This window comes from Tachyglossus aculeatus, assembly GCF_015852505.1.
Source record: "Tachyglossus aculeatus isolate mTacAcu1 chromosome 12 unlocalized genomic scaffold, mTacAcu1.pri SUPER_6_unloc_3, whole genome shotgun sequence".
NCBI lineage: Eukaryota > Metazoa > Chordata > Mammalia > Monotremata > Tachyglossidae > Tachyglossus > Tachyglossus aculeatus.
The window spans coordinates 4982324-5054412 of NW_024044830.1; the positions used below are offsets into that span (position 1 = coordinate 4982324).

The 72089-nt window shown below is 45.9% G+C and overlaps 1 protein-coding gene and 1 pseudogene across 4 annotated transcripts; both read left to right on the forward strand.

Annotated features, from left to right (window-relative positions):
- The first annotated feature begins 8385 nt into the window (after positions 1 to 8385).
- On the forward strand, positions 8386 to 27956 carry LOC119921614. Of its 4 annotated transcripts, none has more exons than XM_038741723.1 (4): positions 8386 to 9169; positions 16333 to 16432; positions 24104 to 24174; positions 27404 to 27956. In XM_038741723.1, exons 1-4 carry the CDS (start codon positions 8728 to 8730, stop codon positions 27631 to 27633), a joined length of 843 nt encoding a protein of 280 aa, XP_038597651.1. In that variant the 5' UTR covers positions 8386 to 8727; the 3' UTR covers positions 27634 to 27956. The 4 variants fall into 4 exon arrangements, with proteins under 4 accessions (XP_038597651.1, XP_038597655.1, XP_038597654.1 ...); XM_038741727.1 differs by having other exon boundaries at positions 8386 to 9111; XM_038741726.1 differs by lacking the exon at positions 27404 to 27956 and having other exon boundaries at positions 8386 to 9111; positions 24104 to 24252.
- On the forward strand, positions 27790 to 43250 carry LOC119921586 (annotated as a pseudogene).
- Positions 43251 to 72089: the final 28839 nt, after the last annotated feature.

Sequence of the window (72089 nt, forward strand, 5' to 3'; positions counted from 1 at the left end):
TTGGGAAGTACAAGTTGGCGACATATAGAGACAGTCCCTACCCGACAAGGGGATCACAGTCTAGAAGGGGGAGACAGACAGTTGAGCGCTTACTGTGTGCAGAGCATTGTATTAAGTGCTTGGAAAGTACAATTCAGCAATAAAAAGAGACAATCCCTGCCCACACTGGGCTTACAGTCAAACCAAGGAAACAGGCATCAGTTATAGAATTATAGATATAGACACATCAAAACAAGTAAACAGGCATCAATATATATAAATAGAATTATAGATAGATACATATATACTATAGTATACATACTATACTATATATATATACTATATACTATACTATATATACTATATATATATTATACTATATATATATACATTGTACTATATATATATATATACATTATACTGTATATATATATGCTGTGGGGCAGGGAGAGGCAGGGGAGAGCAAGGGGAGTGAGTCGAGGTGATGTGGAAGGGAAGGGGAGCCAACTTGTCCTTCCCAAGAGCTTAGTACAGTGCTATGCACCCGGTAAGCACTCAATAAATATGACTGAATGAATGAATTTTGTTAACGATCTGCATCTAGCTTTAATTCTATTTGTTCTGACGACTTGACACCTGTCCGCGTGTTTTCTTTTGTTGTCTTGTCTCCCCCTTTTAGCCTGTGAGCCTGTTGTTGGGTAGGTACGTCTCTATATGTTGCCAACTTGGACTGCCCAAGCGCTTACTACAGTTGTTCTGCACACAGTAAGTGCTCAATAAATACCATTGAATGAATGAATTTTGTTAACGATCTGCATCTAGCTTTAATTCTATTTGTTCTGACGACTTGACACCTGCCCACGTGTTTTGTTTTGTTGTCCGTACCCCCATTCTAGACTGTGAGCCCGTTGTCGGGTAGGGACCGTCTCTCTATGTTGCCAACTTGTACTTCCCAAGCGCTTAGTACATTTCTCTGCCCACGGTAAGTGCTCAGTAAATGATTGAATGAGTGAATGTTTTGTTTTGTTGTGTGTCTCTCCCTTCTAGCCGGTGAGCCCGTTGTCGGGTAGGGACTGTCTCTCTATGTTGCCAACTTTACTTCCCAAGTGCTTAGTACAGTGCTTTGCCCACGGTAAGCGCTCAATAAATACGACTGAATGAATGACTGTGCAAGGATGACATGCAAATTCGTGAAGCGTTCCATATTTTTCTACTAATTTTCCTTGTCCACATTTACTATTCTAGTGATTTTCTTAATGATGTGCATCTAGCTTTACTTCTATTCTGTCGACTTGACACCTGTCCACATGTTTTGTTTTGTTGTCTGTCTCCCCCTTCTAATAATAATAATAATGATTGCTGGGTAGGGGCCATCTCTATAGGTTGCCAACTTGTGCTTCCCAAGCGCTTAGTACAGTGCTCTGCCCACAGTAAGCGCTCAATAAATACGATTGAATGGATGAATAATGATGGCATTTCTTAAGTGCTTACTATGTGCAAAGCACAGTTCAAAGCGCTGTTTGAGACTGTGAGCCCCTTGTTGGGTAGTGACCGTGGCCAACTTGCACGTCCCAATCGCTTAGTACAGTGCTTTGCACACAGTAAGCGCTCAGTAAATGCAATTGAATGACTGAATGACTGACTGACATTGATTGAATGACTGAACGACTGAATGAATGACTGTCTGAATGACTGACTGAATGACTGACTGAATGACTGACTGACTGACAATGACTGACTGACTGAATGAATGAAAGAATGAATGACTGACTGAATGAATGACTGGCTGACTGAATGACTGACTGACTGACTGAATTACTGAATGAATGAATGACTGGCTGACTGACTGACCGACTGAATAACTGACTGACGGTATGACTGAATGAATGAATGACTGTCTGAATGACTGACTGACTGAATGAATGACTGTCTGAATGACTGACTGACTGAATGAATGACTGGCTGACTGACTGACTGACTGACTGAATGAATGAATGAATGAATGATTGACTGACTGAATTACTGAATGAATGAATGAATGGCTGAAACCTCCTTCCCTTTCCCACAGCATCTGTATATATTTATATATGTTTGCACATGTTTATTACTCTATTCATTTATTTATTTTACTTGTACATATCTATTCTATTTATTTTATTTTGTTGGTGTGTTTGGTTTTGTTCTCTGTCTCCCCCTTTTAAACTCTGAGCCCACTGTCGGGTAGGGACTGTCTCTATATGTTGCCAACTTGTACTTCCCAAGCGCTTAGTACAGTGCTTTGCACACAGTAAGTGCTCAATAAATACAATTGATTGATTGATTGAATGACTGAATGAATGATTGTCTGAATGACTGACTGACTGAATGAATGAATGAATTACTGGCTGACTGAATGACTGACTGAATGAATGAATGAATGATCGACCGAATGAATGAACGAACGAATGAATGACCGAGCACCATCTCCCACCCCCTCCTCTCTGCCCTCTCCCGTTAGGCCTCGTGCTCCGGCGACCAAGCCGCCTGCGTGCAGAGTGACTCGCCCCTCGACCAATCAGCTGTCCCCGGTGCGGCCCGGGGGCGACGTGATTGGACGCTGGAGAATCTAGGACCCGCCCCCTCGGAGGAGGCGGACTGCCACAGAGTCGGCGAGGTCTCCGGCGGCCTAGAAGGGCCCCACAAGGCGGCGCTTCCGGTCGCGCTGGGCCGCGCTTTCCGCCGCCGGGAGGCCGGTGAGTCGGGCGCGGAATCTTTCTTTTGGGTGGCTGGTTTTCGGGGGACTGAGGGAACTGAGGCACAGATAACAATAACAATCATAGTCATAATCATCATAATAACAACAATAATGTTGGTAATTATTAAGCGCTTACTATGTGCAAAGCACTGTTCTAAGCGCTGGGGAGGTTACCAGGTGAACAGGTTGTCCCACGGGGGGCTCACAGTCTTCATCCTCATTTTACAGATGAGGGAACTGAGGCACAGATAATAATAATAATAATAATAATAATAAGTGGCATTTATTAAGCGTTTACTATGTGCAAAGCATTGTTTTAAACGCTGGGGAGGTTACCAGGTGATCAGGTTGTCCCACGGGGGGACTTGTAGTCTTCCTCCCCATTGTACAGATGAGGAAACTGAGGCCCAGAGAATAATAATAATAATAATGACATTTATTAAGCGCTTACTAAGTGCAAAGCACTGTCCGGAGTGCTGGGGAGGCTACCAGGTGATCAGGTTGTCTCCCGGGGGGCTCACAGTCTTCATCCCCATTTTACAGATGAGGGAACTGAAGCCCAGAGAATAATAATAATAATAATAATAATAATAATAATAATAATAATAACATTTATTAAGTGCTTATTATGCACAGAGCACTGTTCTAAGCGCTGGGGAGGTTACCAGGTGATCAGGTTGTCCCCCGGGGGGGCTCACAGCCTTCATCCCCATTTTACAGATGAGGGAAATGAGGCCCAGAGAATAATATTAACAATAGTGGCACTTATTAAGCGCTTACTATGTGCTAAGCACTGTTCTAAGTGCTGGGGAGGTTACCAGGTGATCAGGTTGGCCCACGTGTTCATCCCTGTTTAAGAGATGAGGTCACTGAGGCCAGAGAATAATAATAATAATGTTGGTATTTCTTAAGCACTTACTATGTGTCAAGCACTGTTCTAAGCGCTGGGGAGGTGATCAGGTTGTCCCACGGGGGGCTCACAGTCTTCCTCCTAATCTTCCAGATGAGGTAACTGAGGTACAGAGAATAATAATAATGATGGCATTTATTAAGTGCTTACTATGTGCAAAGCACTGTTCTAAGTGCTGGGGAGGTTACCAGGTGATCAGGTTGGCCCACGGGGGGCTCACAGTCTTCATCCACATTTTACAGATGAGGTCACTGAGGTCCAGAGAATAGTAATAATAATAATAATAATAATGGCAGTTTTTAAGAGCTTACTATGTGCAAAGCGCTGTTCTAAACGCTGGGGAGGTTACAAGGTGATCAGGTTGTCCCACAGGGGGCTCACAGTCTTCATCCCCATTTTACAGATGAGGGAGCTGAGGCCCAGAGAACAATAATAATAATAATAATTCATTCAATCGTATTTATTGAGTGCTTACTGTGTGCAGAGCACTGTACTAAGCCCTTGGGAAGTACAAGTTGGCAACATATAGAGACGGTCCCTACCCAACAGCAGGCTCACAATGTAGAAGACTAAATAAGGGCATTTATTAAGCGCTTACTATGTGCAAAGCACTGTTCTAAGTGTTGGAGAGGTTGCAAGGTGATCAGGTTGGCCCACGGGGGACTCACAGTCTTCATCCCCATTGTCCAGATGAGGTCACTGAGACGCAGAGAAGTGAAGTGACTTGCCCAAAGTCACACAGCTGACAATTGGCAGAGCCGGGATTTGAACCCATGACCTCTGACTCCAAAGCCTGGGCTCTTTCCACTGAGCCACAATGCTTCTCATTATTATTATTATTATTAATAATAATAACAACAGTGGCATTTATTAAGCACTTACTATGTGCCAAGCCCTGTTGTAAGCGGTGGGGAGGTTACAAGGTGATCAGGTTGGCCCGGGGGGAGGGGGGCGCTCACAGTCTTCATCCGCATTTTACAGATGAGGGAACTGAGGCATTCATTCATTCATTCAATCGTATTTATTGAGTGCTTACTGTGTGCAGAGCACTGTACTAAGCGCTTGGGAAGTACAATTTGGCAACATATAAAGACGGTCCCTACCCAACAGTGGGCTCACAGTCTAGAAAGAGAGAAGCAGAAGCAGCGTGGCTCAGTGGAAAGAGCCCGGGCTTTGGAGTCCGAGGTCATGGGTTCAAATCCCGACTCTGCCACTTGTCAGCTATGTGACTTTGGACAAGTCACTTCACTTCTCTGGGCCTCAGTTCCCTCATCTGGAAAATGGGGATTAAAACTGTGAGCGCCCCATGGGACAACCTGATCACCTTGTAACCACCCCAGCGCTTAGAACAGTGCTTGGCACAGAGTAGGTGCTTAATAAATGCCATTATATATAAAAAAGTGAAGTGACTTGTCCAAAGTCACCCAGCTGACAAGCGGTGGAGTCGGGATTCGAAACCATGACCTCTGACTCCCAAGCCCAGGCTCTTTCCACTGAGCCACGCTGTTTATCTAACATACAAGGTGATCAAATCGCCCCACATGGGGCTCCCGGTCTTCATCCGCATTTTCCAGATGAGGGAACTGAGGCCCAGAGAAGATAAGTGACTTCCCCACTTTCACCCAGCTGAAAATTGGTGGAGCCGGGATTTGAACCCATGACGTCCGACTCCCAAGCCCGGGCTCTTTCCACTGAGCCATGCTGCTTCTCTAAGATACAAGGTGATCAAGTTGTCCCACGTGGGGCTCACAGTCTTAATCCCCATTTTATAAATGATAATAATGATGGCATTTATTAAGTGCTCGCTATGTGCAAAGCACTGTTCTAAGTGCCGGGGAGGTTCCAAGGTGATCCGGTCATCCCCCGGGAGGCTCTCAGTCTTCATCCCCATTTTCTAGATGAGGGAACTGAGGTCCAGAGAAGTGAAGTGACTTGCCCAAAGTCACCCAGCCGACAAACGGTGGAGCTGGAATTTGAACCCATGACCTCGGACTCCAAAGCCCGGGCTCTTTCTCCCGAGTCACACTATTCTATGTATTTTATTTTGTTAATATGTTTTGTTTTGTTGTCTGTCTCCCCCTTCTAGACTGTGAGCCTGCTGTTGGGTAGGGACCGTCTCTCTGTGTTGCCAACTTGGACTTCCCAAGCGCTTAGTACAGTGCTCTGCACACAGGGAGCGCTCAATAAATACGATTGAATTAGAGCTAAATATGCAGCCGGATAGCGGGATTTCAGAGGCAATGAGGGTAGAGATGTGCAGTGGCTAGAGACAATGAGATCGCGTGTTTACGGGTGACGTGGGGAGGAACAGGACGTCCTTGGGCACATCAACATCTGCACAACAACCAACACACAACATCCACACAAAATCCAACCTTCCCCTCCCCACAGCCCCCGTATCTATGTTCGTCCAGATTTATTACTCTATTTATTTTACTCGCCCATATTTACTATTCTATTGATTTTTGTTAACGATGGGACCATGAGCCTCCTGTCGGGTAGGGACCGTCTCTCTATGTTGCCAACTTGGACTTCCCAAGCGCTTAGTACAGTGCTCTGCACACAGTAAGCGCTCAATAATGAGAACAATAATAATAATAATAATGAAAAGCAGTGTGGCTCAGTGGAAAGAGCCCGGGCTTTGAAGTCAAAAGTCATGGGTTCAAATCCCGGCTCTTCCAATTGTCAGCTGTGTGACTTTGGGCAAGTCACTTGACTTCTCTGGGCCTCAGTTCCCTCATCTGTAAAATGGGGACTAAGACTGTGAGCCCACCTTGGGACAACCAGATCACCTTGTAACCTCCCCAGCCCTTAGAACACTGCTTTGCATGTAGTAAGCACTTAATAAATGCTATCATTATTATTATTATTAATAATAAATTCGATTGAATGAATCTAGCTTTAATGAATGTATTAATTAATGATGGCATTTATTAAGCACTTACTATGTGCAAAGCACTGTTCTAAGCGCCGGGGAGGTTACAAGGTGATCAGGTTGGCCCACATGAGGCTCACAGTCTTTAACCCCATTTTACAGATGAGGTAACTGGGGCTCAGAGAATAATAGTAATAATAAAACAATCCTATTTGTTCGAACGACTTGCCACCCGTCCACATGTTTTGTCTTGTTGTCTGTCTCCCCCTAATAATAATAATAATAATAGCAGCATTTATTAAGTGCTTACTATGTGTAAAGCACTGTTCTAAGCACTGGGTGAGCCCGTCGTTGGGAAGGGACCGTCTTTACATGTTGCCGACTTGGACTTCCCAAGCGCTTAGTACAGTGCTCTGCACACAGTAAGCACTCAGTAAATACGATTGAATGACTGAATGTTTTGTTTTGTCGTCCGTATCCCCACCCCTTGTAGACTGTGAGCCCGTTGTCGGGTAGGGACCGTCTCTATATGTTGCCGACTTGGACTTCCCAAGCGCTTAGTACAGTGCTCTGCATACGGGAAGCACTCTTAATAAATATGATTGAAGGAATGAATGAATGAATACTTCCCAGGTGCTTAGTACAGTGCTCTGCACACGGGAAGTGCTCTTAATAAATATGATTGAATGAATGAATGAATGAATACTTCCCAGGTGCTTAGTACAGTGCTCTGCACACAGGAAGCGCTCTTAATAAATATGATTGAAGGAATGAATACTTCCCAGGCGCTTAGTACAGTGCTCTGAACACGGTAAGCGCTCTTAATAAATATGACTGAAGGTATGAATGAATAGTTCCCAGGTGCTTAGTACAGTGCTCTGCACACGGTAAGCGCTTAATAAATACGATTGAATGACTGAATGTTTTGTTTTGTTGTCCGTCTCCCCCCCCCCACCACTTCTAGACCCTGAGCCCATTGTCGGGTAGGGACCGTCTCTATATCAATTGTATTTATTGAGTGCTTATATGTTGCCGACGTGGACTTCCCAAGCACTTAGTACAGTGCTCTGCACACGGTAAGCGCTCTTAATAAATACGATTGAAGGAATGAATGAATGAATACTTCCCAGGTGCTTAGTACAGTGCTCTGTACACAGGAAGCGCTCTTAATAAATGTGATTGAAGGAATGAATGAATGAATACTTCCCAGGTGCTTCGTATAGTGCTCTGCACACGGGAGGCGCTCAATAAATATGATTGAATAACTGAATGTTTTGTCTTGTCGTCCGTCTCCCCCCCTTCTAGACTGTGAGCCTGTTGTCGGGTAGGGACTGTCTCTATATGTTGCCGACTTGTCCTTCCCAAGCGCTTAGTACAGAGCTCTGCACGCGGTAAAGTGCTCAATAAATAACGATCGACAGAATGAGTGGGACGCAAAAATAGCATGGCCATCGGAGCACTGAAATTAACTGCTCTGTGCCTCAGTTCCCCCGTCTGTAAAGTGGGGATGAAGGCCGTGAGCCTCCCTGTTGGCCAATGTGATCGCTTTGTAACTGCCCCCAGCGCTTAGAGCAGTGCTTGGCACATAGTAAGCGCTTAATAAATGCCATCACCATCATTACTATTATTATTATTCTAAAGGTAAGCGCTTAATAAATGCCATCATTATAATTAGTATTATTATTATTCTAAAGGTAAGTGCTTGATAAATGCCATCATTATTATTATTATTATTCTAAAGGTAAACGCTTAATAAATGCCATCATTATTATTATTATTATTCTAAAGGTAAGCGCTTGATAAATGCCATTATTATTCTTCTTCTAAAGGTAAGCGCTTAATAAATGCCGTTATTATTAAATTTGTGGTTTTTTGGTGTTCAGCGCTCCCTCGGCATCTCGGCCGGCTGAGGAATGAACCTCCAAATGGGCTGAAGTAGCCATCACGTGTCTAGACGGTGGCCGGGGCCCAAGTAGTCCACTTATTTCGGCCAACCCGACGCGGACAAATCTGAGCCCGCCAAGCGAGTTGCAGAATTCAAAGCCGAAGGATCCATAACGGAGCGAACGTCTGCCCCCGACATGGGTAAATACAACAATTACACGGCCCACTTTAAGCTGTGCGTTGTATCCTTTTCGGAAACAAATGGCGTCCGGGCGGCGGTGCGGGAATTTTCGGTGGATCCCAAGCAGTTGCGATACCAGTGGAAATAGAAGGAGCAGCTGATCCATGCTAAGGCGACGTGCCGGGCCTTCCGGGGCCCAAAGGGTGGGAAATACCCCGAGATCGACAGCAGGATCTTGGAATAACGTGACCGAGCTGAGGGACAGCAGGCATGCCCTGTTGCCCGAGAGGCTCAAAACCGAGTCCCGGGAAGTCGCCAGGGAACAAAATATCGCCGAAACGGAGTTTAAAGCAAGTCGAGGCTCGATGAGCTGCTTCATGCGGCAGAACAACCTGCGCCTCCGGAGACGCGCGGTGCTACACCGGCGGTTGCCAGAAGGTTTTCCTCGCGAGGTGTTGGAGTTTCAGAAATCCCTAAAGAGGCGACGCCTAGAGTGGGATTACTTCCCGTCATGGACGGGGGACGCGGCAGATCGGAAGACGGAGAAGGTTCGTTCGTTCGTATTTATTCTCATTCATTCCTTAATTCGTTCGGAAGACGGAGAAGGTATGTTTCCCGTTCGTTCCTTAAGTCGTTCGATCGTGTTTAAAGGTGCATTTCTCTTTCGTGCATTCGGTCGTATTTATCGAGCGCTTACTGCGTGCGCTTGGGGAGTCTAAGTTAGCACCTCCGCGTTTTCCGAAACCGTAAGATGCCATAAAAATTGGCCAATCGGACTCCGTCGTCCATGGGTGATGCAGCGCCGGCAACGTGATGCAGTGCGGGGGAACCAAAATGCAGAAATAATAATAATAATATTAATGATAATATTTATTGAGCACTTACTGTGTGCGCTTGGGAAGTCCAAGTTGGCACCTCTGCATCTTCTGAAACCATAAGACGCCATAAAAATGGGCCGATCGGACTCCATTGTCCGCGGGCAAAACAGCACCAGCAACATGATGCAGTGCGGGGTGAAACCAAAACGCAGAAATAATAATAATAATGATGGTATTTATTGAGCGCTTACTGTGTGCACTTGGGAAGTCCAAGTTGGCACCTCCACGTTTTCTGAAACCTTAAGACGCCATAAAAGTGGGCTGATTGGACTCCGTTGTCCGTGGACAACACAGTGTCAGCAACGTGATGCAGTGCGGGGGGAACCAAAATGCAGAAATAGTAATAATAATAATAGTGGTATTTATTTCAGTCGTATTTATTCTCATTCATTCCTTAATTCATTCAATCGTATTTATCGAGTGCTTACTGTGTGTGCTTGGGAAGTCCAAGTTGGCACCTCCGTGTTTCCCGAAACCATAAGATGCTATGAAAATGTGCCGATTGGACCCCGTTGTCGGCGGGCGACACAGCGCCGGCAACGTGATGCAGCTTGGGGGAAACCAAAACGCAGAAATAATAATAATAATAATAATAATAATAATAATAATGGTATTTATTTCAGTCATATTTATTCTCATTCATTCCTTAATTCGTTCAATCGTATTTATAGAGCGCTTACTGCGTGCACTTGGGGAGTCCAAGTTGGCACCTCCACGTTTTCTGAAACTATAAGACGCTATAAAAATGTGCCGATCGGGCTCCATTGTCTGCGGGCGACACAGCGCCGGCAACGTGATGCAGCTCGGGGGAAAATCAAAATGCAGAAATAATAATAATAATAATAATAATAATAATAGTATTTATTGAGCACTTACTGTGTGCGCTTGGGAAGTCCAAGTCCAAGTTGGCACCTCTGCGTTTTCTGAAACCATAAGACACCGTAAAAATGTGTCGATCAGACTCCGTTGTCCGCAGGCGACACAGCGCTGGCAACATGGTGCAGCTCGGGGGGAAACCAAAACACAGAAATAATAATAACAATAATAATGATGGTATTTATTGAGCGCTTACTGTGTGCGCTTGGGAAGTCCAAGTTGGCACCTCTGCGTTTTCCAAAACCATAAGACGCCATAAAAATATGCCGATCAGACTGCGTTGTCCGCGGGCGACACAGCACCGGCAACGTGATGCAGCTCGGGGGGAAACCAAAACGCAGAAATAATAATAATAATAATAATAATAATAATAATAATAATAATAATGATAATAATAATAATAATGGTATTTGTTAAGCGCTTACTATGTGCCAAGCACTGTTCGAAGCACTGGGGAGGTTAGGAGGTGATCAGGTGGCCCCACGGGGGGCTCACAATCTTAATCCCCATTTTCCAGATGAGGGAACTGAGGCCCAGAAACGTGAAGTGACTTGCCCAGAGTCACCCAGCTGACAGTTTGCGGAGCAGGGATTCATTCAATCATATTTATTGAGCGCTTACTGTGTGCGGAGCACTGTACCAAGCGCTTGGTACAAGTAAGTCAGGAGAAGCAGCTCGGCCTAATGGTTAGAGCACGGGATGTCGGAAGGAATCTGGTTAAAGTGGTTAGTACAGTGCTCTGTGCACAGTAAGCGCTCGATAAATATGACTGGTTCTGATCTTGGCTCTTAGCTGCCATGTGGCCTTGGGAAAGACACCTCCCTTCTCTGTGCCTCGGTTTCCTCATCAGGAAAGGGGGGTCAGAACGGTGAGCCCGATTTGGGCCATGGACCATGGCCGACCTTTCTAACTTGTGCCTCCCCGGGCGCTTAGTACGGTGCCTGGCACGTAGTAAGCACTTAATAATAATGATGGCATGCATTAAGCGTTTACTATGTGCCAAGCACCAGGGAGGATACAAGGTGATCAGGTCGTCCCAAGAGGGGCTCACTGTCTTCATCCCCATTTTCCAGATGAGGGAACTGAGGCCCAGAGAAGTGAAGTGACTTGCCCCAAGTCACAGAGCTAACAGTTGGCGGAGCCGGGATTTAATAATAATGGCATTTATTAAGCGCTTACTAGGTGCCAAGCACCGGGGAGGATACAAGGTGATCAGGTCGTCCCACGGGGGGCTCACAGTCTTCATCCCCATATGACAGATGAGGTCACTGAGGCACAGAGAAGTGAAGTGACTTGCCCCAAGTCACACAGCTGACAATTGGCGGAGCTGGGATTTAATAATAATGGCATTTATTAAGCGTTTACTATGTGCCAAGCACTGTTCTAGGCACTGGGGAGATAACAAGGTGATCAGGTCGTCCCACGGGGGGCTCACAGTCTTGACCCCATTTTCCCAATGAGGGACCTGAGGCACAGAGAAGTGAAGTGACTTGCCCAAATAATAGTAACGGCATTTATTAAGCGCTTACTATGTGCCAAGCACTGTTCTAAGCACCGGGGGGGTTACAAGGTGATCAGGTTGTCCCACAGGGGGCTCACAGTCTTATCCCCATTTTCCCAATGAGGGAACTGAGGCACAGAGAAGTGAAGTGATTTGCCCAAATAATAATAATGGCATTTATTAAGCGCTTATTACGTGCCAAGCACTGTTCTAAGCACTGAATAATAATGATGGCATTTGTTAAGCGCTTTCTATGTGCCAGGCACTGTTCTAAGCACTGAGGAGGTTACAAGGTGATCAGGTCATCCCACGGGGTGCTCACAGTCATCATCCCCATTTTACAGATGAGGGAACTGAGGCCCAGAGAAGTGAAGTGACTTGCCCAAAGTCATCTGGCTGACAATTGGTGGAGCCGGGATTTAATAATAATGGCACTGATTAAGTGCTTACTATGTGCCAAGCACTGCTGTAAGCACAGGGGATGTTACAAGGTGATCAGGTCGTCCCACGGGGGGCTCACAGTCTTCATCCACATATGACAGATGAGGTCACTGAGGCACAGAGAAATGAAGTGACTTGCCCCAAGTCACACGGCTGATAATTGGCGGAGCTGGGATTTAATAATAATGCCATTTATTAAGCGCTTACTATGTGCAAAGCACTGTTCTAAGCGCCGGGGAGGTTACAAGGTGATCAGGTTGTCCCACGGGGGGCTCCCAGTCTTCATCCCCATTTTACAGGTGAGGGAAGTGAGGCCCAGAGAAGTGAAGTGACCTGCCCAAAGTCACCTGGCTGACAATTGGCGGAGCCGGGATTTAATAATAATGGCATTTATTAAGCACTTACTATGTGCCAAGCACTGTTCTAAGCGCTGGGGAGGTTACAAGGTGATCAGGTCGTCCTAACGGGGGGCTCACAGTCTTCATCCCCATTTTCCAGATGAGGAAACTGAGGCCCAGAGAACTGAAGTGACTTGCCCCAAGTCACCGAGCTGGCAATTGGCAGAGCCAGGATTTGAACCCATGACCTCGGACTCCAAACACGTGTTCAGACAAAACACCTGTAAATATTTGCAAACTCCAGAGTTCATTCATTCAGTCAGTTATATTTATTCATTCATTCATTCAATTGTATTTATTGAGCACTTACTGCATGCAGAGCACTGTACTGAGCGCTCCGGAAGTCCAGGTTGGCAACATATAGACTTCGGTCTCATGTGATCCAGGTAATTGCCTCGCATAAAAATTGTGCCAATCAGGGGGGCAGTTGGACAAGGTCATATTATTTGTTCATTCATTGTTTCAGTCGTATTTATTGAGCGCTTCCTGTGTGTGGAGCACTGTACTAAGCACTTGGGAAGTCCAAGTTGGCCACATAGAGAGATGGTCCCTACCCAACAGCGGGCTCACAGTCTAGAAAGGGGAGACAGATGACAAAACAAAACTTGTGGACAGGTGATAGTTATTTGATACAAATATAATAATAATAATGATGATGGCATTTATTAAGCGCTTACTATGTGCCAAGCACTGTTCTAAGCGCTGGGGAGGTTACGAGGAGATCAGTTCGTCCCATTTATTGAGCACCAGCTCTGCGCAGTGCTAAACTAAGCAGTTCATTCATTCATTCATTCATTCAGTCGTATATATTGAGCACTTACTGTGTGCAGGGCGCTGTACTGAGCGCTTGGGAAGTACAAATTGGCTGCATATAGAGACAGTCCCTACCCAACAGCAGGCTCACAGTCTAGAAGCAGCGTGGCTCAGTGGAAAGAGCCCGGGCTTTGGAGTCTGAGTTCATGGGTTCCAACCCCGGCTCTGCCACTTCTCAGCTGTGTGGCTTTGGGCGAATCACTTCGCTTCTCTGGGCCTCAGTTCCCTCATCTGCAAAATGGGGATTAATGTGAGCCCCCCTTGGGACAACCTGATCACCTTGTAACCTCCCCGGCGCTTAGAACAGTGCTTGGTAAGCGCTTAATAAATGCCAGTATTATTATTATTATTATTATTATTATTATTATTATTATTATTATTATTATTATTATGGGTTCAAATCCCGGCTCTGCCACTTCTCAGCTGTGTGACTTTGGGCAAGTCACTTCACTTCTCTGGGCCTCAGTGACCTCATCTGGAAAATGGGGATGAAGACTGTGAACCCCCCGTGGGATGACCTGATCACCTTGTAACCTCCCCAGCGCTTAGAACAGCACTTGGCACATAGTAAGCGCTTAATAAATGCCATTATTATTATTATTGTGGGTTCAAATCCCAGCTCCGCCACTTCTCAGCTGTGTGAGTTTGGGCAAGTCACTTAACTTCTCTGGGCCTTCAGTTCCCTCATCTGCAAAATGGGGATTAATGTGAGCCCCCCGTGGGACAACCGGATCACCTTGTAACCTCCCCAGCGCTTAGAACAGTGCTTGGCACATAGTAAGTGCTTAATAAATGCCATTGTTATTATTATTATGGGTTCAAATCCCGGCTATGCCACTTCTCAGCTGTGTGGCTTTTGGTGAGTCACTTCACTTCTCTGGGTCTCAGTTCCCTCATCTGGAAAATGGGGATTAAAACTGTGAGCCCCCCGTGGGACAACCGGATCACCTTGTAAGCTCCCCAGCGCTTAGAACAGTGCTTGGCACATAGTAAGTGCCTAATAAATGCCATTATTATTTTTAGAAGGGGGAGACGGACCACAAAGCAAAGCATATTAACAAAATAAAATCAATAGAATAGTAAATATGTACAAATAGAGTAATAGATCCGTCCAGAAGCAATAATCTGTACAATAAAGATGAAAACAATGTACTCAAATCAGTCATATTTATTGAGCGCTTACTGTGCACAGAGCACTGTACTAAGCGCTTGGGAAGTCCAAGTTGGCAACATAGAGAGACGGTCCCTACCTGCAGTGAAAACCCGGTTTGCTGGCTCCCCTCGGGTGTGCGGGGTGGAAAACTCAACCCTCTCCACCTCTGTGGGGCCGACTCCAAATCAGGAAAGCGGATTTTAACGGTGGTTGAGTATATATATGTATATATAATAATATTAATAGTAATAATGATGGTATTTGAGTATATATGTATACTCAAATGATGATGATAATGATGATGGTATTTGAGTATATATGTATATATAATAATAATAATGATGGTATTTGTTAAGCACTTACTATATGCAAAGCACTGTTCTAAGCGCTGATGTTGGTATGTATTTATGACTCCATTCATTTTATTTGCACATATTTATTCTATTTATTTTATTTGGTTAATACGTTTTGTTTTGTTGCCCATCTCCTCCTTCTCGACTGTGAACCCACCGTTAGGTAGGGACCGTCTCTAGATGTTGCTGACTTGGACTTCCCAAGTGTTAGTACAGTGCTCTGCACATCGGAAGTGCTCAATTCGTGCATTCATTCATTCAATCGTATTTATTCATTCAATTCATTCATTCATCATTGAATGAATTCATTCATTCATCATTGAATGAATTCATTCATTCATCATTGAATGAATTAATTCTTTCATTGAATTCAATCAGTTCGTTCATTCATTCATCCTAATCTTCCTAGACCTCTCAACTACCTTTGACAATAAATATATTATTTATTGCATGAATTGAATGAATGAATGAACTTTCATTCATTCATCCATCCTAATCTTCCTAGACCTCTCAACTGCCTTTGACAGTAAAGATATTATTTATTGAATGAAATGAATGAATGAATGAATTTTCATTCATTCATTCATCCTAATCTTCCTATCAATCAATCAATCAGTGAATCGTATTTATTGAGCGCTTACTGTGTGCAGAGCACTGTACTAAGCACTTGAGAAGTACCAGTTGGCAACATATAGAGACAGTCCCTACCCAACAGTGGGCTCACAGTCTAGAAGGGGGAGATAGAGAACAAAACCAAACATCCTAACAAAATAAAATAAATAGAATAGATATGTACAAGTAAAATAAATAAATAAATAGAGTAATAAATATGTGCAAACATAAATACATAGACCTCTCAACTGCTTTTGACAATTAATATATTATTTATTGAATGAATTGAATGAATGAATGAATGAATTTTCATTCATTCGTTCATCCTAATCTTCCTAGACCTCTCAACTGCTTCTGACAATAAATATATTATTTATTGACTGAATTGAATGAATGAATGAACTTTCATTCATTCATTCATCCTAATCTTCCTAGACCTCTCAACTGCCGTTGACAAGAAATATATTATTGGTTGAATGAATGAATGAATTTTGATTCATTCATTCATCCTGATCTTCCTAGACCTCCCAACTGCCGTTGACAATAAATATATTATTGAATGAATGAATGAATTTGTTGAATGAATTAATAAATTTATAATTCAATAAATACGATTGAATGGGTGAATATCTGACGTTCGCGGATCGGGCTCCGTGGCAACTCAGAAGCCTTAAATTTGACCCCCCACAAGAACTTCTCTCCCCATCCCGGCCCCATTTTTGCGAATGTTTTGAATCTCCCCAGGTGGAGGCCCGGGTGCACGAACTGCTGGCCGAGGACACGGTGTTCCCGGGAGCCGCGGAGGAGTCGTTCCCGTCACCCTGCGTCGGCTTCTCATGGATAGGTAAAGAGCTCAACTCCCTCCCCTCCACCGCCGCGGCTGGAACGTGACCTCCGCCTCTCCCCTCAGAGCCCGCTGTCCAGCCAGTGCTTTGCACATATTAAGCACTTAATAAATGCCATTATTATTATTATTATTATTATTATTATGATCACCCCATCGCTGTCCCTGGATTCCGATCCTGGCTCCCCCAGTTTCCTGCTCCGTGACGTTCCTTCTCGGTTCCCTCAACCATTCCCTTTCCAACAGCTTCTTCCCCACTGCTTTCCAACCTGCTTGTTTATTTGTTCATTCAATCATCTTTGTTGAGCGCTTACTGTGTGCAGAGCACTGTACTAAGCACTTGGAAAGTCCAAGTTGGCAACATAGAGAGATGGTCCCTACCCAATCAGTGGGCTCACAGGCTAGAAGGGGAAGAAAGACAACAAAACAAAACATATTAACAAAATAAAAGAAATAGAATAAATATGTACAAGTAAAATAGAGTAATAAATTCATTCATTCAATTGTATTTATTGAGCACTTACCGTGTGCAGAGAACTGGACTAAGCACTTGGGAAGTACAAGTCGGCAACATATAGAGACGGTCTCTACCCAACAGCAGGCTCACAGGCTAGAAGGGGGAGACAGACAACAAAACAAAACATTAACAAAATAAAATCAATAGAATAAATATGTACAAGTAAAATAAATAGAGTAATGAATTCATTCATTCATTCAATCGTATTCATTGAGCGCTTACTGTGTGCAGAGCACTGTACTAAGCGCTTGGGAAGTCCAAGTTATCAACATATAGAGACAGTCCCTACCTGACAACGGGCTCACAGTCTAGAAGGGGGAGACAGACAACAAAGCAAAACATATTAACAAAATGAAATCAATAGAATAAATACGTACAAGTAAAATAAATAGAGTAATGAATTCATTTATTGAGCGTATTCATTGAGCGCTTACTGTGTGCAGAGCACTGTACTAAGAGCTTGGGAAGAACAAGTTGGCAGCATATAAAGACGGTCCCTACCCAACAGCAGGCTCACAGGCTAGTAGGGGGAGACAGACAGCAAAACATATTAACAAAATAAAATGAATAGAATAAATATGTACAAGTAAAATAAATAGAGTAATGAATTCATTCATTCATTCAATCGTATTTATTGAGTTCTTACAGTGTGCAGAGCACTGTACTAAGTGCTTGGGAAGAACAAGTTGACAACATATAAAGACGGTCCCTACCCGACAGCGGGCTCAAAGGCTAGAAGGGGGAGACAGAGAACAAAACAAAACATATTAACAAAATAAAATAAATAGAATAAATATGTACAAGTAAAATAAATAAATGAATAGAGTAATAAATATGTACAAACATATACATATATACAGGAGCTGTGGGGAGGAGAAGTACAGTGCTCTGCACACAGTAAGTGCTCAATAAATACGATTGAGTGAATGAATGAAAGAAGGAGGTAAGGCAGGGGAGGGGGAGGAGGGGGATCCTTGTTTTCATTCATTCATTCATTCATTCAATCGTATTTATTGAGTGCTTACTGTGTGCAGAGCACTGTACTAAGCACTTGCTTGTGTCTCCCTATCTTTCATTCAATCGGATTTATTGAGCGCTTACTGTGTGCAGAGCACTGTACTAAGCGCTTGCTTGTGTCTCCCTATTTTTCATTCAGTCGTATTTCTTGAGTGCTTACTGTGTGCAGAGCTCTGTAATAAGCGCTTGGGAAGTCCAAGTCGGCAACATAGAGAGACGGTCCCTACCCGACAGTGGGCTCACAGTCTAGCAGACTGTTGAGGAGAAGAGGATGATCAGCGGAGAGGTCGACGAGGGTTAGGATTCACTCCAGAAGGAGGCTTAAATGACCAAAATTGCACTCTCTGAAGTTTTCCTGCCAGGACTCAAGGCAGTACTGCCCGAGTGTAGTCCCGTTTAGATAGGATTTCCTTTCCTTGTTGTTTCCTGAAAATGCCACACCTTAGCAATGAGGGAGACCTATTATTCTGCCCTGGGGTTCCTCCAACCCCAAGGCGTAGTTTTGAAATACAACCACTGGAGATTTCAAATACTGGAGAGAAAAATGTGATTACCAGTGCAAGAATGTAAACATTCAATTTATCAATATTCAATCACTAGGATCGTTACTATCTTATCCTAGACCCCCCAAGGATCCCTCCAGTTATCGTTCCATCTCCCTCCTACCGTGTTTCTCCCAAACTCCAAGCGTGAGTTGGTGACACCCACCATCTCCAGTTCTCTTCTCGATCCCCTCCAATCTGCTTTCTGCCGCTTTTACGCCACAGAATCGGCCCTCTCGAAGGTAACCGATGACTCTCTTCTTGCCAAATCTGATGGTCTGTACTCTTATCATAATCTTCCTAGATCTCCAAACTGCTTTTGACTCACTTCTCGCCAAATCTGATGGTCTGTACTCTATCCTAATCTTCCTAGACCTCTCAGCTGCTTTTAACAACGTATACCACCTCCTTTTCCTTGAAACGTCCTCCAGCCCTGGCTTCACTGACACTCCTGTCTCTCTGCTCCTTCTAAGTTTCTTTTTCCTCTGTCGCCTCCAGTTCTCTCCTCGATCCCCTCCAATCTGTTTTCCACAGAAACAGCCCCCTCGAAGGTAACCGATGACTTTCTTCTTGCCACATCTCATGGTTTGTACTCCATCCTAATCTTCCTAGACCTCTCCACTACTTTTAACAATGTATACCACCTCCTTTTCCTTGAAATGTCCTCCAGCCCTGGCTTTACTGACACTCCTGTCTCTCTGCTCCTTCTCAGTTTCTTTTTTCCACTGTCTCCTCTACTCCAGTTCTCTCCTCGATCCCCTCCGATCTGTTTTCCACCACTTTTATGCCACAGAATGGGCCCTCTCGAAGGTAACGGACGACTCTCTTCTTGCCACATCTGATGGTCTGTACTCTATCCTAATCTTCCTAGATCTCTTAACTGCTTTTGACTCTCTTCTTGCCAAATCTGATGGTCTGCACTCCATCCTAATCTTCCTAGACCTCTCAACTGCTTTTAGCAGTGTATACCACCTCCTTTTCCTTGACGCTTCTTCCAACCCTGGCTTCATTGACACTCCTGTCTCTCTGCTCCTTCTCAGTTTCTTTTTCCTCTGTCTCCGCCAGTTCTGTCCTCGATCCCCTCCAATCTGTTGTCCACAGAAACGGCCCTTTCAAAGGTAACTGATGACTCTCTTCTTGCCAAATCTGATGGTCTGTACTCCGTCCTAATCTTCCTAGACCTGGCGACTGCTTTTGACAAGGTATACCACCTTCTTTTCCTTGAAGCTTCCTCCAGCTCCCCTGTCACTGACACTCCTGTTTCTCCTGCCCCTTCTCAGTTTCTTTTTCTGGCTCCTCCTCTCCCTTCGACCCTCTGACACCCCTCACGGCTCAGTTCTGAGTCGTCCTTTGGAGAACTCATTCGCTCTCGTGACTTCAGCTAACGTCCCCGCTCCGCCAATTGTCGGCTTTGTGACTGTGGGCAAGTCACTTCACTTCTCTGTGCCTCAGTTCCCTCATCTCGCAAATGGGGATGAAGACTGTGAGCCCCCTGTGGGACAACCTGATCACCTTGTAACCTCCCCAGCACTTAGAACAGTGCTTTGCACATAGTAAGCGCTTAATAAATGCCATCATTATTATTATTATTATTCTCTGGGCCTCAGTTCCCTCATCTGTCAAATGAGGATTAAGACTGTGAGCCTCCGTGGGACCACCTGATCACCTTGTAACCTCCCCAGCACTTAGAACAGTGCTTTGCACATAGTAAGCGCTTAAGAAATGCCATTATTATTATTATTATTATTCTCTGGGCCTCAGTTCCCTCATCTGTCAAATGAGGATTAAGACTGTGGGCCCCCGTGGGACCACCTGATCACCTTGTAACCTCCCCAGCGCTTAGAACAGTGCTTTGCACATAATAAGCACTTAATAAATGCCATCATTATTATTGTTATTCTCTGGGCCTTAGTTCCCTCATCTATCAAATGAGGATTAAGACTGTGAGCCCCCTGTGGGCCAACCTGATCACCTTGTAACCTCCCCAGCGCTTAAAACAGGGCTTTGCACATAGTAAGCACTTAATAAATGCCATCATTATTATTATTATTCTCTAGGCCTCAGTTCCCTCATCTGTCACATGAGGATTTTACCATATGCCACTATTATTATGATTAGTAGTATTAGTATTATTAATTATAGATAGATGCACATCATTAATCAAATAAATCAAATAATAAATACATGCATATGCACACAAGTGCTGGGAGGCCGGAGGCAATCAATCGTATTTATTGAGAGCTTACCGTGTGCAGAGCACTGTACTAAGCGCTTGAGCAGAGCAGAGGGAAGGAGTCGAGGTGACAGAGAGGGGAGGAGGAGCAGAGGGAAAAGGGGGCTCCATTCAGGAAGACCTCCCGGGGGGAGTCAGCGCTCAGTAGGGCTTTGAAGGGAGGAAGATAGCTAGTTTGGCGGGAAGTGTGGAGGGAGGGAATTCCGGGCCAGGGGGAGGACGTGGGCCGGGGATCGACAGCGGGACAGGCGAGGATGCGGCCCGGCGAGGAGGTTAGTGGTGGAGGTATTTTTCCCCCTCCTAGTTCTCCTCCCGACTTTCTTACTACAACCCAGTCCGCCCTCTTCATTCATTCCTTCCATCGTATTTATTGAGCGCTTACTGTATGCAGAACACTGGAGGAAGCGCTTGGGACATACAAGTTGGTAGCATATATTCATTCATCCATTCAATCATACTTATTGAGCGCTTCACATGTGCAGAGCACTGGACGAAGCGCTTGGGACGTACAAGTCGGCAACATATATTCATTCATTCATTCAATCATATTTATTGAGCGCTTCCCGTGTGCAGAGCACTGGACGAAGCACTTGGGACGTACAAGTTGACAGCATATATTCATTCACTCATTCAATCATATTTATTGAGTGCTTCCCGTGTGCAGAGCACTGTACTAAGTGCTTGGAACGCACATGTTGGCAACGTATATTCATTCATTCATTCAATTATATTTATTGAGCGCTTACTAAAAACGCAAGTAAAATATGGAGATGGTCCCTCCCCGACAATGGGCTCGCGGTCTAGAAGGCGGAGATGGACACCAAAACTAAACAAGTAGACAGGTGTCAATACCATCGAATAAGTCAAATTATAGCTATAAACACATCATTAGTCAAAATAAATGGAATAGTAAATGTGTACAAGTAAAATAAATAGAGCAATAAATCTTTACAGATTCATTCATTCATTCAGTCGTATTTATTGAGCACTTCCTGAATGCAGAGCACTGTACTAAGCGCTTGGGAAGTCCAAATTGGAAACAGAGGTGGTCCTGACCCGACGACGGGCTCGCGGTCTAGAAGGGGGAGACGGACACCAAAACCAAACAAGTAGACAGGTGTCAATACCATCAGAATAAATTGAATTATAGCTATAAGCACATCATTAGTCAAAATAAATGGAATAGTAAATATGTGCAAGTCAAATAAATAGAGCAATAAATCTGTACAGATTCATTCATTCAATCGCATTTATTGAGTGCTTCCTGTGTGCAGAGCACTGTACTAAGCGCTTGGGAAGTCCAAATTGGCAACATACAGAGACGATCCCGAACCAATGACGGGCTCACAGTCTAGACAGCTGATTATTCCTAGATCTGTATGTCAGTCCTTCCCTAGGTTATCTTCACCTGCTTTTCCTTCATCCACATAGAATTATTATTAACAATAATAATAATAATAATGGCATTTACTAAGCGCTTACTATTTGCAAAGCTGGGGAAGTTACAAGGTGATCAGGTTGTCCCACGGGGGGCTCACAGTCTTCACCACCATTGTACAGATGAGGGAACTGAGGCCCAGAGAAGTTGAGTGCCTTGCCCAAAGTCACCCAGCTGACAATTGGTGGAGCCTGGATTTGAACCCATGACCTCGGACTCCAAAGCCCAGGGTCTTTCCACTGAGCCACGCTGTGGCTTTTGAAAAACATGTCAATATCCTTCCCTTCTCCTTCCTCCCATTCCCCCCGGCCCGGGACAACGTCCCTCTTCACATGTAGGAGGCCACTACACTCCCCACTTCAGAGTTTTATTAAAATCCTGTCTCCTCCAAGAAGCCGTCCAAAGCCCTCATTTTTCCCGCTCCCTCTTCTTTTCTGGATCTATACCTGTTTAAATGGGTGGGGAATCTCTTGTTGGGTTATCTGGGAAATTGGGAAGTGGCACTGGATTCACAGACAGTGGTTTTCCTTCTTTCTCCCCCAGGTCTCCCTGCTCCTCGAGGCAATCTCTGGTTGGGTTATTTGGGAAATCGGGAAGTGGCACTGGATTAATGGACTGTGGTTTTCCTTGTTTCTCCCCCAGGTCTCCCTGCTCCTCGAGGCAGTCTCTGGTTGGGTTATCTGGGAAATCGGAAGTGGAACTGGATTCACAGACAGTGGTTTTCCTTCTTTCTCCCTCAGGTCTCCCAGCTCGTCAGGGCAATCTCTGGTTGGGTTATCTGGGAAATCGGGAAGTGGCACTGGAGTCACGGACAGTGGTTTTCCTCCTTTCTCCCTCAGGTCTCCCTGCTCCTCACAGCAATCTCTGGTGATGTTATCTGGGAAATTGGGAAGTGGCACTGGATTCACAGACAATGGTTTTCCTCCTTTCTCCCTCAGGTCTCCCTGCTCCTCGGGGCAATCTCTGGTTGGGTTATCTGGGAAATCGGGAAGTGGAACTGGATTCACGGACAGTGGTTTTCCTTCTTTCTCCCTCAGTTCTCCCAGCTCCTCAGGGCAATCTCTGGTGATATTATCTGGGAAATCGGGAAGTGGAACTGGATTCACAGACAGTGGTTTTCCTTCTTTCTCCCTCAGTTCTCCCAGCTCCTCAGGGCAATCTCTGGTGATGTTATCTGGGATATCGGGAAGTGGAACTGGATTCACAGACAGTGGTTTTCCTTCTTTCTCCCTCAGTTCTCCCAGCTCCGCAGGGCAATCTCTGGTGATGTTATCTGGGAAATCGGGAAGTGGCACTGGATTCACAGACAATGGTTTTCCTCCTTTCTCCCTCAGGTCTCCCTGCTCCTCGGGGCAATCTCTGGTTGGGTTATCTGGGAAATCGGGAAGTGGAACTGGATTCACAGACAGTGGTTTTCCTTCTTTCTCCCTCAGTTCTCCCAGCTCCTCAGGGCAATCTCTGGTGATATTATCTGGGAAATCGGGAAGTGGCACTGGATTCACGGACAGTGGTTTTCCTTCTTTCTCCCTCAGGTCTCCCTACTCCTCACGGCAATCTCTGGTGATGTTATCTGGGAAATCGGGAAGTGGCACTGGATTCACAGACAATGGTTTTCCTCCTTTCTCCCTCAGGTCTCCCTGCTCTTCGGGGCAATCTCTGGTTGGGTTATCTGGGAAATCGGGAAGTGGAACTGGATTCACAGACAGTGGTTTTCCTTCTTTCTCCCTCAGTTCTCCCAGCTCCGCAGGGCAATCTCTGGTGATATTATCTGGGAAATCGGGAAGTGGCACTGGATTCACGGACAATGGTTTTCCTTCTTTCTCCCTCAGGTCTCCCTGCTCCTCACGGCAATCTCTGGTGATGTTATCTGGGAAATCGGGAAGTGGCACTGGATTCACAGACAGTGGTTTTCCTTTTCCCACAGGTTCTCATCTCCCAGAGAGGAGGCCGGGAAATCAAGCAACGGCCCCCGCGCCTCGGAAAACCAGTGCTCGGGTGAGATGCGGTTCCCTCTGCCCTTCTTGAGGTCCTGTTTCTCATTCAGTCGTATTTATTGAGCGCTTCCTGGGTGTAGAGCACTGTACTAAGCCCTTGAAAAGTACAAGTTCTCTCTCGTACATATTTGCATATTATGTTTATTTTATTTTGTTAATATATGTTTTGTTGTCTGTCTCCCCTTCTAATAATAATAATAATGGTCTTTATTAAGTGCTTACTATGTGCAAAGCAGCGATCGGGAGGTTACAAGGTGATCCGGTCGGCCCATGGGGGCGCTCACAGTCTTCATCCCCATTTTCCAGATGAGGGAACTGAGGCCCAGAGAATAAGAATAACAATAATGGCATTTATTAAGTGCTTACTATGTGCCAAGCACTGCTCTAAGTGCTGGGGAGGTTACAGGGTGATCCAGTTGTCCCACGTGGGGCTCACAGTCTTCATCCCATTTGACAGATGAGGGAACTGAGGCCCAGAGAATAATAATAATAATAATAATGGCATTTATTAAGCACTTACTATGTGCAAAGCACTGCTGTAAGCGATCGGGAGGTTACAAGGTGATCTGGTTGTCCCACGGGGGGCTCCCAGTCTTCATCCCCATTTTCCAGATGAGGGGACGGAGGCCCAGAGGAGTGAAGTGACTTGCCCAAAGTCACCCAGCCGACAATTGGCAGAGCCGGGATTTGAACCCACGACCTCCGACTCCCAAGCTTGGGCTCTTTCCACTGAGCCACGCTTGCTGCTTCTCTAGTCCGCTGTGTTCATTCATTGATTCAATCGTATTTATTGAGTGCTTCCTGTGTGCCGAGCACTGTACTAAGCGCTTGGGAAGTCCAAGTTGGCAACATACAGAGACGGTCCCTACCCAACAGCGGGCTCCCAGTCTAGGAGGGGGAGACCTTGGGCAGGTTACTTCTTTCTCCGTGCCTCAGTTATCTCATCTGTAAATTGGGGATTCATTTCTCCTTCCCCGAGTTTAGACCGTGGGATGAGGATTCTCTGTGCCTCAGTTATCTCATCGGTAAATTGGGGATTCAGTTCTCCCCCCTCCGGTTTACACCGTAGGGTGAGGATTCTCCGTGCCTCAATTATCTCATCTGTAAATTGGGGATTCAGTTCTCCCCCCTCCGGTTTAGACCGTGGGATGAGGATTCTCCGTGCCTCGGTTATCTCATCTGTAAATTGGGGATTCAGTTCTCCTCCCTCCGGTTTAGACCGTGGGACGAGGATTCTCCATGCCTCGGTTATCTCATCTGTAAATTGGGGGTTCAGTTCTCCTCCCTCCGGTTTAGACCGTGGGACGAGGATTCTCCATGCCTCGGTTATCTCATCTGTAAATTGGGGGTTCAGTTCTCCTCCCTCCGGTTTCGACTGTGGGACAAGGATTCTCCGTGCCTCCGTTTTCTCATCTGTAAATTGGGGATTCAGTTCTCCCCCCTCCGTTTAGACCGTGGGACAAGGATTGCATCCAAACTGGTAAGCTTTTATCCGTCCTTGCTCTTAGTTCAGTGCTTAACATGTAGTAAGTGCTTACCCATCTAGGACAACCTGATTAGCACTTAACACATAGTAAGTGGGAACACCTGATCACCCTGTAACCTCCCCAGCGCTTAGAACAGTGCTTGGCATGTAGTAAGCACTTAACAAATGCCATCAGTAGTAGTAGTAGTAGTAGTAGTAGTAGTAGTAGTAGTAGTAATAGTAGTAGTAGTAGTAGTAGTAGTAGTAATAGTAGTAGTAGTAGTAGTACCACCTCGTCTGTAAATCTGGGGATGAAGACTGTGAGCCTCCCGGGGGACAACCGGATCACCTTGTAACCTCCCCAGCGCTTAGAAGAGTGCTTGGCACATAGTAAGTGCTTAACAAATGCCATTATTATTATTATTATTATCACCTCATCTGTCAAATAGGGATGAAGACTGTGAGCCCCCTGGGGGACAACCTGATCGCCTTGTAACCTGCCCAGCGCTTAGAACAGGGCTTGGCCCATAGTAAGCGCTTAACAAATGTTATTTATTATTATTATTATTATTATTACTATTACCTCATCTGTAAAATGGGGATGAAGATTGTGAGCCCCCCGGGGGACAACCGGATCACCTTGTAACGTCCCCAGTGCTTAGAACAGTGCTTGGCACATAGTAAGTGCTTAACAAATGCCATCATTATTATTATTAAAGCAGCGTGGCTCAGTGGAAAGAGCCCGGGCTTTGGAGTCAGAGGTCAGGGGTTCGAATTCTGGCTCCGCCACGTCTGCTGCCTGACTTTGGGCAAGTCACTTCACTTCTCTGAGCCTCAGTGACTCTAGCTGTAAAATGGGGATGAAGACTGTGAGCCCCCTGTGGAACCACCTGATCACCTTGTGATCTCCCCAGTGCTTAGAACAGTGCTTGGCACATAGTAAGCGCTTAACAGATGTCATCATTATTATTATTAAAGCAGCGTGGCTCAGTGGAAAGAGCCCGGGCTTTGGAGTCAGAAGTCAGGGGTTCGAATCCTGGCTCCGCCACATGTCTGCTGTGTGACTTTGGGTAAGTCACTTCGCTTCTCTGAGCCTCAGTGACTTCATCTGTCAAATGGGGATGAAGACTGTGAGCCCCCCGTGGAACCACCTGATCACCTTGTAACCTCCCCAGCGGTTAGAACAGTGCTTTGCACCTAGTAAGCGCTTAATAAATGCCATCATCATTATTATTATCCTTATTATTAAAATGGGAATGAAGACTGTGAGCCCCCCGTGGGCCAACCTGATCACCTTGTAACCTCCCCAGCACTTAGAACAGTGCTTGGCACCTAGTAAGCTCTTAACAAATGCCATCATTATCATTATTATTAACAAAATGCCATAACAACCGAAAAAAATTCTCCACCAGGAAACCGACACAGTCTTCCTGCCTGGAAGAAACGCCATTTCATTCATTCATTCATTCAATTGTATTTATTTATTTATTCATTCGTTCATTCATTCAATCGTATTTATTGAGCGCTTCCTGTGTGCAGAGCACTGTACTAAGCGCTTGGGAAGTGCAAGTTGGCAACCTAGAGGGATGGTCCCTACCCAACAGCGGGCTCACAGGCAAGAAAGGGGAGACAGGTGACAAAACAAAACATATTAACAAAATAAAATAGAGTAGTAAATATGTTGCCGTCGCTTCTCAATCTTTGTTTTTCTCTTCTGCTGCACCTTCCAACCCTTCCACCCTTCTCTCCCATCTCCTTTCCACAGTGTGGCCCCTGGGAGTAGCATTATTCCCTCCCAGGGCCTCTGGGAATACCTGCAGCCAGGTATCCCCTTCTCCGAAGGCCCGAGCGATGGACGGGTTCTCAGAGCGATGGACAGGTGCTCAGAGCGGTGGACGGGTTCTCGGAGCAATGGACGGGTGCTCGGAGCGGTGGACGGGTTGTCGGAGCGATGGATGGGTGCTCGGAGCGATGGACGGGTTCTTGGAGTGGTGAACGGGTTCTCGGAGTGGTGGACGGGTTCTCGGAGCGGTGGTCGGGTTCTCGGAGCGATGGTCGGGTTCTCAGAGCGGTGGATGGGTGCTCGGAGTGGTGAATGGGTTCTCGGAGCGGTGAACGGGTTCTCGGAGTGGTGGACGTGTTCTCGGAGCGATGGACGGGAGTGATGTGAACTGACCAGGAACCTCATGGCATTTCAGGGGACGGTGACATTGGGGGACATGGCAATGACTTTCACCCGCAAAGAGTGGTGGCCTCTGGACCTCGCCCAGCGCAACCTCTGTCGGGACACGATGCTGGAAAACTATCGGAACCTCACCCTGCTGGGCAAGCACTCGGGCTCTTTGGGTCAGAATCTGGGTTTTACCAGGGATTTCTTTCTCCTGTCGTCACTGCCTGTCTCTCTCACCTCCCTCGTTCAACTCACAGATTCAGTTTGGCCCTAAATCCTTTCAGTTTTAATAGTACTACTAATAATGATGATGGTATTTGTGAAGCACTTACTAGGTGCCAAGCACCGTTCTAAGCGCTGGGGGGGGCGGTGGATACAAGGTGATCAGGTCGTCCCACGTATTCAGTTTGGCCCTAAATCCTTTCAGTTTTAATAATACTAATAATAATAATAATGGTATTTGTGAAGTGCTTACTAGGTGCCAAGCACCGTTCTAAGCGCTGGGGCGGGATACAAGGTGATGAGGTTGTCCCACATATTCAGTTTGGCCCTAAATCCTTTCAGGTTTAATAATAATAATGATGATGATGGTATTTGTGAAGCACTTACTAGGTGCCAAGCACCGTTCTAAGCGCTGCGGGTGGGGGGGGATACAAGGTGATCAGGTCGTCCCACGTATTCAGTTTGGCCCTAAATCCTTTCAGTTTTAATAATAATAATAATAATAATAATGGTATTTATGAAGCGCTTACTAGGTGCCAAGCATTGTTCTATGCGCTGGGGGGGATACAAGGTGATCAGGTCATCCTATGTATTCAGTTTGGCCCTAAATCCTTTCAGTTTTAATAATAATAATAATAATAATAATAATAATGGTACTTATGAAGTGCTTACTAGGTGCCAAGCACTGTTCTAAGCACTGGGGGGGATACAAGGTGATCAGGTCGTCCCATATATACAGTTTGGCCCTAAATCCTTTCAGTTTTAATAATAATAATAATAATAATAATAATAATATTTGTGAAGCGCTTACTAGGCACCAAGCACTGTTCTAAGCTCTGGGGGGATACAAGGTGATCAGGTCATCCCACATATTCAGTTTGGCCCTAAATCCTTTCAGTTTTAATAATAATGATAATAACAATAATAATGATGGTATTCGTGAAGCGCTTACTAGGTGTCAAGCACTGTTCTAAGTGCCGGGGAGGATACAAGGTGATCAGGTCATCCCACGTATTCAGTTTGGCCCTAAATCCTTTCAGTTTTCATAATAATAATAATAATAATAATAATAATAATAATAATAGTATTTGTGAAGCGCTTACTAGGTGCCAAGCACTGTTCTTAGCTCTGAGGGGATACAGGGTGATCAGGGCATCCTACTGGGGGCTCCCAGTCTTCATCCCCATTTTCCAGATGAGGGAACTGAGGACCAGAGAAGTGAAGTGACTTGCCCAAAGTCACACAGGTGACAAGCAGCAGAGCCGGGATCCGTCACTGAAATCCAACCTTTTTTGTTGCCATCCAAACTGCTACTATGTTGATAATAATAATGAGTGAATGAATTAATTAATTAAACACAGTAAGCGCTCAATAAATGCAATCGAATGAACAAATTAAACACAGTAAGCGCTCAATAAATACGATCGAACGAATGAATGAATTAAACACACAGTAAACACAGTAAATACGATCAAATGAATGAATGAATTAAACACACAGTAAGTACTCAATAAATGCAATCAAATGAATGAATGAATTAAACACACAGTAAACACAGTAAATACGATCAAATGAATGAATGAATTAAACACACAGTAAGTGCTCAATAAATACAATCAAATGAATGAATGAATTAAACACACAGTAAGCGCTCAATAAATACGATCGAATGAATGAATTAAATACAGTAAGCACTCAATAAATATGAATGAATGAATTAAACTCAGTAAGCGCTCAATTAATATGATCAAATGAATAAATGAATTAAACTCAGTAAGCGCTCAATCAATATGATCGAATGAATGAATTAAACACAGTAAGCACTCAATAAATATGATTGAATGAATTAATGAATTAAACACACAGTAAGCGCCCAATAAATACGATCGAATGAGTGAATGAATTAAATACACAGTAAGCGCTCAATAAATACGATCAAATGAATGAATGAATTAAACACAGTAAGCGCTCAAATACACTCGAATGAAGGAATGAATTAAACACAATAAGGGCTCAATAAATATGATCGAATGAATGAATTAAACACACAGTAAGGGCTCAATGAATACGATCGAATGATTAAATGAATTAAACACACAGTAAGCGCCCTATAAATACGATCGAATGAATGAATGAATTAAACACAGTAAGTGCTCAATAAATACAATCAAATGAATGAATGAATTAAACTCAGTAAGCGCTCAATTAATACGATCAAATGAATGAATGAATTAAACACACAGTAAGCGCCCAATAAATACGATCGAAGGAATGAATGAATTAAACACACAGTAAGTGCTCAATAAATACAATCAAATGAATGAATGAATTAAACTCAGTAAGCACTCAATCAGTACGATCGAATGAATGAATTAAATACAGTAAGCACTCAATGAATACGATTGAATGAATGAATGAAACACAGAGTAAATTCTCAATAAATACAATCAAATGAAAGAATGAATTAAACACGCAGTAAGCATTCAATGAATACGATCGAATGAATGAATGAATTAAATACAGTAAGTGCTCAATAAGTATGAATGAATGAATTAAACTCAGTAAGTGCTCAATTAATATGATCAAATGAATGAATGAATTAAACTCAGCGCTCAATCAATACAATCGAATGAATGAATTAAACACACAGCGCTCAATGAATACGATCGAATGAATGAATGAATTAAACACACAGTAAGTGCTCAATAAATATGATCAAATGAGTGAATGAATTAAACTCAGTAAGCGCTCAAATGCGATCGAATGAATGAATTAAACACAGTAAGTGCTCAATAAATACCATCGAATGAATGAATGAATGAATTAAACACAGTAAGCGATCAATAAATATGATTGAATGAATGAATTAAAGTAAGAGCTCAATAAATATGATAGAATGAATGAATGAATTAAACTCACTAAGCGCTCAATAAATATGATTGAATGAATGAATTAAACACACAGTAAGCACTCAATAAATACAATCGAATGAATGAATGAATTAAACACACAGTAAGCCCTCGATAAATACGATCTAATGAATGAATGAATTAAACTCAGTAAGCGCTCGATAAATATGATCGAATGAATGAATGAATTAAACACAGTAAGCGCTCAATAAATACGATTGAATGAATTAATTAATTAAAGACACAGTAAGTGCCCAATAAATACGATTGAATAAATGAATGAATTAAACACAAAGTAACCGCTCAATCAATACAATCGAATGAATAAATGAATTAAACACAGTAAGCTCTCAATAAATATGATCAAATGAATGAATGAATTAAACACAGTAAGAGCTCAATAAATTCAATCGAATGAATGAATGAATTAAACACAGTAAGTGCTCCATAAATACGATCGAATGAATGAATTAAACACACAGTACGCACTCAATAAATGCGATTGAATGAGTGAATGAATTAAACTCAGCACTCAATACGATCGAATGAATGAATGAATTAAGCTCAGTAAGCGCTCAATAAATACGATCGAATGAAGGAATGAATTAAATACACAGTAAGCACTCAATAAATACGCTCGAATGAATGAATGAATTAAACACACAGTAAGCGCTCAATCAATACGATTGAATGAATGAATGAATTGAGCACACAGTAAGCGCTCAATAAATACGATCGAATGAAGGAATGAATTAAACACACAGTAAGTGCTCAATAAATACGCTCGAATGAATGAATGAATTAAACACACAGTAAGCGCTCAATAAATATGAAATGAATGAATGAATTAAACTCAGCGCTTGATAAATACGATCGAATGAATGAATTAAACACACAGTAAGTGCTCAATAAATACGATTGAATGAATGAATGAATTAAACTCAGTAAGCGCTCCATAAATGCGATCGAATGAATGAATGAATTAAACACACAGTAAGCGCTCGGTAAATGCGATCGAATGAATGAAGCACATGCAGTAAGCGCTCAGTAAATACGATTGAATGAATGAATGAATTAAACTCAGTAAGCGCTCGATAAATACAATATAATGAATGAATTAAACACATACAGTAAGCGCTCAATAAATACGATCGATTGAATGAATGAATTAAACAAAGTAAGCGCTCAGTAAATACGATAGAACGAATTAATTAATTAAACTCAGTAAGCACTCGATGAATACAATCGAATGAATGAATTAAACACATACAGTAAGCACTCAATAAATACGATCGAAAGAATGAATGAATTAAGCACATATAGAAGACAGTGTAACAAGAGTTGGTAGATAAATTCTCTGCCCACAGTGAGTCTACGGGGGTTGGGGGGAGGACAGGCGTTAATATAAATAAATAAATTGCAGAAATGTATATAAGAGCTGTGGGGCTGAGGGGGAGGCGAATAATAATAATGGCATTTATTAAGCGCTTACTATTTGCAAAGCACTGTTCTAAGCACTGGGAGGTTACAAGGTGATCGGGTTGTCCCACAGGGGGCTCACAGTCTTCACCCCCATTTTCCAGATGAGGGAAACGAGGCCCAGAGAAGTCAAGTGACTTGCCCAAAGTCACACAACTGACCATTCATTCATTCAATCGACAAGTAGCCTAGTCTTGCTTTGACTAATTCATCAGTCTGCTTGTTCATTCATTTATTCATTCATTCAATTGTATTTATCATCATCATCAATCGTATTTATTGAGCGCTTACTGTGTGCAAAGCACTGTACTAAGTGCTTGGGAAGTACAAGTTGGCAACATATAGAGACAGTCCCTACCCAACAGTGGGCTCACAGTCTAAAAGGGGGAGACAGAGAACAAAACCAAACATACTAACAAAATAAAATAAATAGAATAGATATGTAGAAGTAAAATAAATAAATAAATAGAGTAACAAATATGTACAAACATATATACATATATGCAGGTGCTGTGGGGAAGGGAAGGAGGTAAGATGGGGGGGATGGAGAGGGGCACGAAGGGGAGAGGAAGGAAGGGGCTCAGTTTGGGAAGGCCTCCTGGAGTAGGTGAGCTCTCAGTAGGGCCTTGAAGGGAGGAAGAGAGCTAGCTTGGCGGATGGGAAGAGGGAGGGCATTCCAGGCCCGGGGGATGACGTGGGCCGGGGGTCGATGGCAGGACAGGCGAGAACGAGGTATGGTGAGGAGATTAGTGACAGAGGAGCGGAGGGAGTGGGGTGGGCTGTAGAAGGAGAGAAGGGAGGTGAGGTAGGAGGGGGCGAGGTGATGGAGAGCCTTGAAGCCCAGGATGAGGAGTTTCTGCTTGATGTGCAGATTGATTGGAAGCCACTGGAGATTTTTGAGGAGGGAAGTAACATGCCCAGAGCGTTTCTGGACAAAGACAATCCGGGCAGCGGCATGAAGTATGGATTGAAATGAGGAGAGACACGAGGATGGGAGATCAGAGAGAAGGCTGATGCAGTAGTCCAGACGGGATAGGGTGAGAGCTTGAATGAGAAGGGTGGCAGTGTGGATGGAGAGGAAAGGGCGGATCTTGGCAATGTATTAAGTGCTTACTGTGTGCAGAGCACTGTACTAAGCGCCTGGGAAGGGCAAGTAGCCTAGTCTCGCTTTGACTAATTCATCAGTCTGCTTGTTCATTCATTTATTTATTCATTCATTCATTTATTCACTCAATCGTATTTATTGAGCGCTTACTGTGTGTAGAGCACTGTACTAAGCGCCTGGGAAAGACAAGTTGCCTAGTCTCGCTTTGACTAATTCATTAGTCTGCTTGTTCATTCATTCATTCATTCATTCATTCAGTTAGTCGTATTTATTGAGTGCTTACTTTGTGCAGAGCACTGTACTAAGCGCCTGGGAAGGACAAGTAGCCTAGTCTCGCTTTGACTAATTCATCAGTCTGCTTGTTCATTCATTCATTCATTCAATCATATTTATTGAGCGCTCACTGTGTGCAGAGCACTGTACTAAGTGCCTGGGAAGGTGAATTAGCCTAGTCTCGCTTTGTCTAATTCATCAGTCTGCTTGTTTATTCATTTATTTATTCATTCATTCATTCATTCGTATTTATTGAGTGCTTACTGTGTGCAGAGCACTGTACTAAGTGCCTGGGAAGGACAAGTAGCCTAGTCTCGCTTTGACTAATTCATCAGTCTGCTTGTTCATTCATTTATTCATTCATTCATTCAGTCGTCTTTATTGAGTGCTTACTGTATGCAGAGCACTGTACTAAGCGCTTGGGAAGTCCAAGTCAGCAACATATAGAGACGGTCCCTACCCGACAGCGGGCTCACAGTCTAGAAGGGGCAGACAGACACCAGAACAAAGCATATTAACAAAATAAAATCAATAGACTACTAATCGGTGGAGCCGGGATTTGAACCCTGTGACCTCTGACTCCAAAGCCCGGGCTCTTTCCACTGAGCCACGCTGAATAAAGAAAGGGTGCAAATCTAATCGTATTATAAAGTGCAAGGGTGATGCAGAAGGTTGATTGATGTATTAGTCAAAGCGAGACTAGGCTACTTGTCCTTCCCAGGCGCTTAGTAAAGTGCTCTGCACACAGTGAGCGCTCAATTAATACGATTGAATTCATTCATTCAGTCAGTCAATTCATTGACTGAAAGAATGAAGGAATAAATGAATGAACAAGCAGACTGATGAGTTAGTCAAAGCGAGACTAGGCTACTTGTCCTTCCCAGGCGCTTAGTACAGTGCTCTGCACACAGTAAGCGCTCAATAAATACAATTGAATGAATGAATGAATGAATAAATAAATGAATAAACAAGCAGACTGATGAATTAGTCAAAGCGAGACTAGGCTACTTGTCCTTCCCAGGCGCTTAGTACAGTGCTCTGCACACAGTAAGCGCTCAAAAAATACAATTGAATGAATGAATGAACAAGCAGACTGATGAATTAGTCAAAGTGAGACTAGGCTACATGTCCTTCCCAGGCACTTAGTACAGTGCTCTGCATACAGTAAGCGCTCAATAAATACGATTGAATGAATGAATGAATGAATAAATGAATGAACAAGCAGACTGATGAATTAGTCAAAGCGAGACTAGGCTACTTGTCCTTCCCAGGCGCTTAGTACAGTTCTCTGCACACAGTAAGCACTCAATAAATACAATTGAATGAATGAATGAATGAATAAATAAATGAATAAACAAGCACACTGATGAATTAGTCAAAGCGAGAGTAGGCTACTTGTCCTTCCCAGGCGCTTAGTACAGTGCTCTGCACACAGTAAGTGCTCAATAAATACAATTGAATGAATGAATGAACAAGCAGACTGATGAATTAGTCAAAGCGAGACTAGGCTACGTGTCCTTCCCAGGCACTTAGTACAGTGCTCTGCATACAGTAAGCGCTCAATAAATATGATTGAATGAATGAATGAATGAATAAATGAATGAACAAGCAGACTGATGAATTAGTCAAAGTGAGACTAGGCTGCTTGTCCTTCCCAGGTGCTTAGTACAGTTCTCTGCACACAGTAAGCACTCAATAAATACGATTGAATGAATGAATGAATGAATGAATGAATAAATGAATGAACAAGCAGACTGATGAATAAGTCAAAGTGAGACTAGGCTACTAGTCCTTCCCAGGCACTTAGTACAGTGCTCTGCACACAGTAAGCGCTCAATAAATAAAATTGAATGAATGAATGAATGAATGAACAAGCAGACTGATGAATTAGTCAAAGTGAGACTAGGCTACGTGTCCTTCCCAGGTGCTTAGTACAGTGCTCTGCACACAGTAAGCACTCAGTAAATACGATTGAATGAATGAATGAATAAATGAACGAACAAGCAGATTGATGAATTAGTCAAAGCGAGACTAGGGTACTTGTTTTCCCAGGTGCTTAGTACAGTGCTCTGCACACAGTAAGCACTCAATAAATACGATTGAATGAATGAATGAATGAACGAACGAACAAGCAGACTGATGAATTAGTCAAAGCGAGAATAGGCTACTTGTCCTTCCCAGGCGCTGAGTACAGTGCTCTGCACACAGTAAGTGCTCAATAAAGACGATTGAATGAATGAATGAATGAATGAATGAATGAATGAATGAAAAAGCATACTGATGAATTAGTCAAAGCGAGGCTAGGCTACTTGTCCTTCCCAGGCACTTAGTACAGTGCTCTGCACACAGTAAGCCCTCAATAAAGACGATTGAATGAATGAATGAATGAATACATGAATCAACAAGCAGACTGGTGAATTAGTCAAAGCGAGACTAGGCTACTTGTCCTTCCCAGGCGCTTAGTACAGTGCTCTGCACACAGTAAGTGCTCAATAAACACGATTGAATGAATGAATGAATGAATAAATGAATGAACAAGCAGACTGATGAATTAGTCAAAGCGAGACTAGGCTACTTGTCCTTCCCAGGTGCTTAGTGCAGTGCTCTGCACACAGGAAGCACTCAATAAATACGATCGAATGAATGAATAATATTAAGGCTCGGAAGGGTTCCAAGGCTCTTCCTTTGGAGCGTTTAACGTTTAACCTGTAGACACGCTACATCTGCTTACTGTGTGCAGAGCCCCCGAAATATAGGGAGACCCCTCCCAAACTCTTCGGGGCGGTTAAATACCTCCCGGGGGCGGGGTTATCCCAAAACAGGGGGGGCACCCCAAAACTGGCAGGGGGCAGGACTACCGTGCTGAGAGCCGCTCCGGGGAGTGGGGGAGTGGTTCGTCCCCCGTCTCTCTTCCCCCCACCCACCGCGGGGCAGGCGACTGGCCCAGGCCCCGGAGCCGGGCACGTCGTGACGGCAGAACATTCATTCCCTAGAGAACATGGGCTTGGGGGACCTGGCTACATTCCACAGAGAGCTCGGGTCAGAAAACATAGAACCGGAGGGAAGAGAGCTGGCTTTTAGAGTTTCGGGGGGCAGATACTCTGGGGACAGAGACAAGGGGGGAAGAGACCAGGAGGGAAAATACCAAGGGGTAGAGAGGAGTGGGGCAGAATGCAGAAGGGAAGAGTGCAGAAGGGCAAAGCGGCAGGGAGCCGAGAGCAAAGGGGCAGGGAGCCGAAAGCAGAGGGGAAGAGAGCTGATCGCAAGGTGGAAGGAAGGAAGGAAGAGGGGAAGGGAGCATTCATTCATTCAATAGTTTTTATTGAGTGCTTACTGTGTGCAGAGCACTGTACTAAGCACTCGGAAAGTACAATTCATCTACAGAGACAATCCGTACCCAACAACAGGCTCACAGTCTAGAAGGGGGGAGATAGACAGCAGAAAACAAAGGGGAAGAGAAAGGAGAGCTGAAGTGTAGGGGGAAGAGAGCTGAGGGTCAGCAGGACAGAGGGGCAGAGGAGCAGAGGGTTGAGAAGCAAAGGAGCGGAAAGCAGCTGGGTAGAAAGCAGGGGGCATTCATTCATTCAATAGTATTTATTGAGCACTTACTGTGTGCAGAGCACTGTACTAAGAGCTTGGAAAGTACAACGTCATCAACAATCCATACCCAACAATAGGCTCACGGTCAAGAAAGGTGGAGACAGACGGCAGAAAGCAGAGGGGAAGAGAAAGGAGAGACGAAGGGTAGGGGGAAGAGAGCTGAGGGGCAGAGGGTCTGAGAAGCAAAGAAGCAGAAAGCAGAGGGGTAGAAAGCAGGGGGCATTCATTCATTCAATAGTATTTATTGAGAGCTTACTGTGTGCAGAGTATTGTACTGAGATGGGGTTTTTTCAAGGAGTGGGGAGATGTGCCCAGAATAATATTTTTAAGAAAATGATCTGGGTAGAAGATTGAAGGTTGAAGGCAGGGAAGTCAGAGAGAAGGCTTGGGCAGCAGTCAGAGAAATTACATCTGCGGGAAGAAGGCACTATATTGCAATTAATGCATTCATCCAGTAGTACACATTGAATGCTTGCTGTATTCAGAGTACTATACTATATGCAGTTACTGTGGTTGTTCTCATTATGTGCTAGCCTCTGGGGCAGAGATAAAATAATCAGAATGGAAAGAGTACCTTTTTCCCACAGAACTCATAGTCAATGAAGGAGGCAGGACAAGAATTGAATTCCCCTTTTACAGGAAACAGGCCCAGAGAAGTTAAGTGACTTGGTCAAGGTCACCCAGCAGACAAGTGGCAGAACCAGGATCTGAACCCAAGTTTCCTGTTTCCCAGCCCTGTGCTTGTTCCAATAGGCCACACGGTCTCCCTTTTCTCCAAGCTGTGATGTCCTGTGGAAGAAGGGGAAAAGCAAGTTGAACTGATAGATTGACACATCTGTTTTTCACTTTCTGAAGCCAGAATCAGAGCCAGAGCTATGCTTTTCTAACCTGCCTGCCTGTTGGTGACCAGGGCCGACAAGATCCACCCAGGATCTGTCTCAATAAAGAAGTCCCCATTTGGACTCTCACGATACCGGGCCTACCCACATGACTAATTACCAAAGAACGACGGCCTCTCACCTCGGCATTTCCAAATTGAGAACCAGATTGATCTGGCCAAATTCCAAACCTCAGACTTGAAAGCTCAGCTCAACTCTTTCCAGATGCTTTGCATGGTAGACTCTGCTTATTTTCAACAAATGTTTTCTAAAAAGCAAATGTGAGTCAATGAATGGTTGATTTGGTTAGAATAAGTCATTTCGATCTCATTTCAATTAGGACGTTGACAATGCTTCATTGGCACGCCTTGATCTCAAGCGGAAAGTCAAATCCTTCCACGAAGAGATAGTCTTCTTGAAGAAACTTCACGACGAGGTAATGGGCTTCCTCTTAATCGGGGAATGTAAATTAAGCTGATCTAATCAGGGAAGCCAGCAGGAACCTGATATTCTCTGCTTATTCTTCACCAGGAAATCCAGGAGCTGCAGGCCCAGATTCAGGAACAGCACATCCAAATCGATGTGGATGTGGCTGTGCCCGATCACACTGCTGCCCTGCGTGATGTTCTCCAGCGGTACCAAAATGTGGCTGCAAAGAACGTCCATGAAGCTGAAGAATGGCACAAATCCGAGGTGTGACTCTAGGGGAAGGTATTCCCTGAGGGCAGTACCCTAAACCTAGTCCCTAAACCAGCTCTCTGGGGATTAAACCAAGCAGTTGGCACAGGTCACCCGCCTGGAGAGGGGGTGCAGGGATTGGGGGTATGGTGCATGCATGCATGCACTCACTTCATCGAACCGACAGTCAGGGGGTAGGAGCTCCCTCTGGAAGTATCCGTGGCATGCACAGGACTCACCTATTTCCCTAGATGGGTTTCTCAGGACCACGCTGTATGCTACGGGAGGTGACGCTGGTGACTGGAGGAGAGTGGAATAGGGAATTCATTGGTGATCCAGCTTTCCAGTTGACAGCTGATTGGTGCTCTGTCCTCTTGGGACCAAGGGGCTGCGATCCACCCTGGGGTTGAGATGTCCACTGTGAATGTTTTCTCAACAGTTTGCTGACCTCTCTGAAGCTGCTAGTAGGAACAATGATGCCCTGCGCCAGGCCAAGCAGGAATCAAATGAGTATCGCTGGTAGGTCCAGTCTCTCACTTGTGAAGTGGATGCACTGAAAGGGACCGTGAGTACACGCTGGAGGGTGTGGGTGTGGGGGATGAAATACCTGAGGTCCACTGTGTTGGCTGAAGTTGGCATTGCAGGAAATTCTCCCCTTTGCTTGGTGATGACTAACACACCAACAATGGGCTTTGCTCTAATATCCTAGCCTCCTAAATTGGCATCCCACCCCTTATATGAGGACACCCAACGGACATTTTAAACAGGACTATTTAAACCATTTGACCCATGAACATATATTCCTATAATCCCAAATGTGTTTCTAACCAATGTAGAAGGAATCGGCAATCAAAGCTAGTGATTAAAGCCAAGTTTGAAACAAAAGAGGTTTAGGTTTTTAACCAAGTGTTAGGATAGCATGAAAGACCAAGTAATTCCTGAACCACACCTCTGGGCCCCATGTCTTTGATTATTTCTGCTTGACTGACTGTCAACTTGGAACACAATGATTCATTCTTCTGTCCACGATTACTTGGAATAGTCAATTGGCAGGTGGCTTAAGAATGCTTCTGCAAGTGTTTGGACATACACTTTAGAGAAGCAGCGTGTCTCACTGGAAAGAGCGTGGGCTTTGGAGTCAAAGGTCATGGGTTCAAATCCCGACTTCACCAACTGTCAGCTGTGTAACTTTGGCCAAGTCACTTAACTTCTGGTGCCTCAGTTACCTCATCTGTAAAATGGGGATTAAGGCTGTGAACTCCCTGTGGGACAACCTGATCACCTTGTAACCTCCACAGCGCTTAGAACAGTGCTTTGCACATAGTAGGTGCTTAATAAATGGCATTATTCTTATTATCTGGTACCATGTTCATGCTGAGAAACCTCTGCCTCTCCATGGACCACAGAATAGGGTCAAACTGGGTTGGGCAGCATCGCTTGGGGCACCAGGTCTTTGATGAGGTCATAACCAAGCTCCTCCTCTTGCAGAACAAATCTCTGGAGCGCCAGATGAGTGAGATGGAGGAAAACGTTTCGGTTGAAGCTGCTAACTACCAAGACACTATTGGCCGCCTTCAGGATGAAATCCAGAACATGAAGGAAGAGATGGCTCACCACCTGCGTGAATACCAGGACCTGCTGAATGTCAAGATGGTACTGGATATTGAGATAGCCACCTACCGCAAATTACTGGAGGGGGAGGAGAGCAGGGAAGTAGGGGAGAGGAGTGGGAACCTGGGAGGTGAGCATCTATTCTTAGGGTTGCCTGGTAACAACTTAACGTGATCTGTCTTTTTACAGGATTACCCTGCCGGTTCCAAGCTTTTCTTCCTTGAACCTGAGAGGTGAGCACTGCCATTTCATTTCCCGGGTTTGGTAGCTTCCTTATGGGAAGCACAGAAGTTTCCTTCTGATCAGAAAAAGCCCTAGACACTCCTAAGTGCCAAGACCTCTGTTTGGGGAAGCTGGACCTCCCTTGTAATAATGGGGGGTTGTCTCTAGTTGAAGCTGCAGTGGATTTAGGGGAAGCCCCAGCAGTGGGGGTAGGGGTGGCAGAGAGAGGGTGAGTTCGTCTCTTTCATCCAAACTGCAGCAACCAACCCTCCCTCAAATCTGGCAGGCAAGGTGATTATGCCTCTACTGGGTCAAACTAGAGAAATCTCATCACTCACACAGTTGCTACTAAAGCAGGGGTGGCGGTCACACCATGCATAGGGTGACCGTGGCCCACATGGTGTAGTGCATAGCCCATGGGCCTGAGAATCATAAGGCCATGGGTTCTAATCCCAGCTCTGCCACGTATCGTCTGTGTGACCTTGGACAAGTCACTTCTCTTCCCTGTGCCTTTATTACCTCATCTGTAACATGGGGATAGAGACTGTGGGCCCCACAAGGGACAACTCGACTTGCTTCTATCCTCCCAGTTCTTAATACATTCCCTGACACATAGTAAGCACTTAACAAATAACATGATAATAATAGAATGTGGCCCCCCTGAAATTTAGACTTTTTTCACCTAAGTAGCCGGTCACATGATTGATTAGGACAAAAGGAACTAGTCAGAATCAAGATGTACCCTGACTAAATCTACCCCGCAACTCCTGAATAGTTTGTACTGCTAAATACCAATGTTCTCGTTGACTTGATCGTGATCACTGACTACCCCTAGGCTCGTAACTGTTCTTTTTTGTGGGCAACAAAGTTGATTAAACTTTTTTTTAACTTTTTCATTACTGCCCAAAAATCCCTATTTTGTGAATAGCTATTCACTTTTGTAATCAATAGTTCACACAGCCTGTGTACATGGATTGCTGATCACGAAACCAATATTGGCAACTCTTTAAACCTCCCAAGGCACTGAGATGGTGCCAGGTGAAAGAGAGAAATTCTCAACAGGAATAAACACAAGACTCTTAATCCTTTGTAGAGAACTCTTGGGTGATATGCAGGGACCATTAAACTCTCATTTGGACAAATTGTTATTCTCATCTTTCAGAAACCAACATTGACTCCCATCCTCTAGTGGACACCCATCCCAAGAGAACACTCCTTCTCAAGACTGTTGAAACTAGGGATGGACAGGTAGGTACGTGAATTTCTTAAATCAAGGGGCTGGAGTAGGGGAGAAGAGGAGGGTTCTGCAGAAAGAAATGAAAGACCTATGCGCCACTGTCAATATGCCCCACACCCAGCCAGGGGTGTTGGGAAAGGAGTCTCATGAGATCCGTTCCCAGGGCTAGCTGGGAAGGGCATACAAGCTCAGAGGGACATCTTCCTTACCCTGGCCCATCTCTTCTCCCTGTCCCCAGTACCCACACACATACAAGCATTTTGACTCTCTGTAAGTTCAGCCAGTTGACCCTGGCCTGACCCTAAAGACAATTCACTTCACCTCACTGCTGGACCCCCAGGATATACCCTACTGAGCCCCACGCTACAGGGCCAGTGCCCTATATGGGCAGCCAGCCTTTGCATCTCAGTGTCCCTGGAGCATGAAGTCCCAATTAATCTATGCCCAGACAGCAAAAGGTAATAGGGAGTCATCCAAACACCTTCCCTAGGAGGTAGGAAGACCACAGCATTGTTGGGTGTTCATGAGTTGGCTCCCCTGGTTAGCCTCTAGCTTCGGGCTGGATTCCAGATGCCTTTTGGCCTCTCCTGCACTGAATATGCTTCTGAAATGTGAATTAGCGTTTGTCAGATCCTACTGCCTGAAGGATCCACTTGGAACCACTGTCATTTTCAATGTCTTGGGGGCAGCAGCTCTGACTGTCCCTAAGCCCTGCACCCATCGTTCTGGGAAATAAAGCTGTCAGAACAGAGAAACCAAGCTTCTCCAAAGGAAAATGAGGTTCTGCAGGTAGCACCAGGTTAACATGCATGAGTTATCTGATTAGGTTTCTAAATCTCATACCTCTGCCATCAGACAGCTGTTCACACATTACGTGGTCCTTCTCCTCAACTTGTTATTCACAGGTCATCAACGAAACATCCCAACACCATGATGATCTATAGTGAAAACTGCACCGATGCCCAGTGCAGCAACACCTTACCAGCAAGCAAAAGAATTTGACCAAGTCCTAAAACAGCTTTCAAGTGCCTTCTGCAGTTTTTCAAGAGCACAAGACCATCCTGGATAGGTAGAAAGAATAGGTTTGAAGTCTTATGAACACATAACTCTAGGGAAGTTTACGGCAAAGCCTAGTTTACAGAGGGAATCTTGTGCTGCAGTACTTTTGTAAAGTGTTTTTCAGAATCATGAAACTGCCTCTTTCAAGCCAGTGTCTGACCAAACTGTTACTGCTAAAATAAACTCTTTGAAAAAGTATCCTGTGATCATTTTTTTTCTTCAGATCTTGGCCAGCCCTCGGGCAAGTCCTCCTTGTCCTGTTTTCCTCCCTGTATTGCATGCTAGCACACTCTCCCTCCGCCCCCCTGCACCTAGAAAATAATGTTCTTTTCCCTTGGGCTTGCAGAGTTTGGTTGCTTCCAGACTACAGTATACTCCTGGGCTCTGGGCTCCTGATTTGCTGCCACAGCTAGTCAATTGTGTACTCTAAACCAGCTGAAGTCTAGTTAGGTCCTCATAAAGCAACCATGAGCCATTAATCTGGCTCTGAAAATATTCTTTAAACCTGAACCTGGCTGCTGCTATAGCCCAACCATCAGAATTGAGTTGCTTTGCATGACTGAATTACAAATAATCATTCAGAGGATGCCTCTGGCTGGTGACAGGAGAGTTGGGGAGGCTATGACCCGCTTCTGAGGAAAATTCTGAGCAGACGTAGGTACTGCTGCGGAGAGGGGGCAGCTATTGATTTTGCATCCATCTCCTATGATAAGGGGACAGCAGGCTTTCAGCATAAATCTTCCCAGGCTTGGACCAAGTGCGGAAGGAAAATTAATGTGGCCACCGTTCTGATGTTGTGATGTAGAAGAAAGTAGGAGAAGAAAAAAAGAAGGTCAAGGAAGGCCTCTTGTAGGAGATGTATCTTCATTAAGGCTTTGAACGTGGAGAGAGTAGTTGTCTTTCAGATATGAAGAGGGAGGGCATTCCAGGCCAGAGGCAGGATGTGGGCGAGAGGTTTGCAACAATATAAAAGAGTACAGGCTGAATTGTAGTAGGAGAGTATCAAGCTGAGGTAGGAGGGGGCAAGGTGACTGAGTGCTTGGGGAAACGCCAATGGGGAGGCGTTTCTGTTTGATGCGAAGACAGGTGGGCATTCACTGAAGGTTCTGGAGGAGTCAGGACACATGGACTGAACGCTGTTGTAGAAAAGTCATCCGGGCAGCAGAGTGAACTATTACGGACTGAAGTGGGGAGAGACTGAAGGTAGGGACGTCAACAAGGAGGCTAATACAGTACTCAAGGTGACCAGGGAAAGGATGGGTCGACGAGGACAGAGTTCAACACTTAGGGCTGTCCTGGAGGCTGTACCTGGCCCTTGCCCTAGATGGCACCAGCCACTCTCCTAGTCCCACTCCTAGGGCCTGGACAAACCTCATACCCTTCCAAAAGGGTCTCTTTCCCGTGGAGTTGTTCTTTGGTTTAAAGATGATGCTTCTGATGGTGAAAGGGGATCCATCTGTGGGGAGTCATAATGAGAATCTTCCTTACCCTTTTCTGGTCAGAACAATGGAAGAGCACCAAGAAATCCTGATGTCCCGTTGCCTGTATCCAGTTTGAGATGGTGATTACATCTCTCATCAAAAGCTGCACAGAAACATTTATGTAGTCATAAAGACTGGGATTAGGACAGGACAATCAGATGCAATGCTTTGCATGTGTTAGGCTTTTCACCCAGTGTAATACAATGACATTGTACGGAGTATTTGGCAGGAATCAGCTAGGAACTAGTGTTTCTGTAGGGAGACCCTGATCATTCTGCTTTTCTTTAGAGCTGTCACATTTATCTTCCTGGTCCCTCTGAACATAGGCACAATTTCTGAGATGTGGCAGCAATCAAGGTAGAGAGAGCCAGATACTGAAAATTAAAGGAATTCTCCCTCCCTTCCCCACACCGTCTGCCAAAAGTTACCAACTCAAGGGTCCCTAGCTGGGCAGATTAATTGAGGTACTTTAGGAGCTGCAGTCCTGGAATAAGTGGCATAAAGGAGGGAGAGGGAGACAGCTCAAAATCACCTTCCAGAGATATGCAACCTGAGCCATTCCCTCTTTCGGTAGTAATCTTAATCATACCAATATGGCTACTGCTTAGGACACTACTAAGTTGGCATCCAAACAGGACCTTCTCAAGATGACTTTGACACATGCACAACATTAGAGGGGATGAGGAGGAGATGAAGCTAACCAGGAGTCCTCATTGCCCGACATCACCTCCCCACCTTGGACACCTACATCCCCTCAGACACTACCTGCTGCAGCCATCTTTACTTTCCGCATCTTTAGTTTCTTCTGCAGTTTTCTGGCCTGGAAAGACTAGGTTGGCTGATGAGGGGGCGTAGGGAGAGGCCATACCTGGAGCCTAGGTACTACGTGGCAATCCGATCTTGTTCTGGCATGATTCTGACTCTCCTGCCACTGCCAGCCCACCTGTTAGGATGGGCATGCTGTGAGAGGAGCCTGGATGCCTTCCAGAGCCAACAGGTCAGATATGGTTGTTGTGAACCACTCTACCTCCCCTCCTAAACTGGTCCGGGTGAAATCTGCTGGAGGGCATCATGGAGAGTTTCAGGGAGCACATGCTTTTTGTCAGATTGTACGGGTGGTAAGCAGGAGTAGGCATTGACTTGTGCTCCGGCAGATCACCTCCAGAGTTTCCTTATTTCATTCTTATATTCACATGCTCATTTGCTCTTTCTCTCTTTCTTTCTCTTTCTTTCTCTCTCTCTTCCTCTCCCTCACCCTCTCTCTTTCAGACTCACTCTCCCACTAATTCTTTCTCTTCTGTCTCTGCTCCATGGCCAACTTAGAGTTAGTCATTCAGCCAGTCAATCGTATTTGAGTGCTTAGTGTGTGCAGAGCACTGTACTATGTGCTTGATAGAGTACAACACAACAATATAACAGACACATTCCCTGCCCACAAGGAGCTTAAAGTCTAGAGGGGGAAATAGACTTTAATATAAAAAATAAAATTACAGATATGTACATAAGTGCAGTGGGGCTTGGATGGGGGATGAATAAAGGGAGCAAGTCAAGGCAGCACAGAAAGGAGTGGGAAGAGGTAAGGAAGGTTTCATCAGGGAAGGCCTCTTGGAGGAGAAATGCCTTCGATAAGACATTGAAGGTGGGGAGAGTCTTTGTCTGTCAGATATGAACCGGGAGGTCATTCCAAACCAGAGGCAGGATGTGGGCAAGAGGTTGGTAGAGAGAGAGACAAGATAAGAGTACAGTGAGAAAGTTGGCATTGCAGAAGCAAAGCGTGCGGGCTGAATTGTAGGAGAAAATAGAAAGGTGAGGTAGGAGGGGACAAGGTGATTGAGTGCTTTAAAGCTGATGGTAAGGAGATGCCCTATCACAGGGAAAACATGTTTAGTGAGAGAGTCAAAGATACAGAGCTGAGTTTAGGTCAAAGTGAAATTCACCAGGGACAGATGGTGCTCAAGCCTTCCCCTTTCCCCTCTGCTAAGCAGGGTCCTCCCATCTCCTCTTTCCCTTGCAGACCTTCCAGCCATACAGCAGTGACAAAATGCTACTTGGCCCCAGTTTCCCCGTAATATATGAGGCCTAATCAGATGTATTGAAGGAGCCAGCTTCACTTCACTCCATGGGCCAGCGGGGCAGGAAGGTGGGAGAAGGTCTCTCCATTTAGGGGTAAGAAAGTGACTCTCAGGTGACTGAGGAGAAAGGGGAAGCAAATTAGATTTGGCTGCTTTCTGATGCCCAACCTGTTCCATGGCTCTGAGGCCTGGACATCCCCACCCATTCCCTAGACCTGATGTCTGGACAATCACCAACCATTTCCTGGGAAGGGCAGGAGCCTGACAGAGATGAAAGGGAGCAAGGGCAGAAGGAGGGAGGGTAGAACTCTGACTCTGGATTCATGATAGAGGGGGAGGAGACGCTTGGTAAGTGTAGCGTTGTATAATGATGTCACAGGCACTGTGGGAGCACCCAAATTGAATACCCCTGGGAGCATGGGGGTCTTTATCTGGACCTGTCCCCCAGAAAAATGTTTTTAGTTGGAGTGAGCTCTATGTATTTGGGCAAAGTGCACATGTAATACCATCTCTGCTTACTGCAAGCCTACTATATTCCATGTCTACGTGCCTTGTATTGGTGATGGCCCACCAAAGGCCCTTCTGTCTGCTGGGCAGTGGTTGCAACAAGCCAGGAGTGAGGAAAAGGTGCAGCATCCTGTAAAGTGTCTGTGAGAATTTTTCATTCAAAACCCAATCTGGCCTTTACCCTGTTGTTAATTGAGGATCTCATAACTAATATACAAAGTATTGGTTATTAGAAGGGGAAGAGCCATTGACTTTTATTGGCAAGGTCATAGAGGCAGGGGGAATGGACTGGATAGCCCTAATTTGACGGTTCTTGCACAGCTCTCAAGTTACTCACCCAAGGTCATGTGGAGGATACGAGATGAAGTCTTAAAGTCTTGCAAATGGACAAATGGGAGACAAACAATGTGTGAAGTCCACACCTAACTGTGGCTTGCTTGGGCGCCTTCAGCTATAGAATAATCATCATGCTGGTAGAGGGGTCTCAGCCGTTAGTGGCCTTCTCTTCCTGTCATTGGCCAGAGGGACGTTGAGGGTAGGCTGTGCCCTATGAGCCCTGAAAGCCATAGTGGCTGATGCTATTCTGATGTGGCAAAACAGATGATGATGATGATGATGATGATGATGAATGGTATTTGTTAAGCACCTACTATGTGCCAAACCCTGTTCTAAGTGCTGGGGTAGACACAAGGTTATTGGGTTTTCCTCATGGAGTTCACAATTGTCTGCTGTGTGACCTTGGGCAAGTCACTTCACTTCTCTGGGCCTCAGTTACCTCATCTGTAAAATGGGGATTGAGACTGTGAGCACCACATGGGACAGGGACTATGTCCACCCCGATTTGTTTACATCCACTCCAGCACTTAGTACAGTCCCTGGCACATAGTTAAGCGCTTAACAAATACAATAATAATAATAATAATGATTAATCCCCATTTTACAGGTGAGATAGCTGAGGTACAGAGAAATGAAGTGACTTGCCCAGATTCAAAAAGCTGAGGAGTGGCGGAGCCGCTATTAGAACTCATTACCTCTGACTCCCAAGCCCCTGCTCTTTCCACTAAGCCACGCATGTCAAGGGAAACCCCCGGCTGAGCCTCAGGAATTCATTTTTGCCTGACATTGCCCACAGCACACACATAGAGAAGCAGCCTGGCTCAGTGGAAAAGAGCATGGGCTTTAGAGTCAGAGGTCATGGGTTCAAATCCCTGCTCTGCCAATTGTCAGCCGTGTGATTTTGGGCAAGTCATGTAACTTCTCTGTGCCTCAGTTACCTCATCTGTAAAATGGGGGTTAAGACTATGAGTCCCCCGTGGGGCAACCCGATCAACTTGTAACCTCTCCAGTGCTTAGAACAGTGCTTTGCACATAGTAAGTGCTTAATAAATGCCATTATTATTATCATCATTATTATTATATGACTATCCCTTAAGGCTTACAACATCCAATCCTTCCACCCTCCTATGGCGTCAAGGACACTAGGGCCTCTGTTGGATATTAGACAGGCATCCCCACAAAGTAGTTGAAGGTAGAGCCAGCTGAAAACTCCACTGTCCACTAGTGGACAACCTAGCCAGGGCTGGTTTCTGCACGGAGCCCCACCTCAAAAGGCTTGTATAGCAAGGGGCTGGGGGATGTACCAGGCCATGGAAACTGGGATAGCGACAAGGTAAGTAAGTGAACATACTTATCCTCCTTGGGGAGCTTGGGAAAGCGCTGAGACAGGGAGTATGTGCACACAAACCGTACCCAACGGCTCAAAGCCAAACAGACTCAACAACAGGAGATAAAGGGACCAGGGCAAGAAAAACAAGCTTGCACCTGCAAGGCTCGGAGGCAACCTCTAGGCCATATCCGCAGCCAGCGATGGTTGGCAACGGGTGGCTGGGGGCAAGCCAGAGCAAACGCTTCGTGATGGACAGAGCTGTTGCTAGGCTAGTGGCTGGAGGGTGGCGAGTGAGTGTGCTACATGGCCTGAGAAAACCCTGCCCCCGGGCAACGGGGGGTATAAGAGACGAACAAGACAAGTGGGGGTATACAGGTGCTCTCTCTCTCCCTCTCTCTCTCTCTCTCGTTCTCTCTCTCTTTATTAACCATGTAATCGCTGATAGCAAATAAATGCAACCAAGCTTTGGACCTCTGGCTGACTCTTCCTGGTGTGAACGCGCGGCCTGCGTCCGGAGACGTCCGAAGACCCGGAGAGGGTAAGAACCCGAGAGTTGCCCCCGAAACCCCGGGGAGCAACGATACTCAACTTCTCCCTGTCCCTTCCTCCTCAATCCTAATTCCCTTCTTGGACATAACATCTCCTCCAAGAGGCCTTCCCCAATTAAGTCCTTTTTTTCCCCTGGCTCCCTCTCCATTATCCCTCGTCTAGGCACTTGAATCTGTGACCTTTGGGCAATTTGATATTCACTCCACCTCAAACCCCACAGTACCTTGTACATTTCTTTAAATTATATATTATGAATTATCTATTTATAATATTATCTGTCTGCCCCTCTTGACTGTAAGCTTGCTATGGGTGGAGAACATTAGCCACTAATTCTGCTGTATTGTACTCTCTCAAGGGCTTAATACAGTGCTCGGCACATAGTAAATGCTTAATAAATATGACTGACCGGTTTACTGATCCCAGAGTTTAAACTTTCTCCTTCCTAGTGCGCTTCTCAAGAGTTCTGCTCAAGGGACTATGTGTTTACCTGGGCTTTGGGGAAGTGAATATATTAGTCTGTTAGGGAAAGAGGTATGAGAAGTGGTCTGCTGCAACACATCCATTCCCACATCTTCTCTGCTAGTACCACCAGTCGCCATAGGAGTGTTCGAAAGTTTCAGAGGGTGCAGACTAGTTGGGGTGAGAGCAGGGTCCGAAGGTGGAGCCAGACGGTTTAGGAACACTATGATAAAGACGTATCAATAGGAGAAGCAGCGTGGCTTAGTGGAAAGAGCACGGGTTTGGGAGTCAGAGGATGTGGATTCTAGTCTCTGCTCTGCCACTTGTCTGCTGTGTGTCCTTGGCCGAGCCGATTAACTTCTCAGTGCCTCAGTTACCTCATCTGTAAAATGGAGATTGAGACTGTGAGCCCCACATGGGACAGCCTGATTACCTTGTATCTAGTCCAGTGCCTAGAACAGTGCGTGGCACAGAGTAAGCGCTTAGCAAATACCATAACAATGATAATAATAGCAATGGTTCCTGGCTAGGAGATCTCCACCAAGGGGCAAAGAGTCCCACCAGGACTGAAGGATGGGTGGTCCGATTCAACCTGCCCAACCTGTTTGTGACCAGGCTGCAGGAGCCCAGGATGCTGGGCATCTTAATTGCGAGTGAATCATTGGTTTAACGTGGTGAGGGCCAGGCCTACCTGTGATTACTGCTTCCCTGGTGCACCTCCATCTGTCCTAGGACTCATGTGGAAATCCCAGGAGTAGGCGTGGTTACTTGGTTTGAAGACAGTAGGTAGAGAAAATGAAATTGAATGAAGACCTGGCTCTCCTGACAGTAGGGCTCCCTCTGCAGGACTGCAAAGGCAGCAGCCGAGAGGGCCGAGGCAGCCGTTTCGGGGAGTGGAAACTCGTCTGCACCCTATCACTGACCACAATGGTAACAATTTTGCAGCATGGTTTCCAATCAGCACCCTGCAATATCCTGAAAGCCAGGAGTGGCCTGCTGACTATCTCTGTAGCTGGAAAATGTTGTTTGAATTGGGTGGAAAATCCACAGTCCCTGAAAGACTTAATGAACCATTGGAGGACTGGGAGAGGTTGAGGGTGGCAGTATCAACAGGGACTATTGGACTGGTTGAGGTATAAGGTTTAGGATGTGCTAGACAAAGGTCTTTGGGGGAAGATAATTAAAGCTGAGCAGGAAGGATGAGGTGGGGAAGCTGATAGCTGATGGTAGCAGGAAGAGAGGATTATCTTCAGGGTAAAATAGATTGGGAAGCAAGAACAGGGAAGGTGATTAATCAGTCAAGCAAACAATCTGTGTACAGAGCATTGTACTAAGCTTTGGGGAAAGTACAATTATAATACAGTTGGTAGATATGATCCCTGCCCATAAGGAGGAGATTACAGTCTCCAAGAGGAGACAGATATTCAAATAAAATACAGATAGGGGACATAGTTATCAAGATATTTACATAAGGTCCATAGGGCTCTTATGAGTATTAAAGAGCTTAAAGGGTACACAGAAAAGTACACAGTTGATGGTGAGAAGAGTGGAGATAAGCAATATAAAAGCTTAGTCAGGAAAGGCCTCTAGGAAGAGATGTGATTATAGGAGGATTTTGAAGGTGGGGAGAGTTGTGGACAGAGATATATGAGTAATAGCAATAATAATTATTGTATGTGTTAAGCGCTTACTATGTGCCAGGTACTGTACTTAGTGCTGGGGTGGATACAAGCAAATCGGGGTGGACACAGTCCCTGTTCCATGAGGGGCTCAGTCTCAATTCCTGTTTTACAGATGAGGTAGACTGAGGTACACTGTGAGCCCACTGTTGGGTAGGGACCGTCTCTAGATGTTCCCAACTTATACTTCTCAAGTGCGTAGTACAGTGCTCTGCACACAGGAAGAGCTCAATAAATACGATTGAATGAATGAATGAAAGGTAACTTAAGCACTGAGAAGTTAAGTGTCTTGCTCAGGTCATACAGCAGACAAGTGGCAGAGCCAGGATTGGAACCCATAACCTTCTGATTCCCAGACCCGTGCTCTATCCACTACACCATGCTGAGTTCCACGCCCAAGGAAGGATGTGGGCAAGGGGTTGGCGACAAGATAGATGAGATCACGGTACATAGAGTAGGCTGGCAATAGAGGAGCTGAGTGTGCATACTGGGTCGTAGTAGAAGATTAGAAGGGTGAAATACAATGGAGTGAGCTGATAGAGAAGCAGCGTGGCTTAGTGGAAAGAGCACGGGCTTGGGAGTCAGAGGTCGTGGGTTCTAATCTCGGCTCTGTCACTTAGCTGTGTGACTTTGGGCAAGTCACTTAACTTCTCTGGGCCTTGGTTACCTCATCTGTAAAATGGGAATTAAGGCTGTGAGCCCCACGGGGGACAACCTGATTATCTTGTATCTACCCGACTGCTTAGAACAGTGCTTGGCACAGAATAAGTGCATAACAAATACCAACATCATTATTATTGAGTGCCTTCAAGCCTATTTTAGGGAATTTTTACTTGATGTAGAAGTAGGTAGGCAATCATTGGAGGTTTTTAAGTAGTGAGGAGGTGTGGACTGACGATTTTTTTCAGAAGAATGATTCAGGCAGCAGAATAAATTATGGACTGGAGAAGAAGAGATAGGATGCAGAGAGAACAGCGAGTTGGCTGATTCAGTAGTCAAGGCAGAGAAACAAAATGGTCTAGTCGATAGGGCACGGGCCCGGGAGTCAGAAGGACCTGACTTATAATCCCAGCCCTGCCATTTGTCTGCTCTGTGACCTTGGGCAAGTCATTTAACTTCTTTGGGCCTCAGTTACTTCTACCATAAAATGGGAACAAAGACTGTAAACCTCATATGGGGCAGGAACTGTGTCCAATCCGATTTCCTTTTATCCCCCCAGCAGTTAGTACAGTGCATAGCACATAATGAGTGCTTAAGCAATATTATTATTGTGAATAATAAATACTTTTTCTAAAAAAGTTCACTCCCCCCCTTCAAAGCCCTACTGAGAGCTCAGCTCCTCCAGGAGGCCTTCCCAGACTGAGTCCCCGTTTCCCTCTGTTCCTCGTCACCTCCCCATAGCCCCTATTCCCTCCCTGTACTCTACCCCCATCCCTGCCCCACAGCACGTGTGTACAATTGTACATATTCGTTATTCTATTTATTTTATTAATGATGTGTTTATATCTATAATTCTATTTATCTATTGTGACACTATTAGTGCCGGTCTACTTGTTCTGTTTTGTTGTCTGTCTCCCCCTTCTGGAGTGTGAGCCCGTTGTTCGGTAGGGATTTCTCCCACCTGTTGCCGAACTGTACTTTCCAAGTGCTGAGTACAGAGCTTTGCACACAGTAAGTGCTCAATGAGTAAAATTGAATAAATGAATGAATGAATGAATGACAAAAAAGGTGATAAATGACAAGTGTTTGGATCAGAGTGGTAGTAGATTCGATGGAGATGGGTGATCAATCAAGCCATAGATGGTATTTCTTTAGTTTTTACTGTGTGCAGAGCACTGTAGTAAGCACTTTCGTGATTGGTTGATGCCCTGCCGACAGGAAGCATACCAAAGAGACAGATATGAAAATAGAAATGTAATACTACATAATAAAATTAAGTATTTAAACAATTGCATATGATTAGATGTTCTAGTGAAAAGATCAGGGGCCTGGAAGTCAGAGGATGTGGGTTCTAATCCTGGCTCCGCCACATGTCTGCTTTGTGACCTTGGGCAAGTCACTGCATTTCTCTATGCCTCAGTTACCTCATCTGTAAAATGGGGATTAAAACTGTGAGCTCCATGTGGAACAGGGACTGTGACAGACCCGATTATCTTTCATCTACTTCAGTGCTTAGAACAGTGCTTGGCACATAGTAAGCGCTTACCAAATAACGCAGTTATAAAAGAATCTTTGTGTACACTTCACAATATCCTCGATTTGTGCCCGTCTACTTGCTCATTTCACTTTTTGAGCCCTAGGGACAGTCTCTATATGTTGCCAACTTGTACTTCCCAAGCGCATAATACAGTGCTCTGCACACAGTAAGTGCTCAATAAATATGATTGAATGAATGAATGAATGAATGACAGGAATGAGAGTATGAATTGTGCTTTGCAACGACTTGTCTTATGCTCAATTACTTCAGACAGGATTTTGTTCCTTAAGCCTTAGGACATATTTTTCTCAGTGGCAGTCTCCACCATCGCAAAGCTATGTTCCTCTAGATGGTAAGCTCATTGTTGGCAGAGAATGTCCCTATCAACTCTGTTATATTGTACTCTCCCACGTTCTTAGTACACTGCTCTCTCCACCAAGTACTCAGTAATATGATTGATTGCTGAACATTCAATATTTGTTATTCCCATGGATAAGGATTAGTGAAGTGCTGGTCAAATCCTGAGAAGGTGTTACCCTTCCCCACGCACCAGCCCACAACAGCTCACTCCCAACCGACCGATCCCTATCTCTTATGCCATCCCTTCCCACCTCAACCTTTCCCAACAGCCTCAGCCAGGTGCAGCCTGTGGAATCCCCATTTCATTAAGAAAAGGCTTCCCTTCATCCTTGACCTGTTTCTGACTCAATCACTGCTCCTCCTTGCCATTACTGAAACCTGGGTCTCCCCAGAAGACAGTGTCGTCTGCCACTCTCTCTCAGGGGGGATTCATCTTCTCCCACTCCTCTAGACTCACGTGGTTACGGAGAAGTGTTGGTTTCCTTTTTTCTCCCCCTTGCTGCTTTTGTACCATCCCACCTCCCCTGTCGCTCTCATTTCCTTCCTTTGAAGCCCATATCATTTGTCTTCAGCACTCATTCTAATTACTAGTCACAATCATGTACCACCCCCAGGCCTCTCTTTCAAGCTTTTGAACCATTTTGATCCCTTTCTCACGTTCCTTCTCTCTCTAACCATATGGGGACCTCAATATCCACAGGGATGTTCTCGACAACCCTTCCACTGCCCACTTCCTCTTTCTCAACCATTCCACTGACCTCCTGCTCCACCCCATCTCATCCTTTCACCAAATTGGACTCATGCCTGGACACGTCTCTAGTAACTGAATAATCTCTACCCTCATCAACTCTGACATTCCTCTGACCACAACCTCCTCAGTTGTCTTCTCAGTCTCTTTCACAGTCTACTCCTCTACTTCCCCTCTGCAACTGTGGGAGTTTCTCAAGGCTCATTTGTGGGTCCCCTTCCATTCTTCATCTACACCTATTCCCTTGGAGAACTCATTTTCTCCCTTGGCTACAGTTACCATCTCTACATGGATGATTCCCAAATCTATCACTCCTTCTCTGCAGTGTCACATTTTCTATCGCCTTCAGGGCATCTCTACCTGGATATCTGGCTGACACCTCAAATCTAATATGTCCAAAGCAGGACTCCTCATTTCCCCACCCAAACTCCGTCCTCCCACAAGATTTTCCCAACATTGTAGAAACCATAACTACCCTCCCTGTCTCATAAACCAATAACCTTGGTATTGTCCTCAACTTTTCTTTTTCATTCAACCCACCCATTCAATCTGCCACCAAATCCTGACAGTTCAACCTTCACAACATCGCTAGAATCTGCTCTTTCCCCTCCATCCAAACTCCTACTATGTTCATCCAAGCACTTATCCTATCCTATCTGATTACTGAATCAGCCTCCTTGCTGAGCTCCCTGCCTTCTACCTCTCCACATCCCAATCCTTACTCCACTCTGCTGGCCAGATCCTTTTTCTAAAAAAAAAATCAGTTCACATTTCCCTGCTCCTCTAGAACCTTCAGTGATTGTCCACCCACCTAAGAATAAGACGCAGAGTGGTTAAGTTGACTTGCCCAAGATTGCACATTAGGCAAGTGGCCAGCTGGGACTAGAACCCATGTCCTCACCATGAGGTAGAATGTCACTGGGAAGAGATGCTCTGCTAGGGTAACGTGGTTCATTCATTCAATTGTATTTATTGAGTTCTTACGGTGTGCAGAGCACTGTGCTAAGCGCTTGGGAAAGCACAATACAGCAATAAAGAGAGAGAATCTCTATCCATAATGAGTTCACGGTCTAGAGGGTTTATGGTATTTGTTAAGCACTTACTATATGCCAGGAACTGAACTAAGTGCTGGTGAGGGTACAAGTAAATCGAGTTGGGTACATTCCCTGTCCTGCAAAGGGCTCGCAGTCTTCATCCCCATTTTACAGATGATGTAACTGAGGCACAGAGAAATTAAGTGACTTGGCCAAGGACACATAGCAGACAAGGGCTACAGCTGGGTTGACCTCTGTGGGCCGAGCCCTAATATCTGGGACAAACTTCAGGATACGGAGGATTCTTGCTAGCTGGACTATTCCAGAGACGTGGGTTGGTGGGCAGTTTCCTGGGAGGCTGATTGTGTCTGCCAGGGGAGGGAGTATGTAAATATTCCAAGAGATAAAAGCCCAAATCTATGGGCATCATTCCTCAAGGTTGAGGAGTGGAAATCAAGGGGTTTCAACCAGAATGAGGTGTGGTTGGAGTGTTTTCTATTTCTACCCTACACCTCTACAGGGAATGGTAATGAAAGAGCCCAAGAAGGAAAGGCCAGAGAGGTAAGAGAAGAACCAGGAGCGGGCATTGTCAGAGAAACCAAGGATAGATAGTGTTTCCAGAAGAAGGGGTTGATCCACAGAAGGAAAGGCTACTAACATGCCTAGGAGTACATTGGATTTGGCAAAGTGGAGGTCACTCGTGACCATGGAGGGAGCAGTTTGAGTGGTGCGGATGATGAAAAAATCAGATTACAGCAGCCTGAGGTGAGAGTTGGAGAAGAGGAAAAAAAGGAAACAGATGTAAACAAACTAAGTCCTGGAGACTGGTCAATCAATCAATCAATCAATCGTATTTATTGAGCGCGTACTGTGTGCAGAGCACTGTACTAAGCGCTTGGAAAGTACAAGTTGTCAACATATAGAGACAATCCCTACCCAACAATGGGCTCACAGTCTAAAAGGGGGAGACAGAGAACAAAACCAAACATACTAACAAAATAAAATAAATAGAATAGATATGTACAAGTAAAATAAATAAATAAATTAATAGAGTAATAAATATGTACAAACATATATATATATATATATGTATATACATATATATATATATATATATATATACACAGGTGCTGTGGGAAGTGAAGGAGGTAAGACGGGATGGAGAGGAGGACGAGGGGGAGAGGAAGGAAGGGGCTCAGTCTGGGAAGGCCTCCTGGAGGAGGTGAGCTCTCAGTAGGGCCTTGAAGGGAGGAAGAGAGCTAACTTGGCGGATGGGCAGAGGGAGGGCATTCCAGGCCCGGGGGATGACGTGGGCCTGGGGTCGATGGCGGGACAGGCGAGAATGAGGTACGGTGAGGAGATTAGCAGCAGAGGAGCGGAGGGTGCGGGGTGGGCTGTAGAAGGAGAGAAAGGAGGTGAGGTAGGAGGGGGCGAGGTGATGGAGAGCCTTGAAGCCGAGGGTGAGGAGTTTCTGCCTGATGCACAGATTGGTTGGTAGCCACAGGAGATTTTTGAGGAGGGGAGTAACATGCCCAGAGCGTTTCTGGACAAAGACAGTCCGGGCAGCAGCATGAAGTATGGATTGAAGCGGGGAGAGACACGAGGATGGGAGATCAGAGAGGAGGCTGATGCAGTAGTCCAGACGGGATAGGATGAGCGTTTGAACGAGCAGGGTAGCGGTATGGATGGAGAGGAAAGTGCAGATCTTGGCAATGTTGCATAGCTGAGACCGGCAGGTTTTGGTGACGGCTTGGATGTGAGGGGTGAATGAGAGAACGGAGTCGAGGACGACACCAAGGTTGCGGGCTTGTGATACGGGAAGGATGGTAGTGTCGTCAACAGAGATGGGAAAGTCAGAGAGAGGGCAGGGTTTGGGAGGGAAGACAAGAAGTTCTGTCTTGGACATGTTGAGTTTTAGGTGGCGGGCAGACATTCAGATGGAGATGTCCTGAAGGCAAGAGGAGATGCGAGCCTGGATAGAGGGGGAGAGAGCAGGGGCAGAGATGTAGATCTGGGTGTCATCAGCGTAGAGATGATAGTTGAAGCCATGGGAGCGAATGAGGTCACCAAGGGAGTGAGTGTAGATCGAGAGCAGAAGGGGACCAAGCACTGAACCTTGGGGAACCCCTGCAGTAAGGGGATGGGAGGGGGAGGAGGAGCCAGGTCACTGGCATCAAGGAAGAGAGTGCTGGGACCTGGACGAGCACTACAGCTGTGGAAAGGGCTGAAGGTATCTGACCAGAACTCCAGCACTTATGGAGAAAGCCCTAGGACTTGGTTCAGAATTCTGACACCTGGCACAAGGTCTAGGAGACCTGAATCAGCACCAGAGCACATATGGAGTCAGTCATGGAACCCGATTCAGCAGCACCCCAGCATTTGTGCGGAGAGTCCCTGAACCTGAGCCCACATCTGGCATCTGAGAAGAGTCCTGGGACCTGATTCAGTACCCGTGCATCTGCAAGAAGACTGTACTAAGCACTTAAGAGAATACAATATAACAACAAACAGACACATTACTGCTTACAACGAGTTCACAGTCTAGATGGGGAGACAGACATTAATATAAATCAATACATAAATGATGTATACAGATATATATATATATATATATATATATCTATTTCTATATATATATACTGTGGAGGTGGGAGGGAGACTGAATGAAGGAGCAAGTAAGAACAGCACAGAAGGGATTGTGAGAAGAGGAGAGGAGGGTTCAGTCAGGGAAGGCTACTTGGAGGAGATATGACTTCAATAAGGCTTTGAAGTGGGGGAAAAGAATTATCTGTCTGATTTGAGGAGGGAGGGCATTCCAGGCCAGAGGTAGGATGTGGGTGAGAGGTCGGTGGCGAGATATACAGAATCGAGGTACAGTGAGAAAGTTAACATCGGAGGAGAAAAGTGTGTGGGATAGGTTGCAGTAGGAGAGTGGTAAGGTGAGGTGGGAGGGGTCAAGGTGATTAAGTGCTTTAAATTCAATGGTGAGGGGTTTTTGTTTGATGCGGAAGTGGATGGGCAACCAAGGGAATTTCTTGAGGAGAGGGGAAATATGGTCTGAATGTTTTTGAAGAAAAATTATTCGGGCCAAAGAATAGAGTATGGACTGGAGTGGGGAGAGACAGGAGGCAGGGAGGTCAGGAAGGAGGCTGATACAGTAATCAAGGTGGGATAGGATAAGTGCTTGCATTAATGTGGTAGGAGTCTGAATGGAGAGGAATGGCCGGATCTTGGCGATGTTTTGAAGTTAGAACTGACAGAATTTAGTGATGGCCTGAAAATGTGGGTTGAATGATAGAGGAGTCAAGAAAAATACCATGGGGATGGACTTATGAGACAGGAAGTATGGTGGTGCCATCAAACCCAGCATTTGCCTGGGCCTGTCCAGGAACCTGGTTCAATACCTTGGCACCTGTGGTTAGGATCCTGGGACCTGTTACAGCACACTGGCACTTGGGAAGAAAAGCATAAGACCTGGCATAGCACATTGGCAATTGTGTGGCAGGCCTTGAGATCTGCGTCTGGTATGTCTAGGGACCTGAGTTAGCAAATAAGCACCTCTGGGGAAGTTCCGGAGACTTGGTTCAGTATACTGGCTTCTTGGACGAGATGTGATATGGATCAGCACTTCAACACCAGTGAGGAGGCCCCTAGGAACTCTGTAAGCCCCCAGAGATATTTGGGGTATGCCCAGGTACTTGGTTCTGTATCAGTGGGTCAGCACATCAGTAATTGTAGGGTGGCACTAGGACTTTGGTCCTTGAAGAGAATCCCGGGATCTGGGTGAGAACCTGGGACCTATAAAGAAGGACCTAGGTCTTAGGCTCAGCTCTTCTGGAGTTTTCCTTTGATGAACTCCACTGGATTCTGGGCCTGCACCACAGCATTTATGATGTTGGTTTTGGAACCTGGTTCAACACCTCAGAGAGGTGTTGGAAGGGCTAAGGAACTTGAGAAAACTTGGTGGCATGCAAGAGATGAGCCCCAGGACCTGAGACAATACCTTTGACAACAATGGAGACATCTCTGGGATCTGGGTCTGCTCCCCAGCACATATGAAGAGAGTCCTAGGACATGTATCTTCATGCAGAACTTGGAGGGAAGGCCCAGTAACCCAAGACAGCATATAAAATACAAATTGAGAAAGCCCTGAGACCTCAGCATGCTGGCTTGGAAGAGAGGGGAGAATAAGACAATGGGGCAGTGACATGAGGCAATGGGGCAGTGATGTAACACAATCTGTGCTGGTACTGGGACATGGGCCAGCAGTCCAGTAAGTGAGGGAGATCCTGGGAAATGGTTCAGGATCCTGACACCAGGGAGAAGAACGCTGGGAGCTGGGTCATTACATCCTAGTTCTTGATGGTCTCGGGAAATGATTCAGCATTTTAGCATCTGATTGTGAACTCCGTGACCTTGGTAATTACCCTAGTAGCCATAGGGAGGGTCAAAGATATTGGGTCAATTTCATAGAATGAAGGATCCCCAGGTCCTAATTCAGCAACCCGTCACCTGTAGATCATCTCTGTGAAATGGATGGGGAGAGCTCCAGGACAAGGGTCAACATCCCAGCACCTGCAGAGAGGTCTGCAGGATTTGGGTCAGCATCACATCATCTCTGGGGAAATCTCTGGGACCTGACAGCATCACAGTTTCCAGGTGGATGGTCTGGAGACCTGTTCAAGACCCTGAACTGATAGGGAGATCCCTGTCGCCCAGCACCTGTAGTGAGGACTCTAGGGTTTTGGTCAGTTCTTCTGCACTAATGAGAAGAGTGCACGGACCTGGATATGTTGTTAACACCCATCTCCCTTCAACAACGTACTGGGGCTCCTGAAACAGACCTACCTCCTCCACATCCCCCCCCCAACAACCTCCCTCCCACCAGCGAAACGGTTAAGAACCTGCCCATCATCCTGGCATAATTACCAAGCCAACGACAAGATAACACAACAAGAGTTCTAAAGCAATGTAGTTAACTGGATCCCCCCACATGGGGGCACAGATCACTGTGCTTTGGTAGGTTGGTAGGGCAGATACCAGAATCAGTGCTATAGTAAAAAGAACATGAAAGGATGGTGGGATCCTTCCTTCTTCCTTCCTTCCTTCCTTCCTTCCTTCCTTCCTTCCTTCCTTCCTCCCTCCCTCCCTCCCTCCCTCCCTCCCTCCCTCCCTTCCTCCCTTCCTTCCTTCCTTCCTTCCTTCCTTCCTTCCTTCCTTCCTTCCTCCCTCCCTCCCTCCCTCCCTCCCTCCCTCCCTTCCTTCCTCCCTTCCTTCCTTCCTTCCTTCCTTCCTTCCTTCCTTCCTTCCTTCCTTCCTTCCTTCCTTCCTTCTTCCTTCCTTCCTTCCTTCCTTCCTTCCTTCTTCCTTCCTTCCTTCCTTCCTTCCTTCCTTCCTTCCTTCCTTCTTCCTTCCTTCCTTCCTTCCTTCCTTCCTTCCTTCCTTCCTTCCTTCCTTCCTTCCTTCCTTCCTTTTCCTTCCTTCCTTCCTTCTTCACATTCCCTGTCCACAACGAGCTCACAGTCTAGTGATAAATAAATAAATAAATAAATAAATAAATAAATAAACTACAGATGTGTGCATAGGTGCTGTGGGGCTGCTAGAGGGCAATGAACAAAGGGAGCAGATCGGGTGATGAAAAAGCGAGTGGGAGAAGAGGAAAGGGGAGCTTAGTCAGGAATGGCCTCTGCGAAGAGATGTGCCCTCAATAAGGATTTAAAGGCAGGGAGGGTAATTGCCTGTTGAATTTGACAAGAGCGGATATTCCAGACCAGAGACAGTACATGAACGAGAGGTTGGTGCAGAGATAGGTGAGATCAAGGCACAGCAAGAAGCTTAGCATTAGAGGTGCTAAGTGTGTGGACTGGGTTGTAGCAGAAAAGTAGCCAGGTAAGGTAGGGGGAGGTAAAGTAATTAAGTGCTTTAAATAATAATAATTAATAATAATTGTGGGATTTGTTAAGTGCTTACTATATGCCAGGCACTATTCTAAGCGCTTGGGGTAGATAAAAACATAATCGTGTTGGGCACAGTACTTGTTCCACATAGCGCTCACAGTCTTATTCCCCATTTTACAGATGAGGGAACTGATGTACATAAAAGTTAAGTGACTTGTCCAAGGTCACACAGCAGACAGGTGGCAGTGCTGGGATTGGTATGCATGACCTTCTGACTCCCATGTCACTCTGAAATATGGTGATGCACCTCAAGAACGCTAGTCTGCCAAGACTGACCTCAGAAACGAGAAAGCCCACCTTCTCTGCAGAACCGGGGTGGAGCAAAGGATATTGGAGATGGTTAAAATGGAACTGGGGACAAACGTCTTTGCTCGGTGGACCGGAGACCATAGGTCTGGGCATCACTATGAGAGTGAGCCAGTAAACTGTATTGGTTTGACATTTTTGCCCTATGGTCTCATCCTGGTTTTGACAGTTATACTGGGGTGATGCATGGGTTCTTTCCCTTTTTTGTGGAGCCCAAGGTCTTGGCTCAGCAGCCCACCACCTCTAGAGATGGTCCTGGGACATGGTCCAACACCCTGGTAACTAGCAGGACAGCCATGAATCAAAATCCTAGTGCCTATGGGGCAGGGGTCTCAGGACCTCAATCGGGCTCTTGGCATTTGTGAAAGCTCTGGCACGTGATTCAGCATCTCACTGAGGGCTCTGGGACCTGGGCGAGCAACCCCTATCCTGTAGGGATGGTCCTAGGTTCTGATTCAGCACCATAGCACCAGAGACAAAGGCTCTGAGACTCAGGTCACTTCCCTGGGACATGTGGGAGGAGTTCTGAGATTAACACCGGTGAAATGTAAGTAGGAAGGGCCCTAGCACCTCGGAACTATGAGGTTCTGGATTGGGGCTGTGACCTGGTCTAGAGTGGGGCCACAACCTCGTCTGTGAGTGGGGCCGTGGCCCAGTCTAATTGGGGCTGTGGCTTGGTCTGTGAGTGGGGATGTGGTCTGATTTGTGAGTGATGCCGAGGTCCAGTCAGTGAGTTACCACGAGGCCCAGTCTGGGAATAGGACCGCAATCTGGTCTGTGAGTGGGCCTGCCGTCTGGTCTTTCTGAGTGGCCTTGGCCTGGTCTGTGAATAAGGATACAGCCCTGTCTGTGAGTGGGGATCGGCACGAGTCGCCACTCACAGAACAGGTGTCTACCCCACGTACAAACTGGGCCGTGAACCCACTTAGACAACCAGGCCACAGCCCTGCTTGAACAAAGGGCCATGCCTCCAGTCACAGACCATTCCATGTCTCTAATCACAGACTGGATGGAGGCCTCACTCACAGACTAGGCCATATCTCCATTCACAGAACGAAGAGCAGCCCAATTCACAGACTGAACTGTGGCCCCATTCACAGATTAGTCAGTCAGTCAGTTGTATTAATTGAACACTTACTGTGTGCAGAGAACTGTACTAACTACTTGGAAGAATACAACAATATAACAAACACATTCCCTGTCCACAACGAGCTTAGAAGGGGAGAGAGACATTAATATAAATCTATACATTACAGATACTGACATAGGTGCTGAGGGACTGGGAGGGAGAATGAATGAAGGGAGCAAGTCCTGGTGATGCAGAAGAGAGAGGGAGAAGAGGATAGAAAGGCTTGGCCAGGGGAGGCCTCTTGGAGGAGCTGTGCCTTCAAGAAGGCTTTGAAGTGGGAGAGAGTAATTATCTGTTGGCTACAAGGAGGGAGGGCAATCCAGGCCAGAAGCAGGATGTAGGTGAGAGGTTGGTGGTGAGATAGATAAGACAGAGGCACAGTGAGAAGGTTAGCATTAGAGAGAAGCACGTGGGCTGGGTTGTAGTAGGAGAGTATCATGGTGAGGAAGGAAGGGGCAAGGTGATGGAGTGCTTTAAAGCAATTGGTGAAGGGTTTCTGTTTGATGTGGAGGGGGATGGGCAACCACTGGAGGCTCTTGAGGAAAGGGGAAAAAGTGGACTAAACATTTTTCTAGAAAAGGGATATGGGCAGCAGAGTGTAGAATTGACTAGAGTGGGGAGGGTTAGGTGGCTGGGAGGTCAGCCAAGAGGCTAACACAATAATCGAGGTGGAATAGAATAAGTGATTGGATAAACATGGTAGCTGTTTGGACGGTTAGGAAAGTGCAGAATGGAGGGCTGTTGGTTGGACCAACAGGATTTAGTGATGGATTGAATATGTGGGTTGAATGAGAGAGAGAAGTCAAGGCGTTATGGCGTTATGGGCTTGTGAGACAAGAAGAATGGTGGTGCCAACTACAGTGATGGGAAAGTCAAGGGAACGACAGGGGAGATCAGAGAGTGGCCACACTCCAAGGCCAGACCACGGCCCCACTCACAGACCAGACCACGGCCCCACTCACAGACCAGGCCATGGCCCCACTCTCGATCCAGGCCACGTTCATTTAAACAGGGAATGTGTGCACAGCCAGAGTACCACTTCTATTATTGACGCAGGGGCCCGGCCCGACACCTGGGTGCCTCATCTGGCATTTTTCAGGGGATGTCAGAAAAGCCAAGGGTGCATCGTCTGGCATCAATTCTTGGACTTTCTGCATAACCTAGGGTTTCTTCTGTCATTGACAAAAGGACTGTAGGCCGAGTCTGAGTGCCTTTACTGGCAGTTAAAGCGGGTGAGAAGCAGCGTGGGTCAGTGGAAAGAGCTCGGGCTTTGGAGTCAGAGGTCATGGGTTGAAATCCCGCCTCCACCAATTGTCAGCTGTGTGACTTTGGGCAAGTCACTTCACTTCTCTGGGCCTAAGTTCCCTCATCTGTAAAATGGAGATTAAGACTGTGAGCCCCACGATGGGACAATCTGATCACCTTGTAACCTCCCCAGCGCTTAGTACAGTGCTTTACACATAGTAAGCGCATATTAAATGCCATCGTTATTATTATTAGTATTTAAACAGTGACGATGGCAGGGCCTTGGTGCCTCTTCTAATGTAGGCAGAGCTTGGGTGCCTTTTCTGGCATTGACACGGGCTGTGTGCAGAGACTGGGTAACTCTACTGGGATTGACACAGGGGCTGTTGGCAGAACAAGGGTGCCTCTTCTTGAACATAAACAGGGATTATTTAAGTAGTACCACGTTAGTCCAGTCACTATCCTGCCTTGTATCAGCCTCCTTGCTGACCTCCCAGCCTCCTCTCTCTCCCCACTCTAATCCATACTTCACTCAGTTGCCCGGATTGTTTTATTACAAAAACACTCAGACCATGCTTCCCCACTCCCCGAGAATTTCCAGTGATTACCTATCCACCTCTGCATCAAACAGAAACTCCCCACGATTGGCTTTAAAGCATTCAATCCCCTTGCCTCCTCCTATCTCACCTTACTACTTTCCTACTATAATCCAGTCCACACACCTGGCTACTCTAATGCTAACTTTCTCACTGTATTTTGATCTCTTGCCCACGTCCTGCCCTTCAATATCCTCCCTCCTCGTATCTGACAGACAATTACTCTCACCCACTTTAAAGCCTTGACAGCACATCTCCTCCAAGAGGTCTTCCCTGACTAAGCCTTCTAATCCTTTTCGTCAGTTCCATTCTGCGTCATCTTGACTTGCTCCCCTTATTCATCCACCTACCCAGCCCGACAGCACTTATGTACATATCTGTAATTTATTTATTTATATTCATGTCCATCTCCCCCTCTAGACTGTAAGCTCATTTTAGGCAGGGAATGTAACTGTTATTGTGTTGTCTTGTACGCTTGAATTGTACTCTCCCAAGCATTTAGAATAGTGCTGTGCGAATAGTAAGTACTCAGTAAATTCAATTGACTGATTGACTGACTGTGGGCAGAGCCTGGGAGCTCTTCTACTGTTGACACACGGCAATGGGAAGAGCCTGGGTGCTTCCTCTGGCATTGACACAGGGATTATAACCAAAGCCTGGATGCCTTTTCTGACATTGACACAAGGACTGTGGGTAAAGCCTGGGTTCCTCTTCTGACTTTGAAACAGGGACTGTGGGGAGAACCCAGAGACCTTAATCAATCCACGATATTTATTGAGGGCAGTGTTCTAAGTGCTTGGGAGAGTACAATTTAACACATTTGGTAGACACATTCCCTGCCCATAATGTGCTTACATTCTAAAGAGAGAGACGGACACCTAACACCCTTCTGTGGGGCCGACTTCTATGCAAACGACCTGAGGAATGGCTGCCCTTCCTCTCATCCCATTCCAGAGTCCAGGCAGAGTCTAAGTGTCCTTTCTGGCATTTCTGAAGTGACTGCTCTCCAACACATATCTAGTGGCCTAGGGTGTCCACCTTCACCATCCCCATCAGAATGAGCCCCTCTGTCTCCTTCCAAACTAGAGCCAGCCCCAAATCCTAGGCTGCAGAGATGGCAGCAATGGAGACCTTCAGGAAAGGAGCCATTTCAGGAGCCAGTTCAGGAAATCGATACTTCATACAAAAATCACATGTACAAAACAGCATAAAAACCAGGGTAATGAAGGGGGGCGTGACCCCACACTAAAGTCCAGGGGTGTCTTTAGTTTCACCTCCCCTCTCTGATCCACACAGATGTCTGCCCCACCAACAAGGACAAGGGGGAGGGGAAAAGGGCTTCCACTCTCTGGCTCTGGGCAGGCCTCATTTACATATACAGTGAATGCCATTACCAAAAATAAAGACAGCCCTGACATTCATTCCTGATCCCCATCCCCATTCCCAACACCCAGTGGAGGTTCAGGCCCAGGGTACGGTGGGATTTCACCAGCTAGAAGACACTTCCCCCTCACTCAACACGATCAGATGAAGGGTGGCCAGGACAAGGCCCCTGCCTTATTTGGGATCAAATCTGAAAATAATTATTACAGCTCCTCTTGGGCCCAGACCTCTCAGCGCTAGGGCCCCAGCTTGAAAGCCATCGGAGGCCAGTATGTAAGACAGCCTGGTCTTCATCGGGGTCTGTCCTGTCCAGGTGTGACTTCACACCCTCTGCAGACCTCAATCAAGCCACTGAGGGATTTGGGCACCAGTCATCCTGAGCAGAGTCTTGTCTCTGACTGACCGCTGATAGCAAAACTGACACAGCTAGTTCCCATGACTGTGGGGAGAGCCCAGTCACCTCTTCTGGCATTGGTACAGGGACAGAAGGCAAAGCCTGGATGCCTCTTGTGGCATTGAGACAGAGAATGTCTGCAAAGCCTGGGTGCTTTTTCTGGCATCGACTCAGGAGCTGCTGTCAGAGCTCTTGGGAGCCTGTTCTGGGCATTGATTCAGGGACATTGTGCAAAATCTTTAGGGCCTCTTATAGCATAAGTACAGGGACTATGGGCATAGCCAGGGTGCCTAAAATGACATTGTCACAGGGGCTGTGGGCAGAGTCTTTGTGTCTCTCCTGGCATTGATACTGGAACTGTAGGCAGAGACAAGGCATTTCCCTTGGTCTTGACACAGGTAGAATTTGAGGGCCTCTTTTAGCATTGACACATGAACTGTGGTCAGAGCTTGGGTGTCTCTTCTGGCATTGATACAAGAGCTAAGCTTAGAGCCTGGTGGTCTCTTGTCTTGACCCAGGGACTGTGGGTTGAGCCTGTGGGCCTCTTCTGGCATTGGCACAGTGGCTGTGGACAGAGCCTGGGTAACTCTTCTGAAATAGCCTCAGGGGCTGTGGGCAGAGCTTATAGCACTGACAAACGGACTGTGGGCAAACCCTAGGTTTATACTAATAATAGTATTTTTAAGCGCTGACTATGTGCCAGGCAGAGTACTAAGCCCTGGGGTGGATGCGAGCAAATCGACTTGGACACAGTCCCTTTCCCATTTGGGACTCACAGTCTCAATCCCCATTTTACAGATGAGGTAACTGAGACACAGAGAAATGAAATGAATTACCTAAGGTCACATAACAGACAAACCATGGAGAAGCAGCGTGACTCAGTGGAAATAGCACGGGCTTTGGAGTCAAAGTTCAAGGGTTCAAATCCCGGCTCTGCCAATTGTCAACTGTGTGACTTTGGGCAAGTCACTTCACTTCTCTGTGCCTCAGTTACCTCATCTGCAAAATGGGGATGAAGACTCTGAGCCCCCGTGCGACACCCTTATCACCTTGTAACCTCCCCAGTGCTTAGAGCAGTGCTTTGCACATGCTAAGCGGTTAATAAATGCCATCATTATTATTATCATTGTTATTATTATTATTGTTGTTATTATTATTATTATTATTAAGCAGTGGAGCTGGGATTAGAATCCATGACCTTTTGACTCCCAGGCCTGTTCTCTATTCACTACACCAGGCTGCTTGTCTTCTGGAATTGAGACAGTGGCTGTATGCAGAGCATGGGTTTCTCTCCTGGAATTGATAAAAGGAATGTGGCCAGACTGGGCAATTCTACTGACCATGTCTTAGAGTCTGTGGGCACAGCATGGATGCCTCTACTGTCATTGACACGGGGGCTGTGATCATAGCCCCCACAACTCTTTGGACAGTGTCTCAAGGTCTGTGGACAAAGCCTGGGTGATTTTTGTGGCATTAACATGAGGGCTGTATGCAGATCCTGAATGCCAGTGAACAGCTGGGCCTTGGCCAGGCAGACTCCACTTTGTAACAAGCCACCATTTGCTCTGAACAAATACACCATGTGTCTGCCAGTGCTAAGCCAAGACTGTGGGCCTCTTGATTCTGAAAACTCACAAGATCACTGACACCAGAGGACTAGCAGTGAGTGATAAGGAACAGTGAGCTCCTTGATTCTGAAAAAAACACAAGGTCACTGACGCTGTAGGGCTAGCAGTGAAAACCCACAATGTCTCCTAGTAAAGAATTCCAATGGGTCTTGATACATGATCCTCCCAAATGTGAACAGGGAGAGGATTGAGAATTGTAGTAGATTGGAATTTTGTCACACTAATGTCACACTAATGTAACATCAATCCTCTCCCGAGATGAGGGTGCCCACTCTGCCAGATCTTGCGTGGTTCCAAGTGACTGACTGGACCTCCTTGCTGGAGTAAAGAGGAGTGAGTATCCCTTCGAGGACTGAGCTCAAATGGTAAACCTTCGAGGAGGTAGGTCAAGTGCAAGGTGATATGAAAGGTAGTCCATGCCGGGTGTGATTTGAAAGGTTGCCCCTGGAGACTTGATTCCTGGGTAATTTGAAAGGTAGCCTCTGGAGATGACCATGTCTCCTTCCTGCTTCTGCCGGCTGTTAGAAGTTGGGAACCATGTTGACCCGTGGACTCACTGCCTAGTAGTATAGGATTGGCATTGCTTGTAACTTATAACTGTATTCCTCCCCACCCCCAACCAAAGGGATGCTCAATAAACCATGAATGATTAAAAACAAGGATTTTGTTCCCAAAAGAGAAGTTCAAATCACTGCATGGAATACATCTTTCACGGCTCAATCTTTCCGATTCTGGTCTCACTCTCACCATGCCGATCCTTGAATCCCATCCCCACATATTGGATGAAAGTGCCTCTTCAGGCACTGATGCAGGATAGTTCGTCTGGCAACATCTCAGGTGTTCTGGGCAGTGCCAAGGTGCTTCTTCCGGCAATAACACGGTGGATGAGATCGAGTCTGGGTCCCTCTTCTAGCAGTGACACAGAGACTCTAGGCTGAGGCTGGAGACTTCTTCTCGAATTGATGCAGGGACTGTGGCCAGGTCCTGGGCAAATTTGCTGGCTTTGACAAAGGGGCTGTGGTCAGAGCCTGTCTGTCTTTTCTGTAATAGTTCAGGGGAAGTAGACAGTGCCTAGATGTTTCTTCTAGAATTGACGCAGGGTTTAAGAGAATAACATGGTGCCTCCTCTGTCATTGATACAGGTATTTATCCTATCCTGCCTTGATTATTGTATCAGCCACCTTGCTGACCTCCCTGCCTCCTATTTCTTTGCACTCCAGTCTATACTTCATACTGCTGCCTGAATCATTTTTCTTCAAAAATGTTCAGACCATATTTCCCCACTTCTCAAGAAACTCCAGTGGTTGCCCATCCACCTACACGTCAAGCAAAAACTCCTCACCATTGGTTTTAAAACACTTAATCACCTTGCCTGCTCCTATCTCACCTAGCTGCTCTCCTGGTACAGGCCAGCCCGCACAATTCATTCCTCTGGTCCTAAACTTCTCACTGTTCTTTGATCTCATCTATCTCACCACCGACCTCTCACCCACATCCTACTTCTGGCCTAGAATGCCCCCTCCCCACCTCATATCAGAGGGAGGCAGAGTTCATTTGCTCTACCTCATTTCAAAGCCATGTTCAAAGTGTGGACATCTCCTCCAGGAAACCTTCCCTGACTGGGCTCTCCTCTCCTCTTCTCCCACTTCCTTTTGTGCCACTCATACTTGCTCCTTCAATCATCCACCCTCCCTTCCCCATAGCACATATATTTATATCTGTAATTTCTTTATTTATCCATTTATTTATATTTAATGTCTGTCTCCCCTTCTAGACTGTGAGCTCATTTTGGGCAAGGAATGTGTCTGATTTTATTTTGTACTTTCCCAAGCACTTAGTATAGTGCATGGCACAAGGTAAGCGCTCAATAAATATTACTGATTTACAGTATCAAAGCCTGTAGCTTCTTCTGGCTTTGAAACAGGGAGTGTGGGGAGAGCTTAGATGCTTCTTTTGGCATTATTCACAGGGGCTGTATGCAGAGCCTGGGTGTCTTTTTCATGCACTGAGACAGAAACTGTGGGCAGAGCGCAGACATCTCTTCGGGTAGAGCCTCCGGGGTTCTGGGCACAGCCTATCTGTCTCTTCCGGAATTGACACATGGATTGTGTCAAAGCTAGAGAAGGCACCCAGCCTCTGCCCACAGTACTCATGTCAGTGTCAGAAGAAACATCCAAGCACTGCCCACAGCCCATAAAACTATGCCAAAAGAGGTGTCTAGATTCTGTCCACAGCTCTTGTTTCAATCCCAGAGGAGGCATTCAGGTTTTTCCCACAGTCCATAAGTCAAGGTCAGGAGGGGCACCTAAGCTCTGCCCACAACCCCCTAGTTAATGCCAGAAGAAGTACTCAGATGCTGCCCACAGCCTCTACGACTATGCCAGAAGAGGTGCCCCTGCTCTGTCACAATCCCTTTGTCAATTCCAGGTGAGACATCCAGGATCTGCCTATAGTTCTTGTGTCAATGCCAGAAAGGGCACACACACTCTGCCAACAGTCCCTGTGTCATTGGCATAAGATGCGCCCAGGCTCTGCCTCCAGTCACTGTGTCAATGCCAACATTAGCACCCAGGCTCATGCCACAGTCCATGAATCAATGACTGAAGAGGCACCCAGGTTGTCCTACGGGACCTGTGTCAATGCCAGAGGAGGAGCTCAGGTCCTTCCCACAGACCTCGTGTCAATGCCAGAAGAAGCATCCAGCCACTGCTCACATTACCTGAAACTATGCCAGAAGAGGTGCCTGTGCTTTGTCCATAGCGCCCTTGTAAATGCCAGGAGAGGCACCAAGGCACTGCCAACAGGCCCCGTGGATCTGTCAGAAGAGGCATCCAGGATCTGCCCACATTCCCTGTTCCAATGCAAGAAGAAGCACCTAGGATCTGCTCGCATTCCCTGTTCTAATGCAGAAAGAGGCATCCAGGATCTGTCCACAGCACCTGTGTCATTGTCAGAAGAGACACCTGGGCTCTAACCACAGCCCCTGTGCGAGTCCTCTCAACTGCTACTCCATTCACCTGTGCTTCGGACCCCATTCCCTTTCATCTTATGAAAACTCTCGCCCCTTCCCTCTTACCCTCCTTACCTTCCATCTTCAACCGCTCACTCTCCACTGGCTCCTTCCCCCTTGCCTTAAAACATGCTCTCGTCTCTCCTAACCTAAAAAAACCCTCTTACGACCCCACTGGCCCTTCTAGTTACCACCTTATCTCCCTCTTACTCTTCCTTTCCAAACCCCTAGAACAAGTCGTCTACACTAGCTGCCTCGAATTCCTCAACTCCAACTATCTCCTAGACCTCCTCCAATCTGGCTTACAACCCCTACACTCCACCGAAACTGCCCTCTCACAGGTCACCAATGACCAACTTCTTGCCGAATCCAATGGCGCCTACTCTACCGTAATTCTCCTAGAACTCTCAGCTGCCTTCTATACTGTGGATCACCCCCTTCTCCTCATTACACTAACCAACCTTGACTTCACAGACTCTGTCCTCTCCTGGTTCTCCTTCTATCTCTCCGGACGTTCATTCTCAGTTTCCTTTGTGGGCTCCTCCTCCTCCCCGTCACATCCCCTTACTGTAGGGGTTCCTCAAGGGTCAGTTCTTGGTCCCCTTCTG

Excerpts from the sequence above, each read along its gene's own strand:
- LOC119921614 (XM_038741723.1), top strand. The coding sequence starts at position 8,728 with ATGCTAAGGCGACGTGCCGGGCCTTCCGGGGCCCAAAGGGTGGGAAAT. Across the intron at positions 16,433-24,103 it reads CGTCGGCTTCTCATGGATAG|GTTCTCATCTCCCAGAGAGG; the intron begins GTAAAGAGCTCA and ends CTTTTCCCACAG. Across the intron at positions 24,175-27,403 it reads CTCGGAAAACCAGTGCTCGG|TGTGGCCCCTGGGAGTAGCA; the intron begins GTGAGATGCGGT and ends TCCTTTCCACAG.